The 72,089-nt window shown below is 36.8% G+C and overlaps 1 protein-coding gene across 1 annotated transcript; it reads right to left on the minus strand.

Annotated features, from left to right (window-relative positions):
- Positions 1-2,086: 2,086 nt before the first annotated feature.
- Positions 2,087-23,425, minus strand: LOC129243426 (uncharacterized protein DDB_G0283357-like). The gene is made up of 3 exons (XM_054880412.1): positions 23,268-23,425; positions 22,310-22,745; positions 2,087-2,362 (listed from the first exon to the last, which is right to left on the minus strand). Exons 1-3 carry the CDS (start codon positions 23,423-23,425, stop codon positions 2,087-2,089), a joined length of 870 nt encoding a protein of 289 aa, XP_054736387.1.
- Between the last annotated feature and the right edge of the window lie 48,664 nt (positions 23,426-72,089).

Here is a 72,089-nt window from a genome sequence, read left to right on the forward strand (position 1 = left end):
GTGGAGAGAACTACAGTTTCAAGCCGACTCCGGCAGATATTTTTATGAGGAGCTTTTTAATGGCAGAAATACACTCGGAGGTTTGTCATTGCCTGCCGAGGGGCGACCACTATTAGAAAAATGTTTTTATTAATTTTGCTTTCACCAAGATTCGAACCAACGACCTCTCGTGAATTCCGAATGGTAATCACGCACCAACCCATTCGGCTACGGCGGCCTATTTATAATTAATTTTTTATTTATCGTTAATTTTTTTCTTTATAATTAATTTTTTATTTATGATTATTTTTCTTTTTCCGATAATTTTTTATTTATGATTATTTTTCAATTTATGATTAATTTTTTATTTATTATTAATTTTTTTATTTATGATTAATTTTTATTAGTAATTTGTTGTAATTGTTTTTTTTTTTAATATATTCTTCCGCACTCAATTTCCAACTTAAGAAGCATGTTTTCTTATACTAAATGCCTAAAAAACTAAAATTTTTTTAGTGCAAAATTTTTGCTTTTTGGTGATCGAAATTGACTCCGAAAAAAAGGCAATAAAATAAATACAAATTAGTTATATACAACAAAAAAAAAAAATGAGCGTTGAAAAAGGAAAAGAAAAATAGTCAAAACTGATGAAAATGTTGATGCGCTATCGATTTATCGCGGCCTGTGCATATCCTAACAAAATCAATCACAAAATTGTACCGCTTGTTCAACTTTTCCGCTCGCACGCCACATTTCCAACCTCCGACCACGCAAAGCAGATGAACCGGAAAAAAGAAAACAAACATTAGAAAAATGTTTTTATTAATTTTGCTTTCACCAAGATTCGAACCAACGACCTCTCGTGAATTCCGAATGGTAATCACGCACCAACCCATTCGGCTACGGCGGCCTATTTATAATTAATTTTTTATTTATCGTTAATTTTTTTCTTTATAATTAATTTTTTATTTATGATTATTTTTCTTTTTCCGATAATTTTTTATTTATGATTATTTTTCAATTTATGATTAATTTTTTATTTATTACTAATTTTTTTATTTATGATTAATTTTTATTAGTAATTTGTTGTAATTGTTTTTTTTTTTAATATATTCTTCCGCACTCAATTTCCAACTTAAGAAGCATGTTTTCTTATACTAAATGCCTAAAAAACTAAAATTTTTTTAGTGCAAAATTTTTGCTTTTTGGTGATCGAAATTGACTCCGAAAAAAAGGCAATAAAATAAATACAAATTAGTTATATACAACAAAAAAAAAAAAAAATGAGCGTTGAAAAAGGAAAAGAAAAATAGTCAAAACTGATGAAAATGTTGATGCGCTATCGATTTATCGCGGCCTGTGCATATCCTAACAAAATCAATCACAAAATTGCACCGCTTGTTCAACTTTTCCGCTCGCACGCCACATTTCCAACCTCCGACCACGCAAAGCAGATGAACCGGAAAAAAGAAAACAAATCTAGAACACAAAACGACGCTGCGGGAAAAAAAAATTTGATCTTCAAATTACTTTTCTTCTGGTTTCATTTCTTACATCTGCGACGATTTTCACTTTACATTTAATTGCGATCATTAAATGATTTCAATACGAAATTTCCCAATAAAAGCTGTCAATTTTAATTGCCAATATAACCATGACTAAATACTGGTACAACAACAAAAGCATAGAAAAACACGCAAGTGTAAAAACATAATTGTGCTAACCAACTCAGCCAACCGAGCGATAGCAACAACGATTTTTGCATAGCGCGAAAGTTGCGCTATTAAATTTGGCGCGGAATGAAGCAAAGAGAGCGAACTGAAAAAATATTGAAATAAAACAGAATAGAAGTCGCAAATATTGAACAAAAGTGGCAAAAAACGGCAAATTTTAAGCCAACACTCACACATACACACACTTACACATGCGCGCTTTGGTGCAAAAGTGAAAAGCCAAAAATGCTTTCGAAATAAGCAATAAACGCTGTGCCACAATGAGCGCTTATATTTATACAGTTAGCAAGTTAATATATTTACATGCAATAGCACGAGTATTATTTGCCACAAAATGTGGCAAGTGAGTGGCGGTGAATGGCAAGGTCGTTCATTTAAATGCAATCTAATGTGGCACTACGACCATTGTTGTTGTTATTGTTATTGCAGCCGTAGAGATTAGCGGTTATGGTAAGTGCACCAGCGAATACAATAACATCAGCAGCAGGAGTAGAAGCAGCTTTAACTTCTACTTTTTCCTTTTCTTCTTCGCTTAGTCTTACTTTACCTGCCGGCTTAGTGGCGGCGGCAAGCGTCTTTGTTCTGCGCACTACCAAATTCCGGCAGCGCGGCAGCGGCGCTCCTGTAAACTTAATTATTTCGCTGAAACGCTAAAGACGCCGCAGCTGGACAATTAATTTCGCGGCAGGTTTATTGGTAAAATATTTTGTTTTTTCTTGTTACGTTTTTTTATTTCGCAAGGCCAGTAAAGTATGTTAACTATTAAGCGGGTACGCAGCAGTCGCGAAAGAATTGCGCGCGGCGATTGAACGCCCTGAAGCGCGCAAAGCGAAGTATTACAAAAGTACAAACAAAGAAACACACACCAAACAACAAATAAATGGGAAGGAAGATAAAGATACTAAGACAATGTACGCAAAAATGCAACAACGACAACAACAGGAACGTCAATACAAGTTTGCGCCTGTGCGGCACAACTTCAAAGACATAGCTGGCCGCGTTCAAGTCGCTCGCTGCGCGCTGCCATTGCTATAGTTTTAGCACCAGCAGCAACTAAGCCAGAAGAAAACAGTAGCAGCAATAACAACAATTAACAACAACTTGGCCTAAACTATAGATCCTAAAGGTAGAGAGCGCTGTGCAACCACAAACGCGTAGCCCCGCTGCATACATTCAAAGTGTGCGCGCGGTGCATATTTCAACTCACGGCACTGCCGCGCATGTCGCCAACCAATCAAGTCGCACAGCAATCAAACACCGACTACCGCCGAGTGCCGCTGCGATTGGAGTCGCTTCTCTAGCATGGAATGCGAACCGCTTTAATTAATTACGCTTGCGCGATTGTGAGAAACGAGTTCTTAGCGCAAAGAGCGGCGCAGTAGCAGCGCGTGTACGTTCACCATTTTGCGCTTGTAGTGGCGTATTTGCTAAAGCATTTGTTTTGTTGTGCGTGCGTGCGTGCGCCTACTAACTTTTGCTCTATGCGCTTGCGTCGCTCTTGGCGGCGCTTATGTGTTTGCTTGCGTCGTCTGAGCGTTTGTATGCGCGCACAGTGGAATGTTGCAGATTCATACTTTTTGTTGCTGTTTCTAGGTTTTATAACGTTTGCTTTTGTTAGGCGTTGTTGCGGTTACCACAGCAACGATTGGAATGTAGCGAATGTGCTGACCACAAAGCCCAAAGCGGCAGAAGACATGAAACTAGAGCAAAAAAGAAAAAAGGGGGAAAAAGAAAAACAATGCAAAAACAACACGAAACATAAATGAAATTACTTTCTTGGCTTAAGCGCGCATGCGTACGCACAGCGGTAAATAATGTAATGCCGTGCATCGCTAGATGGTCGTTGGTCGGGGTCACTGTAGCTGTCTCATCAATTTACGCTTTGCACTTGCAACAAATGGGGTCCACTGCATACTCATACCCCAGCTGCTTGTGCGATCAAAAAAAAAAAAAAACAACCAACGCCACCAACTGGCTGATGGTGGCACGAAATGCGCGTGCCCTTCAGCCTTGGCGTGTACGCGTCGAAGCTGCGCGCAATCTCCTCAGTTGCATGTGCGGCATCATGCTGCTTCTCCAAAGTTATTATATCCACTTCAAAACGTTTAATACAACGCTTTTAATTGCGCTCATTCCGCACTTACTTGCCACGCAACATTGGCCACAAACAATGCTGCCACTTGTTTGCCACACCGAGCCCAAATGACGCTCACTCATAGCGGGCAAATTATTCTCGGCGTGGTAATAAAGTGTAAAATACCAGGAAGCGTTTTTCTTTTCTACTCTTGCAACCAAATACAATTTCAACTATTGTACCTCGACTACTTGCATAGCTTCCAGTGAAGTGATTTTGTTACTGGTATGTGTTGTTCTTGTTGCAATTTTTATGCCTCTCATGCATGCACGCGCATTTGTTTTTACGCTGGTAAACTCTCGCGGAAGTAAAGTACAGACTTGACTATTTTTGCTAGAATTTGTGTTGGCATCTGTTGGCGCAGTTCTTTGAGAAATCGCTGCAACATTCTCCCAGCATGTACCAGCTTTCAGAACCACTTTCTAATGATTTTTAATTGATTTGAAATGGAATGCAAAGTGGACTTAAGTACGAACGGCATGCCACGAAATATTTTGCTCAAGCGGGGAAAATAAAACCAACAAAGCAACTACCAAGAGCAACTCAAGTTATAGAATTAAAAGTATTAGCCGTTAAAGAGTGGAGCGAGGCAGAGAAAGAAAGAGGGCGGTTCTACCAGGGAATGCTATAGATTGGGTTAGATAGTGAAGGCTGTTCGGTAGAAATATCTCACGTAGACCTCCATAGGGTCCATTGTGTTACCAGTGCTGTGTATTTGGAGTCAAAGATATTATTCTATGTAATACTTAGTACACGTCTTCGCGAGTTTTGAGAAGTTGTTCAGCCTTTTGTCAGCAATATCCGTTTAGGGTGAAAAATACGCTGATCTTAGGCGCATTTGTTGAGCAGCAGGGCAGTGCCTAAGTAGGTATTCCAAAGTACCCCTAGCATGTGTTACACCCATCGCTCTGAACTAAGCCCATTTTTTGCTATATGGCAGTGATATAACTAACGTATATTATTAAAATACCGCCGCTTGCAATTTTGATTTTGAAAAATTCAGATTTTGTAATGCCTCTAATATCTTACGCTTGGAAATACTTCGAAAAAGTTGGTTCCAAAAATTTTGTAGCATGCAAAATATAATGATTTCCAAGTGGGGTTTGCCTACTAAAACTGTGCTGTATTGTGCTGTTCGTACATAGCTTCGGCAGTTAAAGCAACAGCACGACAGCACAAATTGTCACGGGAAGTCCGTTCTGCAGAAGCTGTCTTCAGAACGAGGTGGAATCATCTCAACACCTTCTTCTCAGTTGTCCTGCGCTCGTCTGGCAAAGATTTAGACATCTGCGCTCTCATTTTTTTCCTACGCCTGCGATATAGCGGGTCTAAATACTCGTATCATAAATTTGGTGAAGTTCATCAGTAGCTTGTTGCGGCTAACTACGAACGCAAATCAGCCACCGTCGGCGTCGTTGTAAAATGCATGGCCATCATCGTCTCTAATCCCAAGGCTCCTTCTTCCTTCCCTTCTCCTTTCTCCTTTCCCATGTATGGCATCACAACGGACGGATTTTCAATATTTGTCCAAGTGTGCCCTCACTTAGACCTTACAGATCCGTTGTGATACCACTGTGCTGCATGGGAACCTCATTTACTTTCCGTCGTGGGACCATTTGGTGGCTCTTATGAAACGTATAATTGATTCCATACCCACCCCAGACAGCTCTGTATGAGAATTGAAAAAGTAGAAAAAGTATTTATCTAGACAACCTGCTCTGATTTTAGCGAAAGCTGGACAATAGCAAAGGAAGTCCTCATTGGAAATGTAAGGGCCAAAATAAAGATTTCTGTCCGGTGTCCCACGGGGCATCATTTTAGGCCCTTTGCTCTTTGTAATTTGTATGAATGACATATCTGACTGTTTCCATTTCTCTGAGTTTCTTTTATTATATATGCAGACGACTTAAACATTTTTAAAACTGTACTAAGCCCGTTTGACTCATACAAACTGAAATCAGACCTCACCAACGTCATGGCATGGTGTGATAGAAATCTACTTCAGCTAAATAAAATATTAAGAAATTCTCTGATGTGTCATTTTCTAAGTCTAAGCATCTAATATTTTTTAAAGAAATCTTGATGAGATTACTGAGTAGAGAGAATTCTTTCACTCCACTTTTCAGTAGATTAATCTTTTGAATTTTTTCATCGCCATTTGCCTTCATTCGACGTTTTGCTTCCGATTCTATTATACGATCCAAGCTGAAGTATGCCGTCTTTATTTGGAGCCCACTTCATCAGTGCCACTTCAATAGAATTGAACGCATTCAAAAGAAATTTCTTCGTTTCCACTTGGATCTTTGAACTTTACTGATCCGATTCCTCTATATAATGCAAAGTGTTCCTTACTAAATTAAAAAAAAATATTAATGATTTATTCTTTCTGGAGTGGGTTAGAACTTTTTATGCCTCGAACGCATCTTTATTAGAACGTTGAATGAGTTTAATTATGGTTATCAGGGAAAGCGTGTTGGTATTAAAGCAAAGTGTCCTCACCAAAAGAGAAACAAATATATATACTCAGATAACCAATCGGCTCTAAAATCACTACAATCACCTAATATAGCCTTTTCTGGCATTAGTTAAGTTTGGTTTTTTCCTTTTCAAATATTTTGCATTTTTCAGTTCGAGGCAAAAACAAAATTCACTAGAAACAGAAAAAAAAAACACTTTGAACTAAAATATTAGTGCATATTTTTAAGTAAATTTCTCCTTTGGCACAACAATAATAAAAACAAAACAATGTATTAACTCTTGTGGTCAAATTACATGAGCTCGTAACAACAACAATGGCAACAACTAAACAATGCCACATTAAATTAGTATCAAATTGTGGCTGTGAAGGCGGAGAAGATCCACACTGTTTTGGGAGCAAAGACACTAGCAGCCAAGCGGGCGGCCATTACAGCGCAGCTTCAAGTCAATGTGGAGGTAATTATGCGCATTAGAGTGGGTCAAGTAAATTTCGGGAAAACCTGTCAAAACTTTCGCATTTAGCATTTAGCGAAATATTATTGTAAAGAGGGTAATTAATGCCACATTCTTTGATGAGATTTTTTTGAAAAATGATAGTTTTTGAAATTTTTGATATTTTTTAAAATTTTTGATATTTTTGATATTTTTTGAAATTTTTGACATTTCTTGAAATTTTTGAAATATTTTGAAATTTTTGATATTTTTTGAAATTTTTGACATTTCTTGAAATTTTTGATATTTTTTGAAACTTTTGATATTTTTTGAAATTTTTTGAAATGTTTGATATCTTTGATATTTTTTGATATTTTTGACATTTTTTGAAATTTTTGATATCTTTTGAAATTGTTGATTTTTTTTGATATTTTTTGAAATTTTTTACATTTTTTACATATTTTGAAATGTTTTGAAATTGTTTACATTTTTTGAAATTTTTTACATTTTTTGAAATATTTGATATTTTTTGAAACTTTTGATATTTTTTGAAATTTTTTGAAATGTTTGATATCTTTGATATTTTTTGATATTTTTGATATTTTTGATATTTTTAGGAATTTTTGAAATTTTTTGAAAATTCTTGATATTTTTTGGAATCATTGAAATTTTTTGAAATCATTGAAATTTTTTGAAATTTTTGATATATTTTGAAATTTTTAAAACTTTTTGGAATCATTGAATTTTTTTGAAATTTTTAATATTTGTTGAAATTTTTGACATGTTTGGAATATTTTGATATTTTTTGACTTTTCTTGAAATTTTTGGCATTTTTTTAAATTTTTGATATTTTTTGATGTTTTTTGATATTTTTTGAAATTTTTGATATTTTTGATATTTTTGACATTTTTTGCAAACCATTCAAATGCGTTTGCAACTCTCTCCATACAAAAAACAGCGGGAAACCGTATTGAAGAATTATAAAACTTGGACCAGAAATATAAAATTTATAATATTCTAAGACTCTCGCCAAAGTATTTGCGTAAATATTCAATTCACTTGAACTGCAAAAAATTGAAAGTATCTCAAAAATCACATTTTAATTCCGTTGATAAAATTTATAAACATTTGTATGTAAGCCTCTTAAGCTTCAACTATTATTTCTCAAAAAACTCGATTCTGGGAGGTATTTTCAAATTCATCCAGCTCACGTAAATCTTAAAATTTTTCAGAAATATTTTGGCGGAAGTCTTGAAATGTAATAATATTTTATGATTCCGATAAGAAAGAGTAGTGAGTTTTATTTTTGCAAGGACAGTAAAAAATCTATACTGTACTTTACTGAACAGGAGCGCTCGGAGTTCGCTCTGACCTGTTCGTGAGGACGATTCCGCGGGGAGTATCGTGATGGTTGTGTTCAACACCCAAGGGCGGGTAGAGCTTTTTTGGCTCGATGTGGAGTTGCATTGCAATTGGGTGCGGGACCCATAGTAAGGCAGAGGTTTCGATAGAGCTCGAACCCCACTAGGGTGGCTAGGGTGTCCATTCTAGACGACTTATTGGGTGGCTGTGCAAGCGAAGTGACCTGCTGTTTTAAGCCGTCTCTGAACAGCAGATGGTTTTTAAGAGGAGCAGAAATGCACTCGGTGGCTTGCCAATGCCTCTATTGCTGCTTTAGAAAAAACTTTTTCTATCATTTGATACACGGCTTGTAAAAATGCATTTGGCACAGTTTTTATGGTGGTCCCAATTTTTGTTTGTTTGTTTTTTATTTTTTGCTAGATGCTCTGAACTTCTCAAGTAAAACCACGTACTTGGTGAGCCTTGTTGGTGTTTTATTTTATTTAGTTGTTTTCTTTTTTTTGTGACCGACCCAGCCTAATTTGCTTGCAAAGGCATGTAAATAAATATGTAAGTTCGCTGCTACTCGCTGGATTTCACCTATTTGTCTTTTTCCGCTGATCAACAGCAACAGATCGCGCGCTTCATTATCTGCTATTTAATTTTATTGAACCTCTTCGGTTGAAAACGAAGGTGAGCCAAAAACAAAGAAACAACAAATAACCACTGGAAATGTTGAACAAAAGGTCGAGGCCAATGTAGCGAAGTGAGGGCCACAAATAAAAAAAAGTAGTTTTATAAAAATATACCATAAGCCGCGCGGAGCATCAAATTTCTTTCTGGTGTACAAAAAACACAAAAAAATGAAACAAACAAAAAAAATCACAAATAAAAAACCAAAACAGTAACAGCAACAAAAGCATAAAATACGGCAACAACTCTTTCGAAAAAGCGTTGAAAGTGCGGCGAATGGAGGTGTATTTCGTTTCTTTATGGCGGTGTAATGTATGGCAGATGTAAAGTTGCTCGCAGTTGCCAGCTGTTGTCAACTAGTTAATGCAACATTGGACGCTAAAGAGTATGCCACAGTATGTAAACTAGTTAGCTGCCAAAACCAAGCTGTCAAGTTAATTAATTGACATCAAGCAAAAGCGCAGAGGTAAACCAACACACAAACATACACATATACATACATACATACACATATGTATGTATATATACGTAAAAGTACAAGAATATATATTAACTATTAACATGCCTTTGCAACATGGAGAAATTCCATTCGCCGCTACGAAGGGGAAAAAATTACGAAATTAAAAATTTAAATTCAAAGCCATAGTGAAATGTAACCAACAAAGCAGAGAAATGGAGAAGTTATGTGTAAGCAACAATTAAAAAATAATAATAAAAAAAATGTAACAAAGAAAAAGAAGTCACATTTCGCTTTACGGCGTTTTTTGAGGAGCTCTTTCATGGCAGAAATGCACTCGGAGGTTTGCCATTACCAGGCGAGGGGCGGCCGCTATTAGAAAAAACGTTTTCTTCATTTTGGTGTTTCACGAAGATTCGAACCTACGTTCTCGCTGAATTCCAAATGGTAGTCACGTACCAACCCATTCGGCTGCGGCGGCCACATCATAATATTGGGCGAAGAGATCTCCAGAGGTTTGCTTTATAAAACACCGATGTGCGCTTCCATTCGGTTATTTTGCAATGTTTTTTTAGGTTATGTTTGGCTAATAGGCGATTTTGACCAACTTTAACAAATTATTGCGTAAGTTGCACATTACAGCGTAAGTTGCACATACCAAGGGAAGCCAAGTCCTACTCCACCTGATCTTTGATCCAAAGCAAGGGAGGCCTTTTTCTTCCTCTAGTACCACCAGCTGGTAACGCATCGAATACTTTCAGAGCCGAAGCGTTTGAATGCATTCGGACGACATGACCCAGCCAACGTAGCCGCTGGATCTTTATTCGCTGCACTGAGTCTATGTCGTCGTAAAGCTCATCCAGCTCATCGTTTTATTCGCCGTTACCAACTAGCAGAGGTTCTAAAATCTTCCTCAAAATCTTTCTCTCTAACACTCCAAGTGCCGGCTCATGGGATGTTGTCATCAGCCAAGCTTCTGCACCATGCAATAGGACGAGTATGAGATGAGGAAATATTTTAGGTTCTTGGAAATTGCATCGCGGATGAGTTGGTAAAAAGGTAACTGATCTTAAGTCAGCTAACTCATATTCTCGAAGCCTATAATAGCATACAGTAGTAGTTTGCTTTTAATTAATCACAGATCATTGGAAGCTAGAATTCTGTACTCTTTTGGTCTTTTGTTTTTAACGTCATTAACGGTGTAATACAGTCTGTGTCAGAAAAAAGGAAGCGCGATTATTCAGGAAGTATAAACGGTATATATTTAAAAAAAAATTTCATGAATGTTTGTACAAAAGTACGAGTCACAATTACTGAATAAGCCGTGTAATCTCCATCGTTGTCGAGTATAGCCTGGTATCTTCCTCATGCTTTGAACCAGCTTTTCTGCGTAGCTCATCGACAAAGGGACTAGATTTTGCGAACTTGACGCACGAGTTGCTTTAAATCGTGGGCTGGCTTTCCGGCTAGATGCGTTTTCATAATTGCATACACATTTTCAATGAGGTTGACGTCTGGGGACTGGGAAGGCCAGTCCGTTACTGTGACGCCATTTTCTTGTTTCCCTTACACAGTCGACTTTGGTGTTTTGGATCATTATCCTCTTAAGAGATCCAATCATTGCTTCCTCCTGGGTACTTCTTTTTTACCGACTTCAAAAGTCCTCGATTGTAAATTTCGCTCATTTTTTCGGAGTTCAAATTTTGGGTGAAGAGTTTCAAGCATCCGAAACCGCGCTCGGAGAAGCAACCCCAAACATTCACTTTCATCGGGTGTTTAACAGTGCGCTGTACGATTTTTGTATGACTCGTGGGCCAAGCTCGCTTAAGTGGAACCCAAGCCCAGAAAGTTGCTTCATCCGAGAAAACAACCTTACTCCAATCGCGTTCTATGTTTTCGGTATCCCAAGCCCTGCGTTTCTCAATGAGTTTTTCTGAGAGCAGTGGTTTTAATAATGTTGGATGGGTAGGATACGTTCGGCTCCTTTAGTCGTCATTCGATGGTGTTAATACCCACATCTGTTCCCTTTTTAGCAAAAACTCTTCATGCTTAGCATAGTCACAAAGAAGGGTTCCGCTTAAAAAGTTGGGCGATCTTTTTATCCTGCGTTTTTGTCGTCACTCGCTTCAAGCCGCGCTTAGAAAAGTCATCAACATTTTTGTACACCTTATACCGTTGATTCCACATCACAATAAGGTTTTTTGATTTTTTAATCACTTTTGCAGCCGTGGCGTAAGATTATTTCGGCCCTTTCGAATGCGTGTATAAAAATACCGCCTCGAAACGCTTCGCGTACTTTTCACTCATTTTTGTTTGGTTGCGTTTACGGGAAAGTTTCGAACGATACTAACCTGAGTTAGCCCTGGCGTTTTAGCCCTTGAGTGGGACTATTATACAGCAAGAAAAAACATGTTATTTTCTTCTGACACAGACTGCAGATTGCCCTTTTCTATTGGAAAAAATTTATTTGAATATACCGCAAAGAAATTTACAATTAATATATATTAATATTTTCCCTATACAATTAATTAGCCCCTATTGCTCGTACTTTAAATGAGGTTAGTTGAATCTCGATTTCTGTCTTACTTGATTTTTCATGTTCACAAAAGCGTTTATACATTTTTTTTTCTAATAACGTAATTTAAGTTTTCACTTTATTAATAGTCTGTAAGAAATTGTTTCATTGACTGAATAAATAATCAATAAATTTCTATAATTTGTAAACGGCACCCTTTGTATTATGAAATTTTGAATTCCAAAGAATAAAATGCCGCCTTTTTCTACAAACTAGATGAAATAATGTTAAAGTGTCAACAATTGAAAAATTGGCTTAAAAATACATGCGCATATATTATATAAAAATTTTGAAAACAAGTTTTTTCCATTCCAGTCCTCTTTCTTTCTTCGCATTCTTACTGCATTTTTTTATTTTTATATTTACATTTAGTTTTTTTTTTTTTTGCTTTTTTGGAAAAAACATTCGCCCTCCTCTCGAAAGTGTGGCAGATGCGTTGAAAAGCCTCGCTTAAGCTACCTAAATAAGCCGCACTCGCGCGTTTGCATTGAACTCTAACGGAGGCGGCAACAATAACAGTGAAAATAACGCCGCTGAGCAGGCAAAGAAAGAGAAAATTAATAAATAAATGGGGAAAAATTGGCTTAGAAAGCTTCGAATGCAATGTTGCAGCGGTTCCAAAAGTAGTCAACTATAAATGTTCACTAAGCCTGGCCACTTTGGCCGAATCTTGCTCTCGGTTACTTGGCTTTTAACTGCATTTAACTGCATATATAGTGCATTCATGCATATTAAAGGCGAGCGTTGGCGGTTTTGTAGTACGCAGCCGCTTGCTCATGAATTTAGATAAAACAAAACAAAAAAAACCAAAACGAAAAGGAAATAATAACTTAGATTGAATAATCCGTACAAATAAGAAGATTGAGCCATTGAAAATGGTGCTGCACTTTACACTTTACGCTAGATGAAATGTCGTCACTTGATCACTGGCTCCTTTTTAATCGCTCTTCCTCGCTCTTGACGTGCATCACTTCGTTGCTTAACTGCTCGCATATATTTAATTTCTCCCGTTTGCGCCTCAGCTGACATGCGACTACTCAACCCAAATCTATCTGAATGAGCCCTTCTTTCAAAGCGCAAATGAGACTATGACATTCGTTCACTTTATTTTTGGAGTATTTGATGATCTGGTTTTTATATAATTTCATATAATAGGACTATGAATAAGTTCCTTGCGGTTTTACAACAGATGGCGTAACTTGATTATTATTCCATCGATCCACATTTCCAAACATTCATTGGAGAGCTACTGTCGTAAGGCACAAACGTCAGTATAAGTTTTTTATTTGAAGCGTAAACAACAATATTTTTACCACACTTGAAAATGTCGAATTTCGTGCCAAATAATGTGTTTTTGCGGGGAATTTTTTAATATGAAGAAAAAAGCAGCCGAAAGTCATCGTATCTTGGTGGAAGTTTATGGTGAGCATGCTCTAGCTAAGCGAACGTGCCAGAAGTGGTTTGCACGCTTTAAAAGTGGTGATTTTGGCTTGGAAGACGAAGAACGCGAGGGTGCGCCGCCAAAGTTCATGGATACCGAATTGGAGGAATTGCTCGATCAAGATCCGGCTCAAACGCAAGAAGAGGTTGCAAAAACTTTGGGAGTTGATCAATCAACCATTTCCAAACGTTTAAAAGCCATGGGAATGATCCGAAAGGTAGGCCATTGGATGCCGTATGAATTGAAGCCAAGAGACGTTGAACGCCGTTTTATGGCATGCGAACAACTGCTTCAACGGCACAAAAGAAAGGGTTTTTTGCATCGAATTGTGACTGGCGATGAAAAGTGGGTCCATTACGACAATCCAAAACGTCGGGCAACGTATGGATACCCTGGCCATGCTTCAACATCGACGTCGGCGCAGAATATTCATGGCCTGAAGGTTATGCTGTGTATCTGGTGGGACCAGCTGGGTGTTGTGTATTATGAGCTACTGAAACCGAATGAAACGATTACGGGGGATGTCTACCGACGACAATTGATGCGTTTGAGCCGAGCACTGCGAGAAAAACGGCCGCAATACGCCGATAGACACGACAAAGTTATTTTGCAACATGACAATGCTCGGCCACATGTTGCACAAGTGGTCAAAACATACTTAGAAACGCTCAAATGGGATGTCCTACCCCACCCGCCGTATAGTCCAGACCTTGCGCCATCCGATTACTATCTCTTCCGATCGATGCAACATGGCCTGGCTGACCAGCACTTCCGTAATTACGATGAAGTCAAAAAATGGATCGATTCGTGGATTGCGGCAAAACCAACCGAATTTTTCACAAAGGGAATCCGTGAATTGCCAGAAAGATGGGAAAAAGTAGTAGCAAGCGATGGACAATACTTTGAATATTAAATTTGTAACCATTTTACGTCAATAAAGTTTCAAATTTCGAAAAAAACCGCACGAACTTATTCATAGTCCTATTAAATTAGCTTCTTAAATTTTATATTTTCTAAAAAATTTTAACTGCATTTTTCAATTTCATCTTCAATTCGTTTTAAACGATCAAGCCTCGATTACCTTATCGTCACCATTGAAGATAAGATTTGGGCTAAGGCTTAGGCGCACTTAAGGCGAATTGAATACTGAAGGTGACGCCATTAAACAACAGTTACTTTATACTGACGTCAGCTGCCTTCGCAATACAAAACAAACGAACAAAAGTAACAAAAGTGGGAGAAATTGCATGTTTGCGAAAATTCAGTGAATGGCTTGGTAATATTGTGATTTGTTAGATTAAAACTAAACAAACTAATGCAAACGAGGGGCCGCGTGTTAAATTGTTAAAGTATAAATGAATATAAAGCCTCCAAATGCAGTTTTTTGCGTTTTTATGCGGAAGACGCCGTGGCTAGATATTATGTGTGTGTGAGCATATAATTTTTTGTGTTTAGTTGTTTCCATTGCTTTTGCCTACTCTTTTTCTTCACAAACAAGTAATTACCCTTCCTTTTGTTTGTTTATTGATGCACTACTACGGCATGGCGAATTTGGAAGACGCAATCTTCTTCTCTATCATTCTGGAGGCGAACACACTTCGTATGAATTCGCCTTGCCTGGGGAGTTAACTTTTTTGACTGTATTTTTTTTTATTTGACTGTAGCTGTTTTGCTTTATTATTTTTTATTTCATTCAATTTTTTATTTATTTTTTTTTTTAATTTTATTTCATTTAGTTTTCTTTTATTTGATTTTACTAAAATTTATTTCCTCTTTTATTAATATGTTTTCCTTGGTTGGTTGGTTTAAGGGTGATCCTGCATCGGAGTGCCACATAGACCGCAAGTTGGGTCCGTTGTGTTGCCCTAAAGCTCATTATATTATATGATTTCCCCACCTAACCGAGATTTTTATTATAGATTTTGGTCAAAGATATTAATTCGTTTCGAGAATTTAATGAGAGATTCGATTTTCAGGTTGGAGAGTGCTGAAATATTGTCAATTGTTGGAGAGCCTAGAAGAGCGAGTCGACTTCTGGCTAGGCCGGGACAACTGCACAGCAAATGCCTGCTCGATACTTCCTCATCTTCGTCCTCGCAGTATCTGCACAGGTCGTTTTGAGGAACCCCGAGCCGACGTGCGTGAGTGCCCAAAAGGCAGTGGCCGGTGATAAGAGATGTTATATGCCTTAGTTCGTGTTTCGAAAGACTTATAAGTTTTTGTCTGTTTCAGATTGTAGGATGGCCAGATTTGTCTGGTCGTAACGCAAGTAGTTTCCACTTGCCACCTCCGATCAGCAATGCTGTGAAATTCTCGATCAATGAGTAATTTACATGTTGAGAGCGGAATGTGGATTGTGGGTAAGTTACTAACATTTGATTGCGCAGCTCCAGCTCTTGCGAGCTCATCAGATTTGCAGTTACCTTCGAACCCACTGTGGCCCGGTATCCAGATAACTTGGACAGAATTCTGAACACTTATCTCGTTAAGAGATAAGAGACAGGATCGAACCATATCGGAGTGGGTATGAGAGGAGCTGAGTGCTCGAACGGCCGCTTGACTGTCAGTGAAAAAGCGGATATCCTCTAGTGATATTCTATTTTCTAAGAGAGTTTTCGCAGCATACCAGATAGCGCATACTTCCGCTTGGAATACACTACAGTAGTCGGGTAATCTAAATGATAGATTAATGTGAGGGGAATTGGAAAAGGTTCCAAATCCCACTTTACCGTCTTGTTTTGAACCATCTGTATATATAATCAGAGGGCCATCGATTTCGGTTAGATTTGTCTTCCATTCTTCCCTATTTGGGAGTGAACAGGAGAATAGCAAGGGTGGTGATGGAAGACTTACATGATAGTCTATGTCGGAAGAGATAACAGTGTTCCTGTTCAGTATGGTCGAATGGCCAAGATACTTATTCCATTTCGATATAGCATTGATGCGTGTCGCTGCTTTCGCTGCAATCGCTTTGCCAGCCAGATCGATAGGGAACAAGTGAAGCAACGTATTTAGAGCCTTAGTAGGTGTTTTACTTGAGCATCCTGTTATCAGGAGGCAGGCTGTTCTTTGGACTCGATCAATTGTGGCTACTCTACACCGTTTTTCGAGTGCTGTCCACCATACAACCACACGGTAAAAGAGTATCGGTTTGATGATTGAGGTATATATCCAATAAATGATCCGAGGTGAAAAACCCCAGGTTTTGCCTACAGCTTTCTTACAAGTATAAAGAGCTATGAAAGCTTTTTTACATCTGTTTTCAATGTTCAATTTCCAACTCAACTTCCTGCCTAGAATATTCATAACTCCTAGATATTTAGCAGAATCTGATAGAAGTAATGATTCCCTTTTTAAAGTTATTGTTTGCAGAAGAGGAGATTGTCCTTAAAATTTAAGATTTATCCTGAAAATGTTTTACCTCACGCCATATTTTTTTCATTTTTAAATTTATTTAATTTTATTTTGAACTTCATTTAAAATTCAATGATTCAAAATTTATTTAGTTTGATTTTAATATATTTTTATTTCATTCCTTTTAATTTTTACTCAAATTTATTTTAATTTTCCTTAAATTAATTTATTTTTTATTTTAAATAATTTATTATTTTAATGTGTTTTGCTTTATTTTATATTATTCTATTTTATTTTATTTGTTCAATTTAATTTTTTTTATTTTTATTTCATTTAGTTTTATTTAATTTGATTTTACTTAATTTCACTTCACTTTATTTTAATTTATTTTCCTCTGTTTCATTTTATTTGATTTGATTCGTTTTGCCATGAATTTGTGTTTGCTTCCCTTTTTACTTAGTTGTCTCATCCTCAACAACGCACCACATTTTTGATACATTCTGTGGTTAGGCCATGCGTCATGTCGTGTCCTCAAACCTCATTTCTTACCCTTTTCCATCGTCGTTTCATTCATTCGTCGGCAAGCATTTAACCTTGACAACCAGAAATACCAGCGAATCTTCTGCAAAAACCAAAATTATTTTAATGGCCACCTTGCAAACAAACAGGCCTTCGAGTTGTCAGTCGACAGATATCAATTCTACCTGGCCGCAGGTCAGCAGCACTAACTAAGGATCAGCAACATATTCGTCAAAATCATTTAAATGCCTTTCTGTTGCATATTTAAGGCTTAAAACGGAAGTTGCAAAAGCTGCACAAGCAGTACAAACCCTAAAATTTTAGCAGTTACATTTGCCAAGAAATTTTTAAGTTTCCGTACCAGTTGTTGTCGGTGTTTTTTATTTTTATTTTGTATGTTTTTTGTTCATTGCGTGCCACCGCACGAAAGTCACCACTGCAAACGTTCAAAGTTTCAGGCACAAGAAGCACTAAAGTGTCGAATTTATGCGGCTGCTGCTGCCTGATGTTCTTTAACTGATTTTTTTTCTTCACTTTTTTCGATTTTATATTTGCACGCGTTTGCATTTGCTGGTGGCTAAAGCAGAATTTTCGTAAACTGTCCTTGCGGTTGAATTTCTTTGCTCGTCTGTATTAGCTACCTTTTTTGCAATTCATTTTTAAGCATTTGGTTTCTTTTCATGTTTTGTTTTTTAGGTTTTTGCCGAATTTAAAGGGTTTCCATTGAAAAAATTTGCACCTGCGCATTTTTATATTGCACATGGATTGCAAAATCGAATTCTGTGACAGCTCAAATGTCAGAGTAAATAATTTTTTTTATTTTGGAATTTTTCGCTTCTTAATTTTTTACGCGGCACTTTTAGACTACAGTTTTTTAAGCGCATTTTTGCTTTTATTTCGGCTTGAATTTTTAATGTCAGCACTCAAAATGTACTTTTGTTAAAATTATGGCTGGAATTTGAGTAGCAACAGCTGTCGATTAGTAGGTAGCCGCACTTTGGAAATGCAAAGGGTTTGCACCAAGAAAATACACAAAAAAAATAAGAAAAAGGTTTGAAGCATGTGATTGCTTTCAAGAAAAGGTATTAAGTTTGGTTTAATTTGCTCCACTTCAATTTTTAGGGCGACAATTAAAAACAAATAAAATAAAATTTCTTTGAATTTTTCCGCTGCTATGCAAAAAATGTGCGAAAATTTCAGCGTCTTGCAATTCTTAGCGTATTTAATTAAAATGTGTAAATATTGTATTTTTTTTTTATTTCTACTTTTTTATTTTTAAAAGCTTACATCCCAATAAAATTATTAGTAAAGTCAAGCAATCGCAGCGCTAGCAGCAGAGGCTTTCGGGTGTTTAAATATTGTTTTGCTATTTTCTTCAAAACTGCCTTATAGTGCGACAGTGGGCTTGTCTAGTAGTATTTACTTCTTTAACTTCTGTTCCAAATTTATGATATTTTCCTCACGACTGCATTACAGAGAGATAATGGATCAATCGAGCTGAATTTAATTAAAATCTTTAAATATTTGTTTAATCGGCTTCTTTATTTTTTCGCTCGCAAAAGCTAATTCTAGCTCTTCTGCAAATAATACTGGACTAAATAAAGAAAAATTTATTCTGTACTTTGTACCTCCAGTTTATATCTCCATGCAATGACTCTGATGCCTGATAATTTCTACTTTTGTTACATAATTTATTATTAAAAATAAAACAAAGAATATAAAAAAAGAAAAAATTTCCAAAACAACAATACTAAATAGAATTTTTCAATTAATTTTCGTTTTTATAAAAAAAATTACACAATTTTTTTAATCACAATTTTTCAAAAAACTGCTACTTTATAAATTCTAAAATTTATTGATTAATTTAAATGTTTATTTAAAAAAAAAATTTTAATTTTAATTTTGATTTTTTTTAATTATAATTTTTCAAAAACATGTTTTTTTACACATAAATTACAAAATTTTTTAATTAATTTTTATATTAATTTTTTTTTTTAATTAAAATTTTTTTATAAAAAAAAAAATTTTTGATTTTTTTTATTTATAATTTTTCAAAAAAATGTTGTTTTATAAATTCTAAATTATTTTAATTATTTTTTTTTTATAAAAAAAAAAAACAAAAAAAAAATTTTTAATATTTCATTATTATATATTATTTCAAAAACATGTTATTTTACATATAAATTCCAAAATTTTTTAATTAATTTTTATATAATTTTTTTTTTTTTAATTTAATTTTTTTTATAAAAAAAGTATTGATATTTTTTTATTTATAATTTTTCAAAAAAATGTTATTTTATAAATTCTAAAATTTTTTAATTAATTTGAACTTTTATAAAAACCATTTTAATTTTTTTTAATAATTTCTACTTTTGTTAAAAACTAAATATATTATTAAGAATAAAACAAAGAATATAAAAAATGTTATAAAAACAAAAAAAAATTTCAAAAAATATTCTACAATTTTTTAATTGATTCTTGCTTTCATAAAAAAAAAAATTTTAATTTTTTTTAATCATAATTTTTCAAAAAAATGTAATTTTATAAGTTCTAAAAGTTTTTAATTCATTTTAATTTTTGTAAAAAAAATGTTTGAGTTTTTTTAATAATTTCTACTTTTGTTAAAAAATTTATTAAATTTGCCAAAAAATATTCTAAAATTTTTAAATTAATTTTTATTTTATAAAAAAAATTTTTTTTTGTTTTTTTTAATAATAATTTTTCAAAAAAATATTATTTTGTAAATCCTAAAATTTTTTAATTAATTTAAATTTTTATAAAAGGAAAATTCAAAATTTTTTTTTATTTTAATTTTTCTTATAAACAATTTTTTTTGATATTTTTTAGTCATAATTTTTGAAAAAAAATGTTATTTTATAAATTTATTTTTTTATATTTATTATTTTATAAAATTATTTTTTTATTTTATACTATTATTTTTTTATATAATTTTTCAAAAAATGTTATTTTATAAATTCAAAAATTTTTTAATTTTAATTTTTATAAAAAAAAATTTCAAACTACATATTTCAAAATATGTGTTTTTAATCATAAATTTTCAAAAAAATATTATTTTATAAATTCTAAAATTTTGTAATTAATTTTAAACTTTATAAATAAAATTTTGACTTTTGTTAACAATTATTTTTGAAAAAAATGTTATTTTATAAATTTCAAAATTTTTTGATTAATTTTAATTTTTACAAAGAAGTTAAAAATTTTTCAAAAAAAATATTATTTTATAAATTCTCAAACTTTTTAATTAATTTTAATAATATAGTTATGAAAAATATTTTTGGACTTTTTAATTATAATTTAAAAAATAAATGTTGATTTATGAAATCTAAAACTTTTTCATTTCGAGAAGCGATTTCAAAGATACTCCATTCAAGAAGCGAGCATGAAATTATCCATTACTAAATCTCAATGTACCTAAATGACTGGCACAAAAAAAAGTAGCGGTAAGCTCGAAATAGACGACTGCAATTGGGCACCCTTTATAAAATCATAATAAATCCCATTTCTCGATATATTTTTTGTTCGTGGTCACTCCACTCAGGCCTTGACAAGACTCAGTCTTGCGTTAATCTATTTTTGCTTTCTGGCAGGGTAGGTGATTAGCGTGCCGCTACCACTCCAAAGTGGTGGTAATGCCCACCTGTTGTTGCTTAGGAACAACGCCTTCTTTACTGCTTGGATCGCCATCTGTGTTTCACATTTTTCTGTCAGAAGGATCACACAGATGGTTCAGGACATCGCTAAATTTGGTGTGTCTGCGTTATTACCGCGGCTGCCCGCTTTCTCTTGCTGGCGCCACTGATGCAATGTGTAACTGTGTCTTTTTCTTTGTTTTTTGCTTGGTTTAGCTGCCACAATGCAGGCAATTCGCTGGCTTTTGGGCGGGAGTAAGAATTGGAAGGATAAGGTTTTTGGGGTTGAGAAATGAAATTTTTTTGTGTGGGTTTTTATTTTTTAGAACCTAGGACAGTAAGTAAGTTTGGAAAAGTGCGAGCACCGTGCTATACGTGGGTTTTGCACCCACAACCTCTGGGATGGCAGCCTAGAGCACTTACGTTGGACTACCGGGGCCTTATCGATAGATAAAGAACCCATTTAGTGTTTTTTTTTTCGATTTTCTCTTGTAATTTTTATGATTCTATTAGGAACTACTTTTGGCGCTTTTGCAAGCTGGATAAAGAAATAAAGACTCCGATCGCTATTTCGACGTTTCTGTTTCCTTTAATGCACAAATACAGGGTGCATTCGAAGTGTAACCAACTTCAGACCGCTCACGCAGCTGATGCACGGTCATCAAAAAGGTCTAACAAAAGCCACTGTCCGCGAGTGGGCCAAAATACCTGCAAGTCATTCCGGGCAGCTTGCGATTCGTTTCTGGACCGTCTCAAGGCCATAGTCAAGGCAAAAGGCGGTCATATCGAGCAAAAGTAAATTGATTCTTAATTTTGTATTATTTTCACACATTTTTTACTTTGAATTGAATAAAAGTTGGTTACACTTCGAGTGTTGGACTCTGTAGTATTGATTTCGAATATATAATATTTTTTTTGTTAAATAATTTATTATTCGAATATTATGAAATATAAAAAAACATTATAGAAAAAAAATCCCAAAAATTGTCCAAATAATTTAAAAATATTTCAAAACCATCACTTTTGCATACAAATTTTCGTTAAGTAAGTTTTTTGTATTGCATTAGTTCTGAAGATGTCAATTTACCACAGCTTGAACTCATTTAGCTTCCGTCTCCGCAAACTTTTCATCATTTCGAGACATAAATTCCCACAAATGCGTGCATGCAATTTTCGAAGACTAAAACCCAATATTACCAAATGATCGGCACAAAACGTAGCGATGTTTTCAAAGTAGGCGATATTAATTGAACACCCTTTATAAAATCATACTAAAATGTGTCATAAAATTGAACAGTGACCTTTTGTTTGAAATAAACTTGAAATTCTAATTTCTCATTTATCCATAGATAATAAACCAATTAATTTTGCTTTGTTTTTCCTTTCGCTTTTTTTTGATAATTTTAATGATTTCACTTAGCAGAAACAGTCTAAATAACAGCATCCCCTTACTCTTCTTAATGTAATCAGTTCTTCTAAAATGCATGTGTGTCTTTGCTAAAAATAATATTCTCTCCACTCACCTGTATTGAACCGGCGACCGATGCCGAGCTGAAACTCGCATTGCTGCCATTCGATGAGGCGATGAATTGCTTACGCAGCAGCACGCTAGTCGAAGTGCTGCTGTGGCTGGCGCTAGTGATTGTGTTGTTGTTGTTGTTGTTCGAGGAAGCGGTTAAAGCGGTGAGAGCAGCATTCGTAGAGCCAACGCCAATGCTGCTGGCTGGGGAACTTTTACCACTGCCACTACCGCTCCCACTGCCATTGCTGCTGTTGCTGTTGTTATTATTATTATTATTGGTGTTGTCTACAGCACTATTTACAGTTGGGGAAGTAGTTGTCGCAGTTGTTGTTGTTGTTGTTGGCGCCAACGGTGCTGCATTCGCAGTATTTTTCAGCGAAGCGCCGGCACTGCTGGTGTTATTACTAATATTACACGCTTTATTTTGATTATTATTGCTGTTGTTGTTTTGCATATTTGCTGCATTATTTTTGCTGATCGCCATTTCCATGCTGTTATTGTTAATGCTGATGTTGCTGTTATTGCTCGAATTATTATTTAAAATATTATTGCTGGCATTGCAAACACTATTTACACTCGCACTCATATTGTGACTTTTGTTGGTGTTATTATTGTTATTATTGTTATTGTTGTTGTGATTGTTGTTATTGTTACTGTTGTTGTTGTGTTTATTGCTATTACTATTATTGCCTGTATTGTTTACGCTCTTGCTTTGTGTGCTGAAATTATTCAAATTGTGATTATTATTAATTGATTTTTGTTGCTGTTGTTGTTGCTGCAAATTGTTGTTAATTGAATTTTGTTGCTGCTCTTGCTGATCATCCTCCATTTTTTCGCCACTTTTCTGTGCTTGTTCGTGTTCGCGAATTGCCAACAGACTTCGTTTGGCTGGCTGTGCTTTAGTATTGCTGTTGTTGTTGCTGTTGCTGCTGTTGCTGCTGCTGCTGCTAGTCGCTAACGCTCTCGCATGCACATGAAGTGGGAAGTGTTGTTTTTGTTGTGCATTTCCTGTCACTTTAGCTGGCGTTTTGCCGTTAATAGTAGTCGCGTCGCGATGTGCCTGCGTCGGTGCTGTTGTGGAAGTTGAGGTCCGCTCTTCGTTTTGTTGACTTTTCATGATTCTAAGCGACAGGTTTTTACGCACGCACACACAACCGCGATTAAGTGACGCTTTTAGCAACGCATTTCTAGGGTTTCGAATTTTTTTTTTTTTTACTTTTTATTTGTTGTTGTTACCTTTTCTCTTATTATTTTTTGTTTTTTTTTTTAATTTTTTTGCAATACACATTTACATTTATGGCTCACACACATTTACATTTATGGCTCCACATTTAACATTTTTTTTTTTATTTTTTTATATCTTTCACTCTCTCTTTTCTACTTCCTTTCGGTTACTTGTTTGGTGTGCTGTGATTATTTTAAATACTGTAACGAGTAATTTATTATTTGTTATTGTAATATAATTATTTTCTTTTAGGAAGCTGTATTATAAACATGTTTTTTCTACGTGTGAAATTCACTCTTTAAATGTTATCTCGATTTGCAATTTCGCGCGATAAAAAATATTGTCGCGTGCTGTGCTGCTATTGAGTGCCGGAAAGACACAAGCACGCACACTAAAGAAGACATACAACTCACTAAATAGCAGAGTAAACAACACTAGTTTTTTTTGTGATTAGCATTTTTTTGTTAAAATGAAATTTTTTAAAAATCATACATTGCGCGACGAATTACCAAGTTTTTTGTCTTCTTCTTTTTAGAAATATAAAGTGCATTCCACAACGAAAATCATATAACTGAAATCTTAAAATGGCAAGGCGAATTTCCGAAACAAAAAAAAAAAAATACATCAAAATTTAGAGACTTTTATTCAGTGTAGTCTATAAAAATCGGAGTCAGCTTAAAGCTGTAGGTCCCTCCATTTGTTCAATAACATCAAGACACAGGCCACAAAAAGCAGGAGGAGTTAAGTCAAACACCGAAATAATTGCAAATCCCATAACCTTCACCAGAATCAAGAGAGAGTCTATAACAGACCTCATATGATAATAAATTAGTCTAAATAGATTAAAAACATCTATACGTAAGGAAGAAAATGCAGTACTTCAACTGCAAATCAAAAAAAATAATACAAAAATATGAAAGAAAATGCACAAAAAAAAAATATCAAAAATGAATAAAAGCCCCTTAAAACCAACGTTTTATTATATTGAAACTAATGAGCTGTAAAACTGCATACCCCATTTTTGGTTATGAAATTTGAAATGTTCAATAAAATATAAGTTAATTTTTTTTTTAATTTTGCGCAAAGCCTAAAAATTTTATTAATTTTTATCGTAGAATGAAATATGTTTTCATAAAAAAGTTGTAATTAAAATAAAATAAAAATTATGCCAAATAACGTCAAAACTCCCAATGCACATACACTCATGGGTAGTAATGGACTTATTTGACCAGATGTTTATTTAGGGTCTATTGATTTTTTATAAAATTTTAACTCATTATGCAACGTAGGCCATATTAAACGGATATTCAAACTTAGTGCAAAAGTTACGAATATTATAAAAATTCTGCAAATTCCCACAAAAAATTCAAATTTTTGAAGCAGAATTTTCAGAATTATTCAGAATTTTTAGAACAACTCTGAGTATGCAGTTTTATGGCTAACTCAATTTTGGTTTAATTGAGATTGTAAGTTTGATGTAGCTCAAAATTCTTGTTGGTTTTTGAATTTTTTTTTTTTGGTTGAGGTGTTGAGCATTTTTTTCCATATATTGTAAAAGTCTCGGGCTTTGTATGAAAGGAAATCCTCAACATCGTATACAAAAAAAAAACAAAAATTTAAAAATTAACGCAATTTTCGAGTGAATTCACACATTACTTAGCTAATATTAAATCAGCCATAAAAGTGCATACCTAGAATTTTTCTAGAAATTCTGAATAATACTGGAAATTCTGATTCATAATTTTAAATATTTTGTGGGAATTTGCAGAATTTTTATAATTTTTGAAAAAAAAAAACGATTTGCGATTTGCCCTGTCCAGGGATGACTGCTATTAGAAAATACTTTTCATATCATTCGATGCTCCAGAGATCGTATGACTTTAGAAATTTTATGGTGATCCTAAAAGACTTGTCTCATATGGTAATTCTGATGTGTGAAAAAATAATCCTTCTAGACAAACGAAAAAGTATGACAGAGTAGAATTGGTGGCATTACTGGATAAAGTTCGGCGTTAGATGCAAGTGAGACGTACCTGTTGGTTTTCTAAACTTGTCTCAGAAACCCATTTGTTATCATTTGAATGGCATTGGTAATGATTGTATGGGTTATGCACTGCGACCAGATTGATCTATTGCGCGCCCCTAATTATTTGAAAGTCTTCAAAGTTAATTCCAAAGCAAGGAAATCAGGTGCTGCATAAATTGAAACCATGGGAAGACGAGCAACTCCCTTACATATAGAATCAGCTGCCTCAACAACCGAGCGGAAATCATTTCTTTTTCTTCGAATTGTGATTGACAGTCTGATGGAAAATTATGCATTGAGACTCAGCGTCGCTTGAATTCATACTAAGGCAATCTCTGCTATGAATGGAGTCCCTTCAGTGTTTTAAACACAACTGAGCTCAGTGTCTTAAACTCAACAGCGGCAGGCTAATCACCTACCCTGTGAGAAATCAAATAGACTAACGAAACCAACGCAAGACATGCCTTGTCAAGGCCCTCTGCTCCCGAAAGGAGTGAACAAGTACAAAAAAACTGAACTGCTTGGGTTTCACCTTGAACACCTTGAACACCTTGACCTTTATTCGCACTTCCTATGAAGATATGAACGGGTGTGTATGTTTGTATGTATGAATATGCGTCGCCTGGTGAACTTTCTAACCAGCGTGCAGTATCTTTCTAACTAATTCGAAATTATTGCCGTTGGTAATATCTTTTTATTTCTACCTGCCTTTTCTTTTATGCTGTGTTCTTTCTCCCTTTTAATAGTAGTTCAATGCTTTTAATGTATTAGTTTTTGTATTCTACTGAAAAAAAGCAAAAATTCGTCATAATTATTTTATTTTATTTTTTTCATTTTTTAATAACTGTTTTTACTTCTGAATCGCTCTACAACTCTTCAACTCTCAGCATTGTGGAAAATGTAACTAAAACAATTTAGTGGCCATTAAATGTGCTTACTTACACACATAGATATGAGTATACCTGTAATTATCAACCACAAACATGCCCCATAGACAAATCCATTTCTTTCTTTAACTCTTCTACTTCACAAATATTTGCGCCTTTTTCTTTTCCACTTGCCATTATATAAATGTTAGCTGTCTAATGACAAAATCAACAATCACGAAAAAGTTTACCAGACAGAGCATCAAAACATGGGCCATAATAGTTAACTACCAAAGAAAGCAACAAAAAAAAAATAAAATTGAAAAAAAAAATGAAAATAAAAAAAATATAAAAAAAAAATAAATAAAAAAAAAAAATTCGCACGAAGTATATTAAGGAAAACCGTGCAGAGAATTCGTTACCGTTATTGCCATCGATATTATTACAAGTCATTTGTGGTTGCATTGCTGCAATTTTTTTATCATAATATTTATGTATTTTGTCAACTCTGTGCTTGCTTAAATATGCTTCTTTAAATTAATTTATTTACATGCTTTTTTTCAATTATTATTTTATTATTGTTTTGCTATGCTTTGTTTTGCTATGTTTTGCTTTGCTGTGTAATAACTTTTTTGTGCATTCGCTTTTATTACTCATCCTCATTTTAACGTTGTTGTTGTTGCACTTTTACCTCTAACCAAGCATTTAATTGAATTTAGTATTGCGATTGAAATATTTTCTGCTTCTTACTGGTTTTTCGCTCGTACATGAGAAACGGTAAATTTCACGTTTTGTTAAATTATACTTTCGCTTCTTTTATTACTGATATTCACATTTAATATAATTACGGTATTCAATATTTTTATTTGGTATTTATTCGGTACTTTTCCTTTTGAATTTAAGTGCCAAATATATTTTGTAAAGTCAGCATTTACGTACATAAATAAATTAAAATTTTGCATACATCACTAAATTTTGTCCATTGCAATTTGTTGCTCATACGCCGCAGTGTACTTTCAGTGGGGGGAAAAGAAAGCCGACGCTCATTTGTATATAGTAAATGTAAGTTAATATTAATTGTATTTTGAATTTGATGAATTTTCGGCAATTTTTTCATATCGGCCTACATCACTCCAGAAAACTGTGAAAACTATAAAACACGATGACATTGTGGTTCTTGCGAGTAATAGGGAGGCTCTTCAGAACGTTTTCATGCGCTTAGTGCAAGCAACAAGACCAGAGGGCCTCATTATAAATGAAGAAAAGACGAAGTACTTGACATGATCCTTTCATAATAGTCACATCAGAATCGGAAGTTATATTTCTAAGTTCATGCAAGAGTTTAAATACTTAGGCGTAATAATCAGCATAAATGAGGATATGTCCCAATCTATGTCTGTTCAAGACCGTATTCAGGCAGCTAACAGAGCTTACTTTGGCCATATCCAACTTATGAAGTCTTCTTTGATATCAAAGGAACAAAAACTCTAGATGTACAAAACTATAATAAGACCGGTTCTCACTTACGACTGTGAAACATGAATCCTTAAAGTAAATGGCGTGAATTTACTGTTGCGATTTGAAAGAAAAATTCTAGAATATTCGGCCCTATGCGATTAGAACCGTATACCGTATAACCACGAGCTCAGAGTTTTAATTGCGGGATGAAATGTAACGCGGTTTATAAAGCCCCAAAGACTACGATGGTATTGACACGTTTTGAGGATGGCCAGCGAAAGAACGACCAAAAAAGTATTTGAAGCAAATCCTGGAGGAGTAAAAAGGAGAGGCCGGCCAAGGAGACGATGGCTGCAAGACATAGAAGACGATATACGAAAGATGAAAATCTCACAACATAGAGCGAGAGTGGACTGTCCAGAAGAATGGAAGCGTATTGTAGAAAAGGCAATGGTCCACCCCGCACTGTAATGCCAAGATGAAACCAAAAATATAGGTGAGGCTAATACCAACAAATCAACTACTCAGCTATTTGGGGCCTGTTAACGTGATAAGATTACTGATTTCAAAACGATTGGAAATCCTGAGCGAAGCTATGCAAGTTCATCAGCACCTCATCTGCCTGAAACTAGAAAGACCAGTTTAAAATTCAGAACTTTTGTATTTCCTCCTCTATTCAATTTTAAGCCATGTGAGTTGCCTGAGAAGCTACATATAATTATGTCAATTAGCACTCGAAAGTCGGCTTTGCCCATAATTTAACGTACGCTTTCCCGCTAAAAGTCACTGTGCAGTCAACGTGGGGCTAGGCTATAAATATGTCGCAATCTTCTCTTAACGATTATGAGCACTTATGGAAACAAGTCAGCAACTATCCCATGATACTCTTGCCCACTTCCAGATCAGCTAGCTAAGGACTTTTATGAAAAAGCTTTCCCTTGTTGTCGACAAATAAGCAGCAGTCAAACTTTGCAGACCGAATTCCATAGAAGAATACTAAAAAAATAGAATATTCTACCCAGAATTAATAGTTTACTATGGGCTACCTAATCAAGTCCACATTCTGTTGATATGGAGGTCAAGAATGATTTTATGCAAATATAATTCCTTCTTTTACAAAACCCATATAGGTCCAAGTTTAAAGTTTCGCCCAACTTAAAAAAATTTAAAAAAATGTTCATCAAAATTTCAATCTTTTTAATCGGAATTTTAGAAAAAATGTCCGGTATGCAGTTGATTTTTTACTGTTCATTTTTGCACTGTTGATTTTTTTACTGTTGATTTTTTTGCTGCCAGTCTTTTGTCATTCCATTTTTTCATATGGCATAGAAAACCCAACTGCCGTAACAAAAACTACAATAAATAATCAGCCAGGCGGTCATCAAATCAATGAAGGCAGTGATACTAACACCAAAGGTGGCGCAGAAATGCTAGGCAGCCCCAAATGATATTCGTGGCGTATTCAAGGTTAGCCTTATTTGGGTTCCGGAGTACAGAGATATTGAAGAAAATTGCAGAGCCGTTGAGCTAGCCAAGGAAGATACAACTCTTCGTCTGTTCAGCGATAAAAGTATCAATGGGATGGGCACGAAGCAAATGGCCACGAGAAAATTAATAATTAAGAATAACATTAGCCAAGAGGAAAATATGGCATTGAGAGGTGGAAGACACATACGTACGTAACAGTTGGATTACTATGGCCGCAAATAAATAAGAGAAATACACAGGAGCTGCCTAGCCTTTCAAGGGAGGATATCTCAAAGATCGAGGCTGGAACCGATCACTGCCTATTTGGTAGGCTTTTCGGGGAGACTAGGAGTTTTTTCCCTTGAATATTAGGAATTAGTGATGAGGAAGAGAAAAAAACAGCTGAACACTTTTCTTCCAATTGTCCAACTTTGGCTCAAATCAGAGCAGGTTTGCTAGGCAGACACTTTTTCAATGCTCTCACAAAACAATCTGGCGTGGGGATGGGACTAATTCTGCGCTTCATAAGAGCCACAAAATGGTTCCATGAAGAAAAATAAATAAGGTTGTCCTGTCGTACAACGGACCTGCAAGGTCTAAGTGAGTTGGTCGTGCAGACCAATTACCAACAGACTTAAGGGGACAGATGCCAGAAAACTTTCGAAAAAAAAAAATTTCTTTTTTTTCATGAAATGTTAATATGATCCTTTAAGACTATGTCCAAAAAAATTTTAGAACTTAAATTTATAGTAAGTATTTTTTATATTATAGATCGTCAACCGTGACAACTCCATTCTTTGCGTTCGAAGGCTGGGAGAGAAATTTTCATGTATTCAAACTTTAGACGCGTTTTTCTCAAAACTATATTTTTCGAATTGGCGTACAGGATAACTCGAAAAGTTATTGACCGATCGCCCTGAAATCTTTTTTATGATATTACTTTCTATGTAAATTTAAAATTTTTTGAAAATTTAAAAAAAAAAAAACAAATTTTTTTTGAAGCAAAAATAGTAGGAAAATTCGCCCCAAAATTTTTCAAGCATTTTATTCCTCAAATTATTTTTTCCATTTTTTTTACTTTATATAGAAAATATGACATTAATAAACAAAAAAATGTTTGGTTTTTTGTATTCTGGTCACTGTCGCCGATGCTACAATGCCCGCCGATTGAAAAGCCCTGCTGCGACCTTCCTGGAAGAATTGAGTGTACATCCGCCATTTTAAATGATTAAAATAAAAAATAAAACATTTTTTATATTATTTTAATATATAAATAAACTGTATGCCAATTTTGAAAAAAATATATTGGCTTCTTCATTTTAAATAATTTTAATGAAAATCAACGAAAATATGGCCGTTTACATGTATCTATCCCCTTAACTTAACCGAAAATAGGCTAGGAAATTAAATTTTCAAAAATCAGCGTGAACTTTAAGACATTTAAAACTCGCACTTTATTGAACTAAAATTTAATGTGGGAGAAAACTGTCCAACTAGAATTACAGTGAGGCATGCCGAAGAGTCAGTTAGGTCCGAATAGGCAGGCCTTACTGAGGCACGCCTCACTATTACCTTACCAGGCAAGGCAAGGCAAAGATTGGCATGCCAGAACAATACCAAATTTGGTTGTGGTCACGAAAATCTGTGGCAGGGTCTCACTTAGGCATAAATTGGAACTGATTTGTAGAAGGTCATCCGGAATATTACCGAAGTTCAGTTTTTCGAACCTGCGCCTAATGAGGCAGATGTGTGGCGATACCTTTCGGGACTTGGGCCTAGTTTGGCTGCCTTATGAGGCGCAAATTTTGAATGCGGTCTGCCTTATTTGCACCTAATCACCGCCTTACCAAAATTTCTAGTCGGGTGCATACTAGAAATTTTTGTAAAAATTCTGATTAAAATATTTGAAATTTTACTCTAAAATTGTTGAATTTCTTTTAAATTTGCAGAAAGTTTCAAACTTGAATTCAAATGGTTTTTTTTTAATGAAATGGACTAGAACTATTTATATGGCCGCGCTCCTCCTCCTATTTGTGGTGCACATCTTGTTGCTGTTTCACAAATGGCGGGACCTACAGTTTCATGCCACCTCCGAATGGCTTTTCTTAGAAGAAATCTACTCAGAGGTTTGCCATTGCTTGTCGACAGGAACTAACTTTTTCTGTCATTTGATGTTTCTTAGGGGTCTGAACATGAAATAAACCCATGGATAGTCAGTTTTATGAGTAGCTTTTTCATGGCAGGAATACACTCGAAGGCTTGCATTGCCTGCTGAGGGGCAAGACAAAACTTTTTCGTCATTTTAGTGTTTCACGAGGACTTGAACTCACATGCTCCGAATTGCTAATAGTAGTCATCCATTCGGCTAAGGCGGCTACGGCGGCTACGGTCTAGAGTTATGGATAATTCATTCACAAAGTTGTTTATATTTTCATGTAACTTTTTTTTTTCATTGTTCTTCCAGTTATGCCATTTCAATTTATCTATGATAATATTTTTACCAAAATCAATTTCAATTAATTGCACCCTCTTTCACCAAAATTGAATTGCATTCCTATGCATTTAATACCGCATTTGTTCCATTATTTACATCAAAATTTCACACCGGTTTGCTGTTCCTCGTTAGTTGCGACACATTGAACCGCCAACACTCTGGAATGCAAAGAGAAAAAATTATGTTAATTCGAATAAATATTAAATAACTTTGTATCAGCTCTGCTTTCAAACTATCTTCGTCAAGCAGGCACAATAATCGTATGCTAATTATTAAAAATTTGATATGAATAAAGAAATTGATAAGCATTTCTTCGCCGTCTGTTGGCGACTTCGAAATCACAAAAATGCGGCTTAGATGAATCACTACCAGAAAGCATCTTTTTTTTGTTTCTTTTTCAAAACTGTAACTATTTTCAAAACAGAGGACAGTCTAATATTAAAAACTATTTTTAGCCAGAAAGTTAAAAAAGCAAAAACAAAAAAAAAAAAAAATATATTTTATAACAAAAGTGAAATAATGCAAATCGCTTGCATAACATTGACCCAAACAACCGAACGAGAAAACGAAAATGGAATTGAAATTGGAAATAGAGGCAAGAAAAAGAGAAACCGAATAAAACATTGTTGTAGTGAAGCAGCGCGAAAGACATAAAAGCACAGCAAAAAGGCAACAACAATATGGAAAAAATGGTTTCAATTGTAATGAAACCAATAAACTAGTTTTTGGGCCGTAAAAATAAATACATATTTTATGTGTTTTTTCTATTCCACACACACACACGTACATATGTATATGTACATGTGTATATGTGGTAGCTGTGGTTGTTGCAGCGACGCTGATGATGGCGGCTTCAGCGGCAGCGCCGGCGGTGGCATTAACGGCCAGGTATGCGGTTTCCCCCCACACACAAGCAAACTTGTGCGCATCCCGAAACTCGAAACTCTATATTGTGACGCAGTCCCGAGATTCGCATACAATTTATTCCATATAAAGAGAGTAAATTTTACGTTATTAAAATGAAACCGGGAATAAGTTCGGTTAAAGTCGCTTTAGCTATTTTTGCTATTCACTTTTGCTTTTTTGAGATTTTGTTTTTTAATTTTCTCAATAAAACCTCATACTTTTAAGGCATTAGGGATAGTCAGAATTTTCAAAAAATTGGGTTGAAGTATAATATCTTAAAAATACTGTGCGAAAATTTGAAGTGAATCCGACAAACACTTTTCGAGTTATCCAACAATTAACAAAGGGCGCTCGGGCACTTCGGCGCTCGATAGCAAAACTTTAAATGCCGTTTTCCTCAAAGCTATGTTTTTTGAACAGGTGAACACTGTGCCTTAAAAATCGCTTGGTGAGTTTTAATAAAATTTATACTGCTTTTGAAAAACATAAAACACTCGAGGCTGATCGAAGGATTTTTTTTTTCAAAAATTTAGATTTTTTAACAATTAATTGTCGGTTTTTTTTTCTCGAAAATCTGAAAAATATTTCGAGGCCGCCATATTGTTAATTTTGAAAAGCAAAAACAAAACGCTTCGATCAGGCACAAGATTATCTATTAATAAAACTAATTTCTCTTGCCCGAGTGATTTTAGATGAATCTCCATTCATTTAAGATGAGTATCCAAGGACTTGTGATGATCACCGCAAGGGACTTCTGGAGAAACAGACTTTATAATTTTTTTCGAAATGTTGCTAAAGTTAAGTCCAAACATGATTAAAGTAAAATACGAGGGGTGCCTTTTATATGTCGGGATTAGAGAAAAAACCAAATTTTAATCATCGAAAATCACTTTATTGTTTTTCAAAATATTCTCCATGAAGATCTATACACTTTCGCATGCGTTTGAACTAATTGTCGAAGCACTTTTGCCACTCTAAATGAGGTACCTCCAAAACATGCATTCTGAATGCCGCAACCGCTTCTTCAGGTGTCGAAAAACGTTGGCCTCTCAGTTTGTTTTTTACGTACGGGAATAAAAAGAAGTCATTCGGTGCCAAGTCAGGACTATACGGCGGATGACCCATTAATTCGATGTTTTGGGTGCTCAAAAATGCAGTTGTTTGAGCCGATGTGTGAGAGCTCGCATTGTCCTGGTGAAGAGTGATCTGTCTTTGGCGATTGGTTTTCCTAATTTCTTGGAAGACAACTGGCAAACAAATGGTTGTGTACCACTCAGAATTTACTGTTCTGCGTTGTTCTAGTGGTACGGTTGCGACATGTCCAGTTTTTCCGAAAAAACAGGCGACCATTTGCTTGGAATTTGGCTCATCTTAAAACACCCATACAGTCGACTGCTGTTTACTTTCGGGCTCATACGCGTAAATCCATGATTCATCACCTGTCACGATGCCATAGAGGTGTTTCGAAGCCCCGCGATCGTATTTTTTGAGCATTTCCTTCGACCAATCGACACGAGCCTTTTTTTGTGCGATTGACAAATTGTGTGGGATCCAACGCGAACAAATTTTTTTGACAGTCAAATGTTTATGCAATATTGAATGTATGCTGGCCCCACTAATGCCTAAGATTGTCTCAATCTCACGATAGGTCACATGACGATCTTGCAATATCAGTTCTCGCACAGCATCAATGGTTTTCGGAACAACAACTGATTTTGGACGACCTTCACGAAATTCGTCTTGGAGTGAACTACGACCACGATTGAGTTCCCCATACCATCGATAAACACTGGTCCTTGATGGAGCTCATCGCCAAAAAATGAATTAAGTTCATCCATGCAATGTTGCTGAGTTAATCCACGTCGAAAGTTGTAAAAAATAATCGCACGAAAATGTTCACGATTTAATTCCATTTTTGGACTGAGATTAATCTTTTAAGTTACTGTAAACAACACAAATAGCGCTGGTATTTCAAAACGTTCTGAGTACGTAAAAGCTAAAAAATGTCAAACTTTGCGATACAGCTGTCAGTTGCCAGATTGCAACACCAGGGTTGCCAAATCCCGACATATAAAAAGCACCCCTCGTAAAGCAATTGCCTAGCAAAAAAAAAATTATTGAAAATAATCATTTTTCGGCATTAAAAAAAAAATGTTTGCGAATTTCTGGAAAACAGTTTCCCTCTTTCCCAGATTTTTTCACCTCTTTTAGTAATAGCTAAGACCTCTGTACGCCAACCTCTGTTAGCAAGCTTTATCTCTCTCAATGGTCTGCACAGTTAATTTTACCTCAAATGAAGCTAGAGCCTTGAAGGGAGCTTGACTCACCCTTAAAATAACAGGACACACTCAACATTACTTTCGATTTAAGCTTATCCATGCACCCAGGCTATTTGCACTAAGGTATTGTTAGATTTAGATTTAGATTTATTTGAGGTTTGCACTTCGACCTCATGATCTTTTGCGCCGTCTGCTCGCCACAGTACCTCATCCAGACTCAGTACCTCATGAAACTTAAGATAGAGCTGGGTTGTACTGAGCATGTGAGAATTTCTTCCGGCTGCATGGCCGAGACGACTCAACTTTCGGCACGCTATAACGTTGCATTCAAGTAGAAGGTGCATTGCAGTCTCCTAGGATTCGTCACAGAAACGACAAGAATCAGTGAGTCATATCCCAATCATGTGCAGATGAATACACAGCCTGCGCTGGCCTATAAGAATGAACGTGAGTATTCTCAGTTTGTCCTTGAGGAGAGTTATGAGATCCTCAAGGCTTTGGTGCTATCTAATCCCTCTTAACTTTAGCTTTTCACTCCAAACTTCTCCTTGACGGTGTGTTGTCCCAAAGCTAGGAAGGGCTCGGATCTTATCAATGACGAGGCCGCAGCCTTTCTTGCCAATACATCCGCTAATTCATTCCCAGTCATACCCTTGTGTCTTAGGACCCAAACTAACTGATTGATTCAGTTTCCCGATACACTGAAGGACGAGCGAAGACTTAATCTTACAGGATGGCAAAGCCCTGAGTGCTGCTCAGGTCGGAAACTCGCTCATTCCTCAGTTAATCTGTGCACATATACAGATGGCATAAATCTCCGCTTGGAAGATGCTTGGAAAACTACCCATTGGCTTAAAACGCTTGGTTTTAGGGCGATATGTTCCAGCGCCTATGCCTTCTGGTGTCTTCGAACCATCTATGTACCAGTACAAGGTACACTCCAGGAGTTTACTTTCAAATGCAGGTACACTCCAGTTTACCTTGTCGTCCAATTCAATTCTGAACCGCTTTTTGATGGTTTGATGATTTTAGTGATATCATCGCTGGGTAGCTGGATAACTGGGAGCCGCAGACTCCGCAATCCCGAATTTCCATATTCTTAGATCATATCAATTTTCCTTTTAGCGAAGCCATCCCTAGTAATATTTAACAGAGTACGCGTGGCGAATTTCTGAATAACCATTTGAAGTGCTGTCAGCTGGAGCATCACCTCCATCGCAGCTGTGGGTCAGATCCACATCATTTCCGTGATTCACACGCATCAGCACTGGAGCTTAGTTAGCGCTGCCCGCGATGTTCAGAGAGCGACTTGCGATGCCCAAGCAACCGGTCCATGTGTTACCATTCTTAAACTCTCCCCTCGTTATAATTACAACGTCATTCGTTTATCAGCGCATTCCGTTCTTTATCAGCAAGTGAAGCAGGTCATCAACTACTAGGCTCGACAGGAGGGACGTTAATACCTCCCCACCGCTTGCTTGTTGTAACTGAATAGTTGTTGTTGTTGTAGCAGCAGTACTAAGCCCTGTTAGTGTAGTGTATATCACTGGTCGTCTGTGAGCCATCATCACTCATCTAAAGGTAGGCCCAGGAAACTTGTTGTTTCGACAGGTTCGGTCCAGAGGGAACGGGATGTTAGATGAATGGGATTAGTGAGGCATGTAAAAAGGTGCTTAGTGTCGTGCGGTGTGCCTTCACATGCCGGACATATGTTTAGTATGTCGGGGTCAATTATGGATAAATTGGAGTTTAACCTGCTACAGTATTCAGAGCGTAATTGTGCCAATGTTACGCGGGTCTCTTCGTCTGCTGTGGGTAGACTCCGATTACGGCATTCAGGGGTCGGGAACTTCAGAAGGTGGTGATGGTCTCCCGATGAATGTCGTTTATTGTCTGTCTAAACACTGTCTGTTTCAGTAGATGTCTGTTCGTTTTGTTCTGGATCTCGTTGGCGTAATTGAGGAGGTGTCTCCTGACACGCCTGGGAGGCGGCTCTGGCTCAAGCAGGTGTCTGCAGGAGTAAAATCAAGCAGAAACTATTGGCTGAGTAGTTCATTGTGCTCCTTTACCGGGAGCATCTGTGTTTCATTCTGAAAGTGTTGAGGAGGCGACATCAGAAGGCAACCCGTCGCTGTCTGAGTAGCAGTGTTTTGGCAAGTCTGGAGCATTATCCACTGCGTGTCACTAGCTGGATAGTACTGTTCGCTGCTGCGGTTGCAGCTATCCTTGTCTGTAGCAGAGACTCTATGGTAAGGCATTGCTACTAAAACTTGTTTAAAGTCAATTTAAAAATAATAGTCTTGAAAATTAATCGAGAAATGTCGCCATTTTCATTAAAAAATCCCGAAGTTATGTATTTCCCATCTAAAATCCCGAAGTACCGGGATTCTTAAAGTGGTTCGAAATGAAATGTCTTAGCAGTCTCAGACGCACACGTCAGCAGCAGCAGCTTAAAAAATATCCGCACTTAGCATTTGCATTTTATGCACATAAAAAATGCATTTATAAACATACAAAGTCAGTCAGCTTGTGAGCAAACACACCGCATATGAATACCAACACATATGCATACAAAGATATGACTACAAAATTTTTTACAATTGCACTTTTTCGCAACAAACTTTTATTTTTTATTTAATTTTATTTTTTTTATTTTATGTTTTGCCACCCTTTGCAGAAAGAAATCTGAAATATGCCACAAACAACTACTTCGACATAACGCAATGCACAGTTATTTGCATTTTACAAACAACAACAAAAAATAGAGTAAAAATACAACAATAAGTGAAAAAACACAGGCGGAAAACGTATCAAAAACAGTTGTTCGTTAGACCAAAAATGCGCCTTGGCAATTACGAGTATAGGTCCATGGCGCAAACTCTACATACATACATACATACATATGTACAGTTATGTATTGCTAAGGCTTCGCTTTGAGCGCTCACTGAAGGCTATGGGCTTTATGATTTTGAAAGGTTGAAGTCTACTGAGGTCAAAAAAGCAAAAAGCAAAAACAATAAACGAAAATTGCATGCTAAAAAATCGACTAATATGCAAGGCTTTTAATACAAGCAGTGCCTTTAATGTGCCGTTTAGAAGTATTTGAGTTTAGAAAATATTAATTTTAATAAAATTTCTGAAATTTTAAATTTAATTAGAAAAATATAAAAGCAAAAATATTTATTATATTATTTATTTAAATTTCAATTTCAATATTTAAAATTTCAATTGCCAACCGCGCTAAATCTGAACGGCTTTAGTCCAGTCGGAAACTGAAACCTATTTTGAAATAACCAAGCACCTTTATATAATTGGCGCGTACACCCTTTTTGGATGTTTGGCCGAGCTTCTCCTCCTTTTTGTGGTGTGCGTCTTGATGTTGTTCCACAAATGGAGGGACCTACAGTTTCCAGCCGATTCCGAATGGCAGATATTTTGTATGAGGAGCTTTTTCATGGCATGGTGCATGGAGCGACCCGTATTAGAAAAAACTTTTTCTTAAATTCGGTGTTTCAACGATATTCGAGCCTACGATCTCTCTGAATACCGAATAATAGTCATGCACCAACCCAACGAAGCACCATTGCTTCGTATTATTTTATAAAGAAAGATTTTTTGATAAAAAAGTTCACCCAATGGCATCAGTTGTCTATGATTCAACTTAAATGGCCAACCATTTAGCAATAACCACACCTACTTACGCCTATCTCAAAAGAAAATTACAACTACTGGACCGACTCGAAAGTATACAGCCAAACATTAAACGACATCATCTGACTCATTAGTAAAAATGGGCTCTGAGACCAACTTTTTTTTGCCCGGAGCCCTTTCTGCCACTTGCCTCTGCAGCCATCCAAGCCACGGTTAGAAAACGGGTTACTCTAACTCACAAGCGAGCTTGGCAGGCTGCAGATGGACTAAACTGATGTTACCTCTCATGTCCGATGAGCTGTCGCAGTTCACCCTATCACTAAGCAGAGGCGACTGTAGGCAGCAGGTTGGACTGTTAACGGACCACTTTCTATGGACAAAGCTCATGGAAAAGGTGGGCATCTCAGACAGTGCACTCTGCCATGCATGTGGAGAGGAGAATGAGACGGCGAACCACTTTCTGTGCATCTGCTCAGCCTTCGCTCGAATTAGGCTTGAGCTTGACTCCTTGCCACCATAAGATCTACTCAGATTTCTTCGGAGGTCTTGTAGATTTAAAGAAAATTAAAAAGGGAACCCGAGTGCAGTACAATTAACTTACTTTTGTCTGGGTGCTGTACTTTATAGTTGCCCCGACAAAAAAAAACCTAACACTTCTCTCTCTCTCTCTCTCTGTCTCTCTCTCTCTCTCTCTCTCTCTCTATCTGTCTCTGTCTCTCTCTCTCTCTCTGTCTCCCTTTCTCTGTCTCTGTCTCTCTCTCTCTCTCCCTGGATTCAACCTGCCGAAACAGCACGTTATCGAGGACTACCGTTAGATGTGAAATTCGCGGAATAAAATGCTTAAAAATAAAATTAATTTTGGGGCGAATTTTCCTACTATTTTTACTACGAAAAAATTATTATTTTTTTTTTAATTTTCAAAAAATTTTAATTTCACATAGAAAGTAATATCATAGAAACGATGTGTGCAAGATTTCAGGGAGATCGGTCAATAACTTTTCGAGTTATCGTGTACGCCATTTCGAAAAATATAGTTTTGAGAAAAACGCGGCTAAAGTTTGAATACATGAAAATTCCTCTCCCAGCGCTCGAACGCAAAGAATAGAGTCGTCATGGTTGACGATCTGTAATATAAGAAATGCTTAAATTTACGTTCTAAAAATTTTTTGACATATTCTTAAATGATTATATTAACATTTTATGAAAAACAGTAAATTTTTTTTTTTTTTTGAAATTTTACAGGTATCTGTCCCCTTAATTCTCTCACACATCTCATCTGCAATTAATTCAAGGTAAAGTTACGCTCACATTTCCACTTAAATCTGCGTAATCTTGCATTCCTTTATTCTTCGGAGTACGCAATATTTTCACATATACCATTCCTACTCGCTCTTAAATAAATAACTGGCGCGTGCTCTTCTGTTAGGTATTTGGCCGAGCTTCTCTTCTTGTTTGTGGCGTGCTTCTTGATGTTGTTCCACACATTTCGAACAATACGTCTACTTTTAGCTTTACGCCTGCCTATCTTAACGATTAGAAGTTTCAGCCCACTACGTTGTTCATAAAAACAGTCTAGTTCTGTAAAAGTTGGTCCACATATGAACTGATACAACAATTTTGACTGCAGCGATTTTCCACTCTCATCAGTTAGTATTAGTATGCCTTGATTTCAAATGACTTTTTTAACTTCATAAAGATATTAAGTGTATCATTTAAAAAATGTTCATTGCACTTTAATTTACGGTAATACAGATATGTTTCATATCTGAAAGTAACCGCTCCTTGAATTTATATTTTTTACATGTCTACCGATATATTTTGCATGTATTTTTATTATAATTTCATACATTTTCCCATTAACTCTGCTCCATTTCGAAAGCTTTCAGAACTTTCCAATTTATTGCATCAAAATTTGCCGCTCAATTGATCATCGAACACGCCCCTCATTAAGGGGACAAAATTATATGCAATTTCCCATATAAATTGGCAGATGCCCTGCAAGCAGACCCTCTCTCACTCTCGTGCTCTCATGCTTGCTGACTTTGCATTAAGCGTACACAAACAAGCACCCATGCATGTATGTACACTCCGTATACTTGTCCAGGGAAATACTCCGCAAACGTGGGGTCGATTTTGGAGTGCAACAGGTGGGTGAGTCGAGACAAAAGAGAAGTTGGGAAAAAATAGAAAGAAAATTGAAGTGCAGTGAAGTCAAAATTCAGAAAACCTACTTATTATTTACTTTATACTACTTGTGTATGTGCAACTATGCCAACACTTACATACAAACATGCATAAATGCATTTACGTTTACGTAAAAATGCGCTTGTGAATGCTCACAAGTACTTTTATATGCATACAGAGGTAAGTATGTATGTGCATTTGTCGAATTCGCTTGTTTTGTGTCATCACCGCATGTTGCAATAATTACTGTTATTTGTCATACGTAGTTTTTTTTTTAACTTTGCTATGCAACGAGTGCATAAAAAATTCGGTTTTGGGTTTTTTTATGGAGCATAAAAATGTATCTGCAGATGGTTTATACCAATGAAATTTTATTCGAAAACGGTATAAAATATTAAATTCATAGTAATTTTCATGGGCATTTAGATGCGTATTTTTGTTTTGCATACAAAACGCATCTTTCATCTTTTGAGCCAAATTTTGCCACATTTTCGTAATCAATGCATGGCTGTTCTCTATGCGAGGTACATTTTTGTATTTTTTTTTTAGTCAGGAGGGGTAAATCAAAATATCAGAAACATCATCAAAGGTGCCATCACACCAATGGTATGTGGGACATGCTCCCACTAACACTAACACATTCCTCCACCTCGGCTGACCTCCACCCTGTAGTCGCTTTAACATATCTTCAAGGTGGGGCCGCGGAGGTGCTGAAGGATCGCACCTCTCTTAGCTGCTAGAGGAACAACAATCAATAGCGCGCTTTATAGACGTCTTTTAGGTGTTCGCTGGTGAGAACCGCTAGCAGCAGTTGTTTCTCTTCGAGGATCCCCTCGCTTTATTATCTTTAATGCTGGATTTATGGTGGCTGATCCACTCTATTTCCCAGCACCTAGGGCTGGTTCTTGGTACACCCCACGGCTGGTGGTTCATCATGCTCGCGGACGTGTTCCTCAAATAGTGACATTTCAGCCTCTGAGAGCCCCGCGGGTGGTGTTTGTTCAGACTTATACCACTGTCCGTTTTGCTGTTATTATTTTATGTTGTTGCTTTCATTTTTATTTATGTTCATCTTGTTCTTACGACAAGGCAATCTCGGCAGTCTTCAATTTTCTTGGGGATCTCAATAGATACGCCGCGCCAGAACCGCTTGTAGGCGATGTCGTTATACGAGGGGTGCCTTTTATATTTCGGGATTTGGAAACCCTGGTGTTGCAATCTGGCAACTGACAGCTGTATCGCAAAGTTTGACATTTTTTGGCTTTTACGTACTCAGAACGTTTTGAAATACCAGCGCTATTTGTGTTGTTTACAGTAACTTAAAAGATTAATCTCGGTCCAAAAATGGAATTAAATCGTCAACATTTTCGTGCGATTATTTTTTACAACTTTCGACGTGGATTAACTCAGCAACATTTCATGGATGAACTTAATTCATCTTTTGGCGATGAAGCTCCATCAAGGATCAGTGTTTATCGATGGTATGGGGAACTCAATCGTGGTCGTAGTTCACTCCAAGACGAATTTCGTGAAGGTCGTCCAAAATCAGTTATTGTTCCGAAAACCATTGATGCTGTGCGAGAACTGATATTGCAAGATCGTCATGTTACCTATCGTGAGATTGAGACAGTCTTAGGCATTAGTGGGGCCAGCATACATTCAATATTGCATAAACATTTGACTGTCAAAAAAATTTGTTCGCGTTGGATCCCACACAATTTGTCAATCACTCAAAAAAAGGCTCGTGTCGATTGGTCGAAGGAAATGCTCAAAAAATACGATCGCGGGGCTTTGAAACACGTCTATGACATCGTGACAGGTGATGAATCATGGATTTAAGCAGTCGACTGTATGGGTGTTTCAAGATGAGCCAAATCCAACAAAAGTTGTTCGCGCACGAAGCACTTCCAAGCAAATGGTCGCCTGTTTTTCGGAAAAACTGGACATGTCGCAACCGTAGCACTAGAACAACGCAGAACAGTAAATTCTGAGTGGTACACAACCATTTGTTTGCCAGTTGTCTTCCAAGAAATTAGGAAAACCAATCGCCAAAGACGGATCACTCTTCACCAGGACAATGCGAGCTCTCATACATCGGCTCAAACAACTGCATTTTTGAGCACCCAAAACATCGAATTAATGGGTCATCCGCCGTATAGTCCTGACTTGGCACCGAATGACTTCTTTTTATTCCCGTATGTAAAAAACAAACTAAGAGGTCAACGTTTTTTGACACCTGAAGAAGCGGTTGCGGCATTCAGAATGCATGTTTTGGAGGTACCTCATTCAGAGTTGCAAAAGTGCTTCGACAATTAGTTCAAACGCATGCAAAAGTGTATAGATCGAATTAATCTCTTGGCTGCAAATCGTCCAATGGTCCCGATGACACATAACACCCTGCGTGAGGAGGAGACACTTCTTGATCATCGTGCTCAAGCGGTACCAGACAGCAGAGTGCCTTATCGTCTTAACGACAATTCCTTCCGGTGCCTGGATCCGTTTTGAGTTTCGATTGAACCCCTGCACCGCGTCAAGGAGCTTGCCGTAGCGGGAGAAACTCAGTACCAAGCTGCTAAAATAAAGTGGTTGAGGCCATCTTACAGTCCCATTGGCCGTTTCTAATAAAGCATAACTCAACTTGGCTCACATGCCTACTTCTCGCTGCCACGTTCGAGTGTCTAGTTTGCATTTTATTTATTACCCGTCGTTGCTTGCCATATTGCCTGCCACATTCACCAAACGAATACCATATTTCATTTTGATGCTGCAACGTGGCTTTGTGCACAATGGCTTTGCTTCGTTCTCTCCACGTAATGCGAAGTGAATGAGGAGGGTATAAGGCTCGGCGTAAGCTTAGAATGTGTCATTGTACTTTATGTGCGCACCACTCCGCACCTCATTAAATCTCCTCGCTCAACGCCACCTCACCATTAGCGCTCTACCACTTTGACTGTGTGGACTACCCCACACAATCCTTTTCGCATATCAGTTTCCAACAATTTCTCCAAACCACTTCACCCCTCTTCCCATCTTTACTCTCGATTGAGAAGGAAGAAGGTTCATAGCAATTGCTTTGCGTTCAAGCTATTGGCTTCAGTGACGTTTGCAACGCCGCATAGTTTTCGCTTAATTTAACGCCAAAACGAATCCAATCGAGCTGCGCTCAAGCGAATTTCCTACCTCGTAGATTCGTTCGAGATGGAAGAGACGTTTGGTGGTGGCAGACGAATCGGGTGGAATTGGGTGGTGGTGGTGGTGGTGGTGAATGTGTGTGTGATGTGGTGTGTAAGAGCTTGGCTGTGGTGACCGGCTCATAGGTGCCTTCTACTACGCTTGACTAGCTGTATGGCTGGTCGGTTGGTAGCTGCCTGGCTGCCTAGCTGGTTCCAACGCCGCTTGGCGGCGCTTGGGCAAACAAGTTTACACTGCCGGCTAGGCGCGACTTGATCCTCTGCTTTGGCGTGTCTGCGTTTAGCGTGTTGCATGTTTGCTGTTGTGGCAAGTTGAAAATTCGATATTCCGGTTTTAGACTTTGCGTTGCTTGTTTCTTCTTCCACATTTTTTTAAGATTTTTTTTTTTGATTTTGCTTTGTGCTGCGCGCTATTTCTGGCGATTTTGTGAATTTTTTTCACATTTTTTTTTTCATTTCGCTTCCTATTATTTATTTTACTATCTTTATAAAAGTTGTTTGTTGTTATGTTGCATCTTCAGCGCGCGCAGCTTTGTATAGATGGGTAGGCCTAGAAATATATTAAAAGTGCAAATGTATGTGCATATGTATGTATGAGTGTGCGTGTGTATCTGTATGCGAGTGTATGCCTGCCCCTGTGTGTGGTGTTAAGTGCTCGAAATTCCTTAGACAGCGCGTAGGTTTAGAAATATAAATACGATGCAGCAACAAAGAATAAAATACAGAAATAATAACAGCAACAAAACAATGGTAAGCAACCAACTGGCAGCGAGAACTTGACTTTGTGGCATTGCTGTAAAAATAGAGTTCAGCCAGCAGTGCAACAGCCTAAGCGTGAAATAGATAAAGATGCTAGCAGCAGGCAGCAGGCAGCAGGCAGCGAGCAGCAACAAAAACATGCATTGCAAGTATAAAATCGCAAATCTTCTTTTGCAATAAAAACAAAAAAGGGGCAAAACAAAAAAAAAAAAAACAAAAAATAGCGAAAGCAATAACAACAACAACAACGCGCATCAGACCGCTCGCGACGTAGTCAAATGAGCGGCGGCGATGCGCAGATACGTTTCGCGTGGTATGCGCAAAGTTATTGACACTAAGGCCAACAACAATAGCAACAGCAACAGCAGCATAAGAACAACAACAAGAACAATGAAGTATACACATACGAGGTGTGTTCAAGAAGTAACGCGAATATTGTGTTTTTTTTCAAAAATTATTTATTTATTTTTTTAATAACTATTTTGTCCCCTTCAAAGTAATCCCCATGAGATATTATGGACTTGGGCCAACGTTTTTTCCAATCTTCGAAGCACTTCAAAAAATCATTTTTTTATCTTGTTCAGCTCCTCTTTCGATGCCGTCTTTATCTCGTCAATCGTAGCGCAGCCGTCGTCCTTTTATGGGCCTCTTTAGTGTCCGGAACAAGAAAAAGTAACAGGGGGCCAGATCTGGGGAATACGGTGGCTTCATTAGTGTGTTGTTTTTGGTCAAAAAGTCCTTCTCCACCTGATCTTTCCAACGCAGAGGAGGCCTCTTCCTCTACTACCACCAGCTGGTGCCGCATCGAATACTTTCAGAGCCGGAGCGTTTGTATCCATTCGGACGACATCACACAGCCAACATAGCCGCTGGATCTTTATTCGCTGCGCTATGTCTATGTCGTCGTAAAGCTCATCATTCCATCGTCTGCGATACTCGCCGTAACCAAGGTGCAAGGTCTAAAAATCTTGCGCAGAATCTCTCTCTCAAACACTGCAAGCGTCGCTTCATCGGATGTTGTCATCGTTCATGCTTCTGCGCCATACGTTAGCATGGACATGATGAGAGTCTTGTAGAGTCTTAGTTTTGTTCGTCGAGAGAGGACTGTACTGCTCAGTTGGCTACTTAGTCCAAAGTAGCACTTATTGGCAAGAGAGATTCTGCGTTGGATTTCAAGGCTTATGTTGTTATCGGTGTTAATGCTGGTTCCTAAATACACGAAGTCCTTTACAACCTCGGAATTATAACTCTCAACAGTGACGTGAGTGCGCCGACTGTTTGTTTGAAGGCAGGAGGTACTTCGTTTTGTCCTCGTTCACCACCAGACCCATTCGCTTTGCCTCTTTATCCAGTTTGGAGAAGGAACAACTAACAGCACGGTTGTTAAGGTCATTGACATCAACGGCATACGCCAGCTCTTATAAAATATTGTGCCTGAGCGATTAAGTTCTGCGGCTCGCTCGATCCTCTCCAACATCAGGTTAAAGAAGTCACAGGTCAGCGTGTCACCCTGTCTGAAACCTCGTTTGGTGTTGAGCAACGTCATCTTGGATAGCCGTATTAGTTTTGCGGGGATACCAAATTCAGACATTGCGGCATACAGATAACTCCTTTCCGTACTGTCGAATGCAGCTTTGAAGTCGACAAAAAGATGTTGTGTGCCGATTCTCCTTTCATGGGTCTTTTCCAAAATTTGGCGTATTGTAAATATTTGGTCGATGGTAGACTTTGCAGGTCCAAAGCCACACTGATAAGGTCCAATCAGTTGGTTGACGGTGGGCTTCAGCCTTTCACACAATACGCTCGCTAGGCGATAATTAGAGGACTAATCCCGCGGTAATTGGCACAGATTGCAGGATCGCCCTTCTTCTGGATTGTGCAGGCATGCTTTCATCCGACCATATTTTGCATAGAAGCTGATGCATGCAACTTACCAGCTCTTCACCGCCATGTTTGCGTAGCTCAGGCGGTAGTCCGTCGGCGTCCGCGGCTTTGTTGTTCTTTAACCGCGTTATCGCTATTCGTCATGATCGGGTAGCGGAACGTCAATTCCGTCGTCGATTGGAGTATCGGGATCTTCACATTCTCTGTGACAGCTATCACTACTTAGCAGGCTCAAGAAGTGTTCCCTCCATAATTTAAGTATGCTCTGGATGCCAGTCACCAGATCGCCGTCTTTGTTCTTACAGGAAAACGCCCCGTTTCTGGCGGATTGCTTTGCGCAAATTGCGCATAACTTGCAGGTAACATTCTTTATTGACCGTTTTATCCTGTGGCAAGACCTCATGATGCACAACGCCTCTGTAGTCGAAGAAAACGGTAAGCGAAACTTTTACATTCGACCGAACTTGGCGCGCTTTTTTCGGTCTTCGTTGTCTTGGTTCGTGCGGCAGCTTCCATTGAGATGATTGAGCTTTGGTTTCCATGTCATAACCATAAACCCACGATTCGTCACCAGTTATGACCCTCTGGAGCAAATTTGGGTCGTCGCGGACAGAGTTCAGATAGCAACATCTCATGAGCAATGTTCATGCGATGCTGCCTTTGGTCGAAATTGAGCAGTTTCGGTACGAATTTTGCAGCGATCCGTCTCATGGCCAAATCATTGAAAAAATCGATATGTCTAGGTCCTCAGCAACTTCTCTAACAGTGATTCGACGATTGGCCAATTGATCATATTCTTCATTCCATCAATTTTTTCGTCTGTTGTTGAAGTGCTCGGGCGTCCGGTACGCTTTTACGCATCGTTCACATCTTCTTGGCCTTCTGAGAACATGTTGTACCACCGATAAACGTTGCTGCTGATCCAAAGTAGCTTCTCCGTACGACACAGTCCACATTCGGAATGCATCCGCGCACTTAATTTCGTTCTTTCAGGTTCTTTGATCCATCTTTTTGAACAGGTAAAAATCGAAGACGAGCCGAAGCACGTGCAGACATGGTATCTATCAACAATTAACTGAATATTCAAAATGGCCGAACCCGTCGGCATGAGTGAGAGACATGAGTACTAACATATCGCCACAAAAAAATCGAAATTTGAATATACGTAACCTGCGAAAATTCAAAATTCGCGATACTTTTTGAACACACCTCGTACACATATACATACTTATATATGGAAATTTATAAAACGCATAGATAAAAATAGTAAAGAACACTAAATAAAGGAGCCACAACAGCCACTGCCCCATTGCGCGCCACTGCCCCCTGCTCGATGCCCTATTGTTGCACGCATTTTTGCATTCTTTATTGTGTGCACCATTTTTTCCTTTAGTTTTTTTTTGCATTTTTCAGCATCGCTGCGCTACGCCTTTCCTGTGCAACGCTCTCTGTGCAGCCTGCCCTCTAAATCCAACCGTCCAACCTTCAAACAAGTCAACAAGTTAGCCATTAACATCTGTCGCCAAGCAGTCGGCAACCAGCAACCAGCGATCGAACAACATCCAACTGCCGGCTGGCCAGCAAATCTTGTCTAGCAACGTCTTATAGCGTTGCCCTCCGCTAGCGTTTGCGCTACCTTTGCCAGCACTCCAGACGCGGCTATGCCTCTGATTGTGGCTCCGGCAGTTGTATCTGTATCTGGCAGTTGTGTCGTCGTCGTCAGTGTCAGACACGTCAAGTTCGCAAATTTAATTTGCAATATTGGAATTTTTATCTATTCTGCAGTGCGTGTGCTGGACATTGTTGTTGTTGTTTTTGTAACGGCTACGTGGCATGCGTGTCCTTGTCAATTTGCATACACTTATTTGCGAATATTTTACCCCTTTTTTTATTGAATTCTTTTTCTGTTTTGGTTCTTCTGGCCGCTCGATAGTCTATTTATCGCTTCAACTGTCGTTAGCGTTTAAAACGAAATTCACAGCTCTGATGCTATGACAGCCATTAGGGTGCAGTAGTGGTGCGTATTGCAAAAGCACAGGCAGACTAACAGACAGACGGACAGACAGACAGACATACGCAAACGTAAATTTGCTTGTACTTTGCCCATGCAGCTTAGCTTTGGTGTGATTACAGTATTTATGGACAAATATAATAGAATTTTAGATCTTTGCGAGTTGTCCTAGTGCTGCCCTGAATGTCCTTTTGCTCTTACTTCCCATGGACTTTTACGTTATTGTCATCGCAGCGTAAAGTGCAATCAGGTTGAAGTGCAATCAGGTTAAAGGAGATTGGCATCTAGAGGCAATCTCTCAAGGTACATGGTAGCATTTTCGGGCAGTTAACACCGTATTTCTCCGAACTTCGAACAGATCTCTATATCCGCAAACTGGAGTTTGAGAGTCGTGCTAGGGCAGGATTGGATAGAGGGGGAAATCCGCGCCGAAGCTTGCACCTTTGTCTTCACTGACGGTTCCAAGATGGAATCGGGAGTCGGAGTAGTGGCTTTCTCTCAATCAGCCAATTTATCTATCTCCTTTAAACTGCCGAACATTGCTAGTGTTTTTCAAGCAGAAGTCTTTACGCTCCTGCCGGCATGCAAAATGCTTAGGGAACGCGGGAGCGAGGGAGATATTAACATTTTCTCCGATAGTCAAGCCGCGATCAAGGCTCTGACGACGCCATGGTGCAGAACCCAAATTAGTAAACTCCTGTAAGGAGGAGATCAAAGCTCTTGGGTGTGCAGGTAACATTTCTCTGACCTGGATTCCAGGACATAGGAAGAGAAAATGGGAAGGGACGTAGAGGGAAATGAAATTGCTGATGAGCTTGCCAGGAAGGGGACTGAATTTGTCTCAGAGACCTCCTACCCGGTCACAGGCATCCCCCGGATAGTTGTTAAAGGGGAACTGCACAAAAAGAACTGCAGGAAAGCACAGAAAAGATGGAGCTCCATTTCTTTCTGAGCTATACGAAGGACTCAGAAAGTCTTTTGAGCTCCTCGCCATTCAATTTCCAAACTCGTAGTTGTGTTTAACGGTCACTGGACGATCGGCGCAAACGCGGAAAAGCTAGGATTACCATTTAACCCCCACTCCAGAAGATGTGGGGATCTTTCAGAGAAGAAGACAGTTGAGCACTTTCTCTGTAAACGTCCGGGTTTGGCAGCTAGACGATTAAGATCACTGAGTGCTCCTTTCTTCGACAGCCTGAGGCAGTGCGCCAACTTAAATCCCATCAATCGTCTCCATAACATCAACAGCTCTGGTTGGCTGTAGATATCTACCTGTTGGAGGCCTCATATCGGTATCAAAACGGGCATTTCAACCATTTCATCTACCTACCCACCTACCTAGGACTAGAATTGAATTCTAGAAAGATGTGCCTCTCGCGTCAACTCAGCGAGCGCTGGGCTAGTGAGCAGATGTGCAAATATGCGAGTTGCGAGATCCGTCTGGCCACGGGTAGATCGGGGACGCTCGAGGGGATTTCTAAGGCTAACAAAGCCGCAACCCTCGAATTTGGTGGGTATCCTTACCGGACATTGCCCGTTAGGAGGTCCATGGGGTGAGACTTGGGATTGCCTCAATTCCGTTCTGCAGAAGCTGTTTTGAGGACGAAGTGAAATCATCTCCACATCGCCTCTTCAGCTGCCCTGCTCTCTAGCAAAGATTTACACATCTGGGCTCTCACTTTTTCGCTAGACCTGCGGATATAGCGGGCTTAATAATAATGCGTCGGGTGAAGTTCATCAGTAGCTTCAAGCGGCGTAAACACTCATCGCCTGCGTCGAAGCCAGATAGGTTGATGCGTGACTATCATTCGGAATTCAGAGGAATCGTAGATTCGAATCTCGGTGAAACATCAGAATGAAGAAAAAGTTTATCTATTGCCTCTCGGTAGGCAATGGCAAACCTCCGAGTGTATTTCTGTCATGAAAAATCTCCTCAAAAAAATATCTGCCGTTCGGAGTCGGCTTGAAAATGTAGATCCCTCAATTTATGGAACAACATCAAGACGCACACCACAAATAGAAGGGGGAACTCGGCCAAACACCTATCAGAAGTGTACACGCCAATTATATATATAACCTAACCTAGGACTAGAATTATCTGTCCAACTTCCGGACTACTGTAGCGTCTACCTGGAAGAAGTCTTAGGTGCGACAGAAGATAACTGTGTACCTTAACACACACGCCGTAACAAAAACTACGAAAAATATCTTCTCGGACACAGTCAGACGGCCATCAACTCAATGGAGGCAGTTATACTGAGATCAAAGATTGCTCAGAAATGCCTGGCAACTCTAAATAATATTAGTACCATCTTCAAAGTCAGCCTAATATGGGTTCCGAGACATACATAGAGACATTGAAGGCCGCTGTGCTAGCCAGAATAGGTACTAGTCTTTCACTGCTTGAAAACAGAGACAATATTTGGATTTCCAAATTAAGGATAACAAATAATATTCTCCAGAAGGTCCGTAGGTCATAGAGAGAAGAAAATACTTGTGTTACAACCAGGCTTAATATGCATAAGAAAAGATCCGGAGAATCGCATAACCTCTCAAGAGAGATCATCTCGAAGGTCGTGGCTTGTGTCACCGGTCATTGGCTGTTCGGTAGACACTCTTCTAGGCTAGCAGTAAATATTTTCGCATGAACACTGCAGAAGTTGTAGAGACGAGGAAGAGCAAGAAACAGTAGAACACTTCCTCTGTAATTGTTCAGCTTTAGCTGGGAGTAGAGTAAGGTTGTTAGGAGCTCTATAGCTCGTGGCTCTTTTTAATGTCCACAAATCAGGACTAACTACTTATTTTAATCGATTGCGTCTAGTGGCGCGAGGGACTATCGTGAAAAGTCGTGCTCATGTGGGAAGAGCGTGGACGCAAAGCAGGGTTCTAGTATGTGGGTAGTGCACGCTTGCAATTTACTACTTCATAAGTCTTTTGAGAGGGATGGAGACTTGCAAGACAGCTACTTTTCTGTCAGCTTGTCACAAGTCTGTCAGTTTGTCAGTCAATGTGGCTTAAGTAGCTCATTAATTCAAAGCAAAATCTCCCAAAGCCGTGATCGCAGCAGAGCAAATTTCTCCATTTCCGATTTCATTACCATTCATCCCGTCCACTGATTACGCGTAAATATGGAAATTCTGTACAAACTATTCTATAGCCGTGGAGCAGTGCGAGTAAGTACACCGAAGCACTTTGGCTATCAAACTCAAAAATCAATTAACAAACAAACAAAGTGGCTATAGATCCAAAATATTATATTTGCCGAGGTTTCAAACTTCCCTAATTGGAACAATTGGAAATTTTGCTCATAAAATCTGCACAAGAACTGCATTACAACATTTTTCAATGGAAATTCCATCCAACAACATTCAGGGTTACGAGTTCAGTGAGTGCTTTGTATAGACTCAACAAAAAAGTAGTATTAGTAATCTATTTGAGTTGTACTTTAATTAATGAAAAAATGAATAAATAAAAATAAAATAAATAAATTATACGGAACCGGATGCCAAGCACTCCAAAGCGCTCACACGCAAACCACTTCAGACTGACTTATAAAAGCATACACACACACGCGCGCACACACGCATGCGCGTCGTCGTCTTTGCCTTTCGCGCATACTCACATAAACCCAACAGCGCTAATAATCATGGCTCCAGCATTCAGATTTGGCCTCGCAGAATTTGACGCTTATCACGTCGCTGCCATCAGTCGCCAAATGCCGAACAAAAGCCAACAACATCCACTAATTCGTCTAACCACGCGTCTAGTTTGTCACTCAAACGTAACGCGAGATATAAAAAACGAAAAAAAAAAATTCGAAATAAATAAAGAGAAAAAAGTTATCGAAAGAAATATCTTATACGCCCACACGCACTTTACTGGCTGTCTGCGGCGACTTATTGCCGTCGTGAAAAGGTGACGCACACACACACACTAAGTGGCACTCATACAGCGAAAAATTAACCCAACAAACACAAGCGAAAATATTCACCAACATATGATAAATTCTTAGTTCTCTAGTTGAGTTACAGCATTTCATATTACCCCTTTTCACAAACCTTTGAGAAATCGTTAACAATTTTCTGGCAGGGCGCGCAACTAAAAGCCGGCGAACCGACCGGCAGGCCGTATGCTCGTTTCTTTAGAATGCTCAACAAGCGTGTTACGCATAAGCAAGAACAACAACAACAACAACTCGATACCAGCTGTCAAAAGTAAGCATAGCAAATTCTACGGTCAAACGCATAAATCGACTTAACCCTTTACTGCATGATTAGGCTTGAAAAAAATAAGGGCGCTCGGGCGATCCGGATATATTTTCTTTTATTTTACAACGATTTGTTTGCTGTTTGTCAAAGGGTACATATTCATTCGGTAGAACTCTTACTGCTCTACGGAACTATGTTAATTGTATTTTTGAGTTATTTCATTAATTTATTATTAGTTTTGAGGCTTGGAAATGGAGTACCCAGGAGGCAAAAATTAACATTTTCGACACATGCCCTCTTTGCTTTTCCTCGAGGTCAAAAAGCTGCCGAAGCAACCGAAGCAGCTCGGGACATTTGCGTCGTGTATGGAGAAGATGTCATAGGCGCGTCTACAGCACGAAAATGGTTTACAAAGTTAAAAAATGACGACTTTGATGCCGATGACACGGCCCGCAGCGGAAGGTCTTCTGAATTCAATGATGGACGTCTCAAATCACTTTTGAAGGTGAACGATCGCCAAACCAGCCGTGAATTGGCGAAAAAAAAGAACATAAAACTATTCTCAATCACTTTCATTAAATGGGATTTACCGAAAAATTGGGAACCTAGGAGTCTCACGAGCTCAACGAAAAACACAAAGAAAGTCGCCTTCAAATTGCATCTCAGCATCTCGCCCGCCATCGAGCAACACGTGATCATAAACAGCGCTTTTTGTACCAAATCGTCACGAAAGATGAGACATGGTGTCTATACATCAATATAAAGGAAAGAAAGGACTGGGTGGTTATAGGAGATACGCCAAAGCCGAGAGTCAAGCCGGATCTTCATCCAAAGAAGATCGTGATATATGTTTGGTGGAACTGAAAGGGCATGGTGCACGAGGAAATGCTCGATAACAATGTCATAGACAAGAAAGAGTTCTTCATTGCCTCCAGCTGCACCGCGTGAATGAGGCTATTCGAGTGAAAAGACTTGATCGACTTGGGCAAATCATACCACTTCACGACAACACCAGGCGCCATGTTTCACAAGTCACCAAAGCCGCACTCCAAGAGCTCAAATGGGTGGTCCTTCAGCATCTGCCGTACTTACCGGACTCTGCACCGACTGATTACCATCTTTTCCGCTCCTTTCCAAACCATGTGATGGGTGGCATTTTCGATAACCAGGAGTTCTTTAAACACTGTCTCAACCCCTTCTTTGACACCAGACCAAGCGATTTTTGCGGAAGGGATCAACAAATTGGTCGAGAGGTGGGAAGAGATTGTAAACAGCAACGGCGAATATATAATTGATTAACGTATTGAACGTAGCGAAAATCAGTAATGGATTTCAAACGCAATAGTGCGAATGCATTATATTTGGCTGGAAAATCACAACCAGCAATTGCTCGTTAGCTCCAGCACCTTAAAGTAAATAAAATATTTGTTTATCGCATCATTACTCGTTACAATGACACTGGGAGCATCGCGAAACGTCATGGAGGTGGTCATCAAAAGACTGCAACGTCACGTGATCATAAACAGCGCTTTTTGTACCAAATCGTCACGAAAGATGAGACCAGGCGCCATGTTTCACAAGTCACCAAAGCCGCACTCCAAGAGCTCAAATGGGTGGTCCTTCAGCATCTGCCGTACTTACCGGACTCTGCACCGACTGATTACCATCTTTTCCGCTCCTTTCCAAACCATGTGATGGGTGGTATTTTCGATAACCAGGAGTTCTTTAAACACTGTCTCAACCCCTTCTTTGACACCAGACCAAGCGATTTTTGCGGAAGGGATCAACAAATTGGTCGAGAGGTGGGAAGAGATTGTAAACAGCAACGGCGAATATATAATTGATTAACGTATTGAACGTAGCGAAAATCAGTAATGGATTTCAAACGCAATAGTGCGAATGCATTATATTTGGCTGGAAAATCACAACCAGCAATTGCTCGTTAGCTCCAGCACCTTAAAGTAAATAAAATATTTGTTTATCGCATCATTACTCGTTACAATGACACTGGGAGCATCGCGAAACGTCATGGAGGTGGTCATCAAAAGACTGCAACGTCACGTGAAATGGTTCAAAAAGTGAAGAAGCGACTTGAGCGAATTCACCGGCGAAGTGCCAATCAAGTGGCGAAAGAACTGAAAATATCTGACCATAGCATCCGCCGCATACTGAAAAATGAGCTCAAAGTCGAGCCTTACAAGATCCAAAAAGCGCATGATGTCACACCAAAACAGCAACAATTCAGACCTGAGAGAGCAAAGGAGTTGCTTCGCTTGGCCGAAATCGGTCAATTTCCGAACATTGTGTTTTCTGCCGAGACAATTTTTCAAATTGAGCAATTCGCAAATTCCAGAAACGATATTGTTTATTTGACCGACCGTTCATACGAGAATTTAGGTCATCGCTTGGCCACTAGGAGGCAGCATCCGCCACATGTAATGATTTGGGCCGCTGTAGCCGCAGATGGGCGCTCTCCAATCGTTTTCATCGAGCCTGGCTTGAAGGTAAATGCGAAATATTATCGGGAAAGTATTCTAGAGGTTGCTGTGAAGCCGTGGGCAGACAAACATTTTGGTGGTGGCAGGCCATGGACGTTTCAACTGGACTCGGCACCATCTCTCAAAGCTCAAGTGAACCACACAATGGCTCCCAAGTTCACCAGATGCGAATCCGATGGATTATTCTATTTGCGCCTATTTTGGAGAGCAATGTCCGAGTTAGAAGATTCACCAGTTTCGAGGCGCTGAAAAAAGACCTTGTCCGCGAGTGCGCTAAAATACCTGCAATTCACTTACGGGCAGCTTGTGATTCGTTTCTGGACCGTCTCAAGGCCATAGTCAAGGCAAAAGGTGGTCATATCGAGCAAAAGTAAACTGATTCTTAATTTTTTGTTATTTCACACATTTTATACTTTGCATTGAATGAAAGTAATTTTCCAAACTAAATTGATGGCCTTTTTAATTGGTTACACTTCGAGTGCAGGACTCTGTATCAACAAAACGTCACATTTGCGTGAAGTCTTTGATTGCTATATGAAATACCAGCATATGAAGGACTTGTCTCGGATGTTTCGATTTTCGATTTAGGCGGTTATTGTTTGTGCCCTGTGAATTGCTGCTTGTAGAGTGCTTTGAGTGCGCATTTTATTCTTATACCCATACTTATACATATATACTTCTCAGTATTACCTGTCACATATGTAAGTGTTCTCAGACTTTTCTGTGTCTTTTTGCAGCTCTGTTTTTTCTATCAAAAAATCTCCACTTTGCGTTCAAATTATTTCACTTTTTCTTTTCTTTCAATTCTTATTTAAAGCACTTACTTTTTTGTCATTTATATATGTACATATGTACGTATGCATGTATGTATGTATATTATCTATATATGCGAGAATGTATGTATGCATGTACATACACAGATGCACACAAATAGCTGGCCGGTTTATTATCTTACTTGACCACATCAAGATCTGCACATTGTGATACTGCCTCCATTATTGCTGTAATAAAAGGCAATTAATTTTTATTGCGCTGATTCTGTTCCTTTTTCTTCAAAATTAATTTCTTTTAATCGCTGTCATTTTTACGACTTTTATATGCTAATTTTCAAGTTCATTTGTTTAAAGTTTTAATTTGCGATTACCAGGCAAGGGTCAAAACCAGCGAACCTAATCTGTATTGCGCTTTGAATGCAAAGATGTGGAGCTCTAGTGCAATTCACTAACTTAAACGATTCGATAATTGTTGTTTTTGTACTATTGCGCTATTCACGAACTTATGTTAACTAACACTAAAGAGCACTAAGCAGCGGCCGCCATAGCCGAATGGTTGGTGTGTGACTGCTATTCGGAATTCAGAGAGAACGTAGGTTCGAATATCGGTGAAACACCAAAATGAAGAAAAAGATTTTTCTAGCAGCGGTCGCCCCTCGGCAGGCAATGTCAACCCTCCGCGTGTATTTCTGCCATGAGAAAGCTCCTCGTAAAAACCATTTGACGTTCGTAGTCTGCTTCTTGTAGTATAACATCGACAACTCCAGTGGCTCGCGCTACAGGCGAACACCTCAATCGAGAATTTCTTTCGTTGCTTGCCGCTCTACTTTCAGCTCTCATGGCTCATGAATATTCCCCCATTGCTCACCGACGGGGCGTTGATAACATCCAGTGGCAAAAAATTGCAACGCACCTGAAACTTAGTAAAGTGCAACCGGAATTTAAAATTGAATAAAGTTGAAGATTGCAAGATTTACCTATGTTTAAGTTTAAAGCACTCGCCTAATTTGGAATGATGTTATTTTGGTTTTTCGTTAAAAGCGTGTAAAACTGAGAAAAGCGTGTAAAAAATAAAAAAAGTGAGAGAGAATGAGAGAGAGAGAGAGAAAAAGAATATATATCTAAATAAATTCACAACATTTGCAGAGAATACAAATAGACAAAATTTACAAAAAACGGAAAAGGGTCGACCGGTGTCGGTAAACGCCGGACACAAACCGTGGCACCATCGCGCACTACTCCGAGCGTTTATCACTCGCACAAACGCGGCGATTCCAGGACCGCAGCAACGGCACAAATTACCGCAGGGCAATACCAATAAAGGTACTGCTACAACAACAACAACAATCAATAGATCCGACGCCGGAATGGATAGCACTTTACAGTACGCACAGGCACAAGCACTAGGAAACGGAAACAAGCGCCAAAAAGTAGGCACCAAAAAAACGCCAAAAAAATTGCGACCAAAAAACGCCCCAAACAGTAGGCACCACGGAAATATATTTCCTACAAATTTGCACCAACAACCAAGCGTCAAAACGTCGGCAGTGTTATTTCTCACTAGACATTAGCAACTACAAGGAAAAACTCAAGAAAAATAGCCTAAAGTGTATCTTAGATTTAATAAGGTATAGCTCTCTCTCTCATTTTCCTCTAAGTTATATCTTTTTTCTCTCTCGCGGAACGAAAAAGCCCAAAACGTTGCATGGCCTTGAAATTTTACTCTCCATTCTCGCTCGTCCATCGACCCCTAAGAAGTTTCACGTCAAACATTTTGTTTTGGCCATACGAGGTACGTTCAAAAAGTTGTCAACCTTCAAAAAATGATCTTCATATGGACAATGAACACAGATATAGGCGGTTCTACTGAACCAATTTTGATGAAATAAATACATTTTTATGACGTAGAATTAATGTCGTTATCGTGGTAAACTACGATCATTCGGAAAAAAAATTTTAGTATTTTGTAAGGCCCTTTAAAGTAAAAAAGAGTAAAAAAACAGCTTTTCATCTTTCAACGTCCAAATTGGTTTTTTTTTGTTTTCCATTGTCGGTTGTCATTTTTTTTGTTTGTTTTTTTTTAAGATCGCAGTTCACACGATAACGATATTTAAACTGAACAAGAATATTCTTATCTATTTTATTTTAGACACCTGTGAATTCCGGAATCCACGTCCCCAGCGACATACTTTTTTTTAGAAGACCATTTTTAGAAGTCCACTTTTTGAAGGCTGACAACTTTTTGAACAAGTCTTGCATGGCAAAAATAAAATTTTTATTTTTTAACAATGAGTCAAAAAATAAAATACTCTGAACAAAAATAAAAAATCTTTTTTCTTTTCCGTTTACACGCTTTTACAGAAACACCCAAAACACAGCATTTCAAATCAGGCGAGGGCCTTAAATCTCTCTTCTTCTAGAGTCTCTAAGTAGACTCAGAAGCTGAACTGAAATATTCCTTGCAACTCCCTTCAGCAAAATGGAAAGAATTGTAGACCTCACGGAACAAACGGTGATCCATTCTTCGAGGGATCACAATTTCTTATATCTCCAATCTCTTTCTCACTGTTACTTCTTTCCTTCCCTGCCTGACTATCTACCTTTTACTTTCCAGAAGGCTAAGGAATGGTAAAAAACGTTTTTCTCAAAAATTTCTTTTAAATTATTTTTTTTTAATTTCCCTTAACAAACCAAACAAATTATGGCCTCTACCCTATTAAAAAATAAATAATAATAATAATAAGTTAAAATATTTTTTATCAAGACTCGTAGAGTCTTTTTCTTAAGCGCTGAATTAATCACCCTACCGGAAGATGTATTCAAATTCAAATATAATTCTCGCATATAGCGTAGGTCTTGTCAAAAAAAAAAAAAAAAAAACTATTCAACCGAATCGGCTAAAATTTTAATATTATTTTAACATCAATGACTATTGCTTCTACTAGAAACATATTATTACTTTAATTATTTCGTATTTTTTTAATTGAAAAACATAAAAAAAGACCTGACTTTTGTGTCAAGTATCAACTTTTGTGTGAGAGTATCAAATTCAAAACTGAGCCATTTTGTAAATTGTTTTGTTTCTTTTTTTATTCTAGTAGCGGGACAAAGCTACAGTCGTACTGCTTAATAATTTTTTTTGGTTTTTGTGTTTCAGATAAATAGAAGAGCCAAAATGGACAACACCGTCCAGGTACAATTTTTCGGTAGAGTCAACTTCAACGACATTTTTTAAATTTTTAAATAAAATTATTTTTTTTAATTTTTGTATGTAAGATAGGTCAAATAAAAAGCTTAAAACATTTAAATATCGTTTTTCATTTATTTTATTCTAAAAAAAAATTCCTGAAAATGTCATAAATTTTCTAGCTCTAGACCACCGGGTCCGAAAATTAAGATTTTTATTGTACTATACTTCATTTACATAATAGGACTATGAATAAGTTCGTGCGGTTTTACAACAGATGGCGTAACTTGATTATTATTCCATCGATCCACATTTCCAAACATTCATTGGAGAGCTACTGTGGTAAGGCACAAACGTCAGTATAAGTTTTTTATTTGAAGCGTAAACAACAATATTTTTACCACACTTGAAAATGTCGAATTTCGTGCCAAATAATGTGTTTTTGCGGGGAATTCTTCTTCATTATTTTAATATGAAGAAAAAAGCAGCCGAAAGTCATCGTATCTTGGTGGAAGTTTATGGTGAGCATGCTCTAGCTGAGCGAACGTGCCAGAAGTGGTTTGCACGCTTTAAAAGTGGTGATTTTGGCCGCGCCGCCAAAGTTCATGGATACCGAATTGGAGGAATTGCTCGATCAAGATCCGGCTCAAACGCAAGAAGAGGTTGCAAAAACTTTGGGAGTTGATCAAACAACCATTTCCAAACGTTTAAAAGCCATGGGAATGATCCGAAATTCAAATTTCGAAAAAAAACCGCACGAACTTATTCATAATTTTTATTCATTTGATACCTGATACCTGATTACTGATTTGAAATCTGATTAATTTTGCGCCACCTTGTATAATTTTTTTTCGTTTCTTTTTTACCTGAAAATTTTGAGTTTTTTATTACGAATAATTTTTATAAATATTTATTTTTCCAAGTGCAACTTTCTGTTCTGTATCATTTACAAACGATTCCCTTCATACTTGCCACATATGCAACAAAAATTCACAGCACAGTTTCTTGATTAACCAAGAAATTTTGCTAAGATTTCACTACAAAATGACTTCTTGTGACACAGCCGTTGAGCGAAATTATGAATTTCATTGACCTAAAAGTGAGGCAAGAACAAAAGCAACCCATGTGGCAACAAGAGTAAGGCAGCAAATGCAACAACAAATAAAGGGGAAGAAAGGAAAAAGTAGTGGCCGCTAACAAACGGAACGAGCATGGCAAGCAGAACAACTGGCAAGCAAGCAAACATACAGACATACATACATAAATACAGACATACACACACAAACATATATGCATGCATACACACACATGTGCATGCAGGCATAAATATGTTTAGCGGCAGGCAAACGGGAGAAGGAAAAGCCTACAAAATCTTATGGACAGAAATGATTGCTTGAGAATTGTCACCCGAGCTGTGTGTCACACACTTGGCCAAAAGGCAAAGCGATTCGAATTGAGCAACTTCCTCTTAACAAGCATGAAAACGTGCTAACGCGAAACACTCTTATATACATACGTACGTATGTGTACATATTTATATGCCCGCCTGCACATACGCTTCCATGCGCACCTTTTTTGTTGCGCTCGCCTTTCATGCTGACAAGTTGCAGCCTGCAGCACAGGTTGCAGTTGCCAAAAACTACCGGCATATGGCAACAGCGGGATGCCAAGACTACACAATTTTTGCAACACACACACATGCATATGTGCCACTCACTAGCACACCCACGAACCTGTCGCTTGCATGCAAAAAACATATGCGCCCATGTACACACACACACACACATCCATACATGCACATAACCATAAATCAGGGGAAAAAACTAAGATGTTGAAAAATATGCAACCCACTTGCAAACTGTCAACCCGCACAATGCAACAATAACAACAAACTAATTTATGTATTATTATAAAGTTATTGTGTCGAGGAGCAGCAATAACATAATTCTCGCCAGCAAATGCGAGATATGACAAAAGCAAAAAAAAAACAAAAAAACATCTCCAAAAGTGAAATCAAATTCGGGAAGCTTCATGTGTCACATAATTTGCATGCAAAACTGCTACTGTGGATTATTAAAAAAAAGAAGCATTCAAAATGCTGTGCATAAAAAACGATTGAATTTGTGGCAACTTGGGTTGTTTAAAACACTGTTTTAGTGAACGGGATTTGAGGAATTTGCTTATAGCAATGATTTCCCATGGCCCCAGCAGCAAAACTGTATGTATAAACTATATTCCTTAGCATTTTACCGCTGCGCAAAATATTTGCAATTGGCAATATGCTTCTTTTGGGTCTGTGTAAGAATGTTACATTTCTAATGAATGGCGGCAAACAAAACTCCCGTTATTTCAACTCACACTGAAGGGTTGCAAGGAAAGCAGGCAGATGTAGCAAAATGCCGCAAAACATTTAATAATATTGTTGCTGGTTCCCGTCCTGCAAGAAATCTACTTGGCGTGTATCGCTCTTAATCACGTTCCCCTCCAACTGGAAGAAAACGAGAGTTGTTTTCATACCCAAGGCAGGGAGGAGAAGTCACGACTCCTTGGACGACTCGGCCAAGGACTTTAGGCCTATAAGTCTTACCTCGTTTATCCTAAAAGTGTTTGAAAGATTGATTGATTATAATATCCGAGAGCACATCGAATCCAAATTATCTGCAGCGCAACACGCTTACCTGAAAGGGAAATCCACGGAATCAGCCTTACACGAGGTTGTAGAGACTGTGGAAAAATCTCTAGCAGACAAACAATTCACTTTGCCTGCTTTGCGGCCTTCATAGATATAGAAGTTGCTTTTAAAAACATCAGGGCGGAGTCAATTATTACTTTAGATTAGGTAGACTAGAGGAGGAAAGATCTATCACTATCTCTGGATCTCGTGCCTGATTGGCTGCAGGGAAATTAATGCGGTCGCAAGAGGGGCTAAAGTCACTATATTCGTTCAGAGGGGAGCGCCGCAGGGAGGTGTCCTATCGCCCCTACTTTGGCTAGTTGTAATTGACGAAGTTCTGATAATGCTAAATAAGGATGGGGTTAAGGTAGTAGCATACGCCGATACCATCGGGACCGTTTAACACCGTACTTCGAACAGATTTCTTTATCCGCAAACTACAGTTTGAGAGTCGTGCTAGAGCAATCTTTCCAAATAGGCAGGATTGGATAGAGGGGAAAATCTGCACTGAAGCTTGCACCTCTGTCTTCACAGACGGTTCCAAGATTGAGTCGGGAGTCGGAGTAGGGGTTTTCTCTAAATCAGCCAATTTATCTATCTCCTTTAAACTGCCGAATACTGCCAGTGTTTTTCAAGCAGAAGTCTTTGCGATCTTGCAGACATGCAATATGCTTAAGGAACGCGGGAGCGAGGGAGATATTAACATTTTCTCCGATAATCAAGCCGCGATTAAGGCGACACCATGGTGCAGAACGAAATTAGTAAGCTCTTGTAGAGAAGAGATCACCCAATATCTTGGGTGTGCAGGTAACATTTCTCTGATCTGGATTCCAGGTTCACTAAACAGTTGGATATTTTGATGAAAATTTGATGAATTATTTTGAATCTCGTACAAAGTTAGGAACTTTGAGTTAAACAGCTTTTATTAATAAATCAACTCTATTCTTAGAGAAAATTTCTTAAAATTAAATTAGAAAAAACTAAAGCCGAATTTTATTATTTCAAGTTGTGCGGTGTTTTTTTTCGTCAAGTGTAGTATAGGGAATCACGTTGCTTCATCAAATAACGACACTCTATTTTTGTAGTTTTAAATATTTAATTTTTATTTATTTCTCTACTGTAGGAAACCACGCTGCTTCGTATACGCTATAAAAGGGAATGAAAGAAAAATATCCGAATATCTTCAAATTCAATAGATAGGTTTCATATATAAAAAGAGCAAAACAAAAGATAAAGTATTATAGTTTCTTTTCTTTTTAATCATTGTATTTTTGCTTCAGTTCGTTAACCCCACAGTGTTGCTTATTAATGTAGTTTAACCCTTTCGGTACGGAAAGCCGCTAACGGAAATACAAATTATTTTATATGTTTAATAGTTGCAATGGGTGAAATAAAAGTCTTTTGTCCCATCAAAATTGTAGGTATCTTCAAACATTGCCGGGACATATAAGTCCCGTTCGGACCGAAAGGGTTAAGAGAAATAAAAGAAAGAATTAATTCTACATGTAGGTTTATATTTGTAGACGAATTACTCGTTTCAAGTAATCAGATGCATTTAATTCTTGAAAATAAGAGTTTTTACTAAAGTCAAATGCAAAATTTTGTACTCTTTTAAAGCAATCAGATACACAAAACTCTTCAAACTAAATCCAACTTTTTACTTAAGTCGCAAGCTACATTTTGTACTCTCTTCACTCTGCTAGAATTAAGAACTTCATTATTTATTATTGTCATACGTTCTTACAAATTTGCTTGTGTGTGTGTCTATAAATAATTTTTTTTTCGCCACAGTTGTGCTTGCCGGCTGCTGTCAGTCCCAACACACCTTCAACGCATGAAATAAAATTCAATTAAACACAACCTGCGTAGCAAGTGTACGAAACGCTTCGCTTTAAAAAAGCTACGTACATGCACACACACAATCAAACAATAAGAAATATGTACACATACGGCTCAGCCAACACGCTTCACAGTGCGCACAACAGCTACAGTCACTTATTCTTCTTCTTATTTTATGGCATTATTATATTTGGAGACTTTATTGTTATTGCTGTTGTTGCAGTCGTGGCTGTCGCCTCTTAATAATAATTACATATTATTTGGGCCACTGTTTAATGAGCAGCTGTAGTTACTGCTGCCATCTTCTTGCACTCCATCCATGTCGTCCGTCTGTTTCCGCAACCTGCAATGCACTACCAACAACAACTTTGCAATTAACAGCGTGTTCGCATGTACAAGTAAACATACATCCATACGTGTGTGTGCGTGTGAGTGTATACATTTTCTTGTTATTACAGTTGTGCTTGTTGTTGTTGCCATTTGCCATTTGCCATCGAACAGTAGCAGCATCAATGAAAATTTCCCATGCATCCCCACATAGAGAGTAGCAAATAACAACAAAAACCAAAAGACACATCAGCCAATCCGCCTCCTATCACATAGCATCAAAGAGTATTTTCTCAAACTAATGCTTTGCCATCATCTGTTTGTTCTTAATGCTATTGTTGTTTTAGTTATTCATGCTATTTTCCCTCCTTTCGCTGCCCAAATACATACACATACACACACATAGTATATATGTTGTTGGTTCTAAAGCAACTACAATCGTACCAGTTCGGTACTAGTAAGTTTCACTGCAGAGCAGATCTTTTTCATTTCGCTCTCTCTTTTCATTTGGAAACCCTTTGAACTCAACATTATTCATTTGATTTGCTTATCTTAGCTTGTTTGTTTGTTCGTTTCTTCCTCTGTTTGTTTGCGTTTTCGTTGCATTTGACGTTTTCTCGCTGCAGGCGATTTACGGAACTGCATATTTATTTCAACGCTACAGAATACTCGGACTGTATTGGTAATTTTTTTGTACGCAACATTTTTAACTTTTGCTCTTAGAATCACAATTGCGTATGTGTACGAGTATGTATGTAGGTGTGCACATATGAATGCGTTTTGCTTGAATCTCAGAGAAACTTCGCAGCATGATTTCGGTGTTTGTACACATGGAAATTTCCTGGAGAAGAAATGCTCCAAAGGCAATTTGGCGAATAAGGTCAATTAGAGCTGAGACTTGCAGGAGTAGGAGACTTCTGTTATTTGGAGTTGGCATAGTTTTCTCCATTTGTGGGGCATCATCAAGGCACACACCACAAATTGGATGAAAATGTACGCTCGAGTTGTCTGTTCTTAAAAGTCTAAATAAGTGAAGATTTGGCTCCGTTCTTCAAGTTTTCCGTAAACCTACCTTCCGAAATAAGTAAAAAACAAACACCAAAAATCTGCTTATTTTGATTCCCTTGACACACATTTTTAGCATTTTTTATGCCTGACTTTTACGCATAAACTTTTCTATTAGTCGAGGTTACTGTTTGGCAAACTAATTTAATAATCTAATTTTATTTAAAAAAAACTCCGTTTTTGGAAATATTTATTTTCTAAAATATTTCAGTTGATGCCCTAAAATGTAATACATTTTTTTAGAGTCGATGGCCTAAGCTGCTTGTACTCTATTTCTGTAGACATTAAGCATTGTATTTTATACTATGTTTTAAAAAAAAATTAAGTAAATTTAGTAATTTCGCGAGAAAATCTGCAACATTTTCTGGTGAGGCACCTTTATGTGCATAGTAAATTGTGAAAAGAGGTCTCTGTGTGATTCAAAGGGGGTACAAAATATTATATCTTCTAGGTCGCACTGTTGTGGAGTTACCGAATATTCTCATCTTTTCTTGCCGCTATCTTCCCTTTGCCTTCACTTAATTATTTATTATTATTATTTTTTATTTCTTCGTCATTTTAAACTGACCTCCAAAAACAAGCCGGCATTCGCCGAATTTTTATGAATAAGTATTAAATTATTGTAAATAATGCACATCCCCAAATACATACAAATGTCACCTTACTGCCTTGCATTATATCACATTTTGCGACTTATATAAAAATTTATTAAAATAAATTAAATTCATAAAAATTAAAAGAAGAAAAAGAAAACAACAAAACACGAAACGACTTATATTCGACTTGCGAAGTTCATTGGCTTATCTCAATGCGTATTGCAAATTCATACAATAAAAAATCAGCTGCTTTATCTGCTACTTGAGCGTTTTCTTGTTTTTGTTTGATATTTTTTTTTTTTGTACTTCTCCGGTCTTCGCTAATTTGCTAGTGCGCGCATGCAATACGAGCGCTGCTGCGTGAAGTACGAAGCAGGGCGCGAGATAGCAGTTGGCGGTGTTCGCGTGTCTTTTGTTTGTGAGATGCTTTGTTGTTGTTGTTTTAGTATTTTTCGTAATAAAAGCTAAGGCATGAAATAGAAGTAGGCATTAAAACTTAAATGCCGGACGGTATTACGAATTGATTAAATCGTTTTTAAATTTCGTATTATCGAATTTTAAATGCCGATCGACCGAAACCAGTTGCGCCCACTCGTTTGCGTAAATACATAGGCATGCAGCTACTGGTGCGAGTGTTCACGTAAGATATTATTTATTTGAAAATAATAAGTTCGGTCAGATGCATACATACATACATACAATGCATGATTGCTTTCGTAAAGCGGCTAACGACCGAAAATGTATTTTTTATAATTATTTAATTAATTTTTTTTTACATTAAGGTTACTATTTATGTGCAACGGAAAAATTTATTTTAAATAAAAAATAAAAATGTAATAAACTGCAAGGAAAAATAATAAATTCTAAAAACAAATTGTTAAAAAAATTTTTAAATTTAATATATAGAATATGTATTTAAGTTACACCAATACCTATCACCAAAAAATTTGTCTTCTTAATGTACATTTTTTCTTTAGTAAAACATTTTAATTTTAAGAATTTGTTAAGCGAATAAATGTGAAGCACAGTAAATATATTTCTCTTGGATTTTAGCCGTATTTTTATCGTTTTTTTTTAGTTGTATGTGACTTATCTCGAACTTTCCATATTTAATTAAAAAAATTCAAAAAGAAATTAATTAAATACAAATTTAATTTCATGGCGGAAATATTCTCGGTGGTTTATTTTTTTTAATTAAATTTCACTTGAAAGTCAATTCAGTAATATATGGAAAAGATGCATATTAAGGCTCACTACCTTCACACTGTTTTTCCATCAGATTTATAAAATTTATTAAATTTTACGACTACCGCCATTCTTTCCACGAAACCACTTATCATCTCCCATGTTTTTTCGCTACTTAGCATCTTGTCGATTAAATTTTCAGTGGTTATGTGTCGACGTGCTTGTTCCCAACGCATGCTTTGGAAGAAGTTCCTGGTGTTCTATGTGGCGACGTCTTTTATGAGTCTAGCTGTCCATCCGCCGCGTGTTTCGTGAATCCAGCGGTCTTGCTAAGGCCTTACCGTTTCGTCACTTATTTGGATAGGTATTAATATTTAAGCAATTAAATAAAAGGCAACTTTTAATTTTTTTTTTTGTAAATTTTTTTCCAAATTTAAATATTTATTTTAAGAAAATACATATGTACAAAAAACTATAAAATATCCTAATTTTTTCTCTCTAATTTTTGTTCACTAAATCCGATTGCAATTCTAATTTCCATTTCTATTTAACTAAAATTAAAAAAAAAATTTACACCCAAATTTAATTTATTTTGATAAAAAATAAAAAATAAATAAATAAATATAAAATAATGAATTGCAACGTATTTTATATTTAAACATTTTAATTTTAAAAATGATTATTTAAGTAGCTCTTTTCCAACTTTTCATTTTTTTATGTAAATTTTTTCACAAATTTAAAAATTAATATGCCGAGAATTAAAACATGAAATTATAATAATATTTTGGTTTCTTCTCTTAAATTTTTATTCACTAAATTCGATTTTTTATGTTCAACTTAAACTAATTAAAGGGAAAATTAAGTTAATTTAATAAAAAAAATTAAGCAAAAATAATAAACTATGAAAAACTTCACTAAATTCGATTTTTTATATTCAACTTAAACTAAACAAAAATGTTTTTAAAAGAAAATTAATTTAATTTAATAAAAAATAATAAAGCAAAAATAATAAACTATAAGAAATTTGACTAATTTCGATTTTTTATATACAACTTACACTAAAAAAAAATGTATTTAAGAGAAAATTAATTTAATTTAATAAAAAATAATAAAGCAAAAATAATAACCTACAGAAAATTCGATTTTTTATATTCAACTTAAAATAAAAAGAATTAATTTAAGAGAAAATGAATTTAATTTAATAAAAAAAACTAAGCGAAAAAAGTAAACTATAAAAAATTTCACTAAATTGATTTTTTATATTCAACTTTAACTAATATAAAAAAAATCATTTAAAAGAAAATTAGTTGAATTTAATAAAAAACTAAGCAAAAATAATAAACTATACAAAAACTTCACTAAATTCGATTTTTTATATTTGACTAAACTTAAAAAAAAAAATTATTTATAAAGAATTAATTTAATTTAATAAAAACTAATAAAGGAAAAATAATAAACTATAGAAAACTTGACTAAACTCGATTTTTTATATTCAACTTTAACTAAAAAAAAATGTATTTAAGAGAAAATTAATTTAGTTTAATAAAAAATAATAAAGCAAAAATAATAAACTATGAAAACCTTCACTAAATCTGATTTTTTATATTCAACTTACACTAAAAAAAAGATTATTTCAGAGAAAATTAATTAAAAAAAAAAAATAATTAATTTAGTTTAATAAAAAATAATAAAGCAAAAATAATAAACTATAAAAAACTTGACTAAACTCGATTTTTTATATTCAATTTAAAATAAACACAATTCAATTAAGAGAAAATTAATTTAATTTAATAAAAAAAATTAAGCAAAATAATAAACTATAAAAAAACTTCACTAAATTCGATTTTTTATATTCAACTTACAATAAAAAAGTCATTTAAGAGAAAATTAATTTAATTTAATAAAAAATAATAAAACAAAAATAATAAACTATGAAAAACTTCACTAAATTCGATTTTTTATATTTAACTAAACTTATTAAAACGATTATTTATAAAGAATTAATTTAATTTATAAAAAGAATAAAGCAGAAATAATGAACTATGAAAAAACTGAGGTACACATTTTTAGTTTTTTTATTTTTAATTAAATGTGTTTTTGCTGAAATATTAATATTTAAGTAATTATATAACAAACAACTTTCAATGTTTTTAATGTAAATTTTGTTCCAAATTTAAAAATTAATAGTAAGAAAATTAAAAAAAAAGTTTAAAATTAAAAAAAACATACATATTTTTTTCAAGTTTTATCCATTTTTTTCCAGGTTTTATCCATATTTCCTAAAGCACTTTTTGTTACTTTTTCCTTCACAACATACTGCGCAAACATTGACAAATGCAGCCCACTTTTCATTTCGCACTCAACGAATAAGAAAAATTAAAGTAAACATATGAATTTTAGCCGCTTGCCCTCTTAGCTAAAGGGCGAAAAAAAAATCCACATTAGAAATGCTTGCAACTGAAAAAAAAACTTACTTAAAGCAGACGCGACCTTGTCGCAGTTAAATGACACCAACAACAATAGAAACACTTAAAACAAATGTACCCTCGAGTATCGCACTTGAATATAATTACCGCCTGGTCTACACAAGCACACGTATGCACATGCATACATATATGCATACATACACACATACATGCATACACTCATTCGTGCTTATAATATTTTTGTAACTCATATGTAGGTATGTACACTCGCACGAATACCTTTAGCTTTGCGCGAGTAGGCCTTTAGTGCTTAATCACCGTCACCCCACAACTGTCTCTGCTCCATTGCGTCTATCAGCGGTTTTGTTTATTTTTAAAACTGTTTGTTTGCACATTTAATTGTCAGTTGCAAGTCATATTTGTCATACATATTTTCCTTCTACTTGAATTGTTATTACTTTAATTGTGCTTTGCTCGCTTTTTCCCCAACCGTATCTACCTAATCTTATCAGCAGTCAGCCCAGTCAGCCTACAGCTACTCAGCCAGAGGCCGTTTGGCTACGGAATGCTTATCGCACGGCATCGGTGTCAATTTTATATGAAAAGCTGCAGCTGAAATTCCTTTTTTCACTGAATTTTGAGTGCTTAATTAAAAGAAAGATTATTGTGTATGTGTGTGTATGTATGTTCATTAAAAATAGGGAATAATAAATGTTTCATGCCTTTTAATAGTGAACTTCTTCTGTACTTGGATTTATTTAAATTCAGTACTAACTTTTTATAAGGTAAAAATGTTTTATATAATTTCTGTCATACGCAAAATGTAGTATAAAAATTCTTATTTGATAAAAAAAATATATTTAAAATTTTCTTGAGAGTAATAAGCAAAATATCTATAAGCAACTCCTCGCATATCCCAGAGAATGAATTTTAGTGCGGAAAATGCGCGCTCTACCGAAATCTGGGTTGCTGGAACACAAAAATATAGTAATTTGAGCCAAGTCATATAATTTTTTGTCGGCGTAGTTCGTTCAAAAGTTCTAAACATCAACATTACTTGAAAGCTGCTTTTTATAATCAAATGCTCTGATTTTATTTATCAATGATCTTTTTTTTTTTTTGGATTTTGTCTCATTTTTCCCTATTTCTTTTGATCTTTAAATATGATATTCTCAGATGGTTACAAAAAATAAAAAAAGTAGCGAAACTTTGCCTTAAAAATTGGTCGAAAAGAACATTGAATTTTTATCGAAATTGATTCGGCTTACCGTTCGGATCAAACATTCGTAAAAACTTCGGTTCGGTTCATGATTCAATTATTCAAGGTTTGCTCACTAGTGACATTCGATTTTTGACACTCCCTTACAAAAGGTTGTATTTAAGAAGGTGAATAAAGTGGAAAATATTAAATCCTTTTTGGTAAAAATGGTAGCAAAAAAATATTTTCTTACATAAATGGAAAGAAACTGCGAACGGTTTAAAAAATAAATTTTAACCAATATTTGAAAGTAAAGAATGGTACAAATAGAAGTTATTAGCGGAAATTTCGAAGTCTAGTATTAAAACAAGAAATTATTTCACTTAATCCAAAATTTTATTTTGTGAATTAATTTTTGAATTTAAAATCGATCGCGAAGTTGCGAAGTTTCGCCAATATGAAAGTTTTTTTTTTTAAATAAATAAATAATTGACACGTACAATTCTGTTAGGTGTTTGGCCAAGCTCTTCCTCCTATTTGCGCGCGTCTTGATGTTGTCCCACAAATGGAAGGACCTACAGTTTTAAGCCGATTCCGACAGATGGTTTTTTATGAGGACACCTCAACCATCCAGGGGAAGGTGGACGCATTGGAAACAAGTTCCGTCAATCCCATCTTTTTTATAATGAAGTATGCAATGTTACCGATCGCGTCGGAACTATCCAATTATTCTCCCTGTCGTAACTCTTTGCAAAGCATGAATTCCGTCTAAATCACTACATCATAAGAAATAAAGCTTTGTAAACTCTCCACTCATCGAGCTCGGATTGCCTCAATTACTCTATTATGTTCTGACTTAAGCTGTATGTATTTCTTGTCATACTACCATAGTCCTGAACATACCGATGAAAACTCGTTAGCGAGTTGTTGCTCGTAAGCAGACCATATTGAAAATGAAATGTTTTTTCCACAAATTTTACTTTTCCTCCACTTTTACTCAAGATTTCTAGAGCTAGCCACCCATTGTCTTGCTAACGGAGCCGATTTGTCAAGAGAGAACGAGAAAGCTGCTTGCTGAGCAAACCGTTTATCATAGAATCATGGGTTCGGTTCACGTCTAGGCTACAAATAGAATACAAGGTGAAGTCCAAAATAAACAAGACCGAGCTAAAATAGAAACGGCAGGAGCTTTGTTCTGATAACTTCGAGTTTATTTATTCAAAATAGTCCCTTCTGGCCTCGATACACTGTTTTTCGTGATCTAAAAACTTTTCGAAACAGTATTTCAGGTCATTGAACGGAATTTCCTTCAGGAAGTCGGTACAAGCCTTTTGGATGCCCTCTACGGACGCAAAACGTTTTCCTTTCGTAGCCAAATGCAATTTTTCGAATAGGCGAAAGTCA

Source organism: Anastrepha obliqua, chromosome 4 (assembly GCF_027943255.1).
Source record: "Anastrepha obliqua isolate idAnaObli1 chromosome 4, idAnaObli1_1.0, whole genome shotgun sequence".
Lineage (NCBI taxonomy): Eukaryota > Metazoa > Arthropoda > Insecta > Diptera > Tephritidae > Anastrepha > Anastrepha obliqua.

What these genes read in the sequence shown, in the direction of transcription:
- LOC129243426 (XM_054880412.1), bottom strand. Translation starts at nt 23,425, where the DNA reads ATGAAAAGTCAACAAAACGAAGAGCGGACCTCAACTTCCACAACAGCA. An exon ending in CTTCATGTGCATGCGAGAGC is followed by an intron (nt 22,746 to 23,267) that starts GTTAGCGACTAG and finishes AAACAACAACAG; the next exon opens with CAATAATAATCAAAATAAAG. An exon ending in CGGTCGCCGGTTCAATACAG is followed by an intron (nt 2,363 to 22,309) that starts GTGAGTGGAGAG and finishes CGGCGTCTTTAG; the next exon opens with CGTTTCAGCGAAATAATTAA.